The following is a 60,948-nucleotide window of genomic DNA, read 5'->3' as shown; positions in this document are numbered from 1 at the left end:
TGCTTCCATACGTTATTTCATTTAATCCTCAAAATAATCAGTATTTTCATTTTGCACAGAAATAATCCTGGCAACACCCACTGAGCACTATGATAGTTACCTTACATATGCTGCACCTAATCCTCCCTGAAAGCTGCCAGTGATCTATATTCCCATTTGCAGATGAAGAAATTAAGGTTCAGCAAGTAAGGGGTCAGAAGCCAGGTCCATACAACTCCAAAGCATTTTGCGGATGGGCCAAGCCCGACAAGAGACTCACCCGTGGAAAACTACCTGAGCAACAGTACACCAGTGGTTCGGGTATAAAAATTTATTACACATACAGAATACTACCACTAACAAACGCAGACAGGCTGGGACACAGTGGTACTGGAGGGAGGATGGCTAGCTCTTTGGAAAGTGAACAGGTTTGGGTGGCTTGGAGCCTCATGCCACACGGACTGGCCAGTCAGACGGGAAAGCACATGCCAAACACCACGGGACGTCAGGACATCGAGTGACTGCTCTGTGTGTCCAATGCCTTCCCATCTGATCTGGGGCTTCGAAGGATGCCACACCCAGAAGCAAGCAACTGAAGGAAAGGGGCTTCCTAAGGTGGCCCAGGCTTGTCTCTGAAGTCATGGCAACACCATTTTAAGCAATATGTTTAATTGGATGATTTCCACAAACTATACACGAAGTTTCTAACCATCACAATTCAGTGAAGTACAAAACATTAAGTTACAGGCTGCGGGAAGAGAAGGCAGCACCAATGGTGGCACCTTCCAGATCCCGGTTGGTCTAGGGGTAGGGGTAGGTTTCTTTTTAAACCGAGCCCCTCATTTCAATGTACAAAAGAATTACTCTGATCGATATTAAATTGTATTGAAAACAAAATGGACTAAAAAGCAAATACTACTCTATGTTGGGGTGAAAATGGGAGGAAAGAATGAGTCCTTCAAAGCAGGAGGGGAGACAGGTGAGGGAAGGTTCTGTGGCTGTGACCCCAGGCGGTCACTCACGCTGCTCCATTTTTACTTTGGGTGGTCTCAGGAAGGTCCTGTTCTTCTTCTCTTTCTTTCCTTTTGTATTTGCTTGGAAGTTTCGCCAGCTGTCCACACGACCATCTCGACTTTCCTAAGCACAGAAGAGGTTTGAGGTGAGGAAACCAGTTAGGGAAAGGAAGGGCCTGCTCTGCCGTCCCCCTTGTAGCCCAGCTCGGCCCAGCCCAGTCCTCTGGAATAATCCAAGAGTAGAACAGAGCAAGAGCTTTTCTGCCCCTTCCATGGGCCCAGGAAAGGGTCATACCACCCCTAGAAGGCAGGATAAGCCACAGGCTGGAAAGGAGGATGAGACGGATAATACTCATCACAACAAAGCCATCGTCTGCTGGGAACCTCTGGGCTAGACACTTACTGCACGCTATTTCTAACCCTCACAAAAAGCTGCGGTGTGTCGTGCCACTGGTGTTTCACAAACGAAGACACCAGGGCTCAGAGGTTGCATCCTTTTCTCAAAGCCATCTGGCTTGCCAGCAGTACAGCCGCTCTTTCCCCCGCCCCTTCCTTCTGCCCCTTAAAACCTGGATGGAGGCGTGAAGCCAGCACAATGCCCGGCCAGCTGTGCTGGGAGGGCCACTGGGATCCCTCCCCCTTACCGAGGGGCCTACTCATTTTCTCTCTGTGCATTCACTCAGTGGGACAGAAACAAAGCCATCATCGTTGGTTAGCCAATCCTTACCCTGAGTCCTAAATCTTACAGAAGATAAGACCAAATGGTGCTCAGTTCAGGAAACTGGTTGAGCCCCTGAAGGATATAACCAGGATGTCAAAGAGGAATCAAGCCTTAAGTCTCTCTGCAGGCAGGACACCGGGGTCACAAGAACCTCCGTTTCTACTAACAGACCTCTAAATAGGGCGCTACTCCACGTTTACCCCCTAAATTAGAGGTGTCAACCATTGTTCCTGAGCCCACTTGCAGCTGTGCCTATCATGCCCTTGCCAAGCTACAGAGCGCAGAGGTGGCTGAGCCAGAACTCAGCCCCCAAAGCCCCCGCTCTTCCCCACATAAGCCATTTCCCCGACTGTCCACCCCAGTCAGTCCTGGCAATGCCCAGGAATCAAGCTTCTATGCTGGGAAGTTTTCTTACTCTGGAATAAGAGTCCCTGGCCACCTTGGAAACTTACCTCAAAATTTTTCTGCCACTCCCTTTCTCGTTTGGCTTTTTCTTGAGCTTCAATCTCTTCTTCCCTTTGTCGCTTCCTAGGAGGAAAACCAGGCCATAGGATTTACATGATACCTGGAGACTGTGTTAACCATACAAGTTAGGCATTTCCCCACAAAAACAAGCGTATAAGGTAAACCAATTCCCTAGAGTTCTCCAAAGACGGCTGTCTGGAAAGGGCTCAAAGCACTGCACAAATGTCATTCTAAAAACATGCAGATGAGACTCTGGGGCAAGATACAGATACCCCTGTCCCAGAGAGAGACAGACAAGGTCGTCAAAGCCCAGCCAACAATAATCGGAGGTTCCAGGCCCAGTCCCTGCCATCTCAAGAACCCAGGCCACCTTACTTCAGTAGAGTGACCATGACGATAGCAGAGGTTCTTGTTCAAGAGCATCTCTGGACAAAACCCTCCCCCAAAACAAGGCCATTTCACACAACCCCAACTAGCAAAACCTAGTTATTGCTAAACACCAATCAGCAATACAAAATACATCAACTAAATTAACCTCAAGATTTCTGATGAGCAAAGGAAATCATACTTTCCGGCAACAAATATATTGTAAGTGATTACACTGTACAACACTACATACTCACCAGAGCTGCAGCCACTAGTCACACAAAAGGCTCTGGCCTGAATAACTGCCTACTTCACTCCAGGAAATCAGGAAGAAAACACACAGCACTCTTGATTATAAACTCCCTAAGGACAGGCCTATTCAATATTTCCCAAAAGTCAGAGAGAATTCCTTACCCTAGTGATTCAAAAGTTTGGCTGTTTCAGATAACTATTTTAGACAGCCTCTTAAACGATGTACTGTAACAATTCCTTCACCAGGAAAATCTCCGAAGACCATCTTGGTTAATCTAGGTATTCAGACATGGCTTAAACGAATATACTAATATATACCTTTCATGCATCTCTTTGGCTTCTCTCTCTTTCCTTTTAATTTCCAGCTCAGCAAAGAGTTTCATGGTCTGTTTGTATACTGCTTGTTTGAACTACAAAAAAATTAAGAAGAAAACAAAGTAAATATTTTACCAGCAATTTGAATCAAATATTTTTAGATGGAGCCCAGGACAAAAGCAGATTAGACCAGCAAGGAAAAAAGACTCTCCAGAGAGAACCACTTCAGGATGCTGGCTCTCTCCTGGGAGATAAATAACACATCCTCCTATGAGCTCTTTCCACTTTCACCATGCAGATGATACAGAGAAGCCTTGCTCTGGTAAAAAGCACCAATTAAGAGAAAAAAAAAATTTTACCCACTTATCGCAACCAATGAAATTTTGGAGGGCCCTTTCTTCCAAAGAACTTCCAAAAATAACTTTCATTCTTTCTTTTCACGCGTATAATTACTCTGAGCTAGGCACCAAGAGAGGTACTGGAGATATGCAGGTGCTATCAGACTAGTCTCAGGAGTCTCCCAACTGTGGCAGAGATACTAGTTGTCCCCTATCCTCGCCCCATGACGTGTTCTACCTTCTTGTACACTCCCTTATCTTAAAGCACATGGCCACCCAGCGCAAAAGCTTGTATTTCTCAGGCTTCTCTGTAGCTAGGCGTGGCCATGTAACTTGTTTTAGCTAATGAGCTATAAGGAGAAGTGATGTAGCAACTTTCTGGAGTGTTCTTAGAGGGAGCACACTTATCCCTCCCGCCCTATTCCTCTATCCTGCTGTTTGTACATGGGTGAGGTGATGACACATCCCGGACTGTGAAAATGGAGGCAACACACTTGTTGGCAGAGCCACAGAAAGGAGGACACTGAGTCCTTGAGTGACACGCAGTCCAGCAGCCATCTTCCCAAAGACTTACTACACAGGAGAGAAAAAAGTCACTGACTTGTTCAAACCACTGTCATCTGGGGTCTCAGTTGTAGGCAGCTGAGCTTATATTCTGACTCTTACGTTGGCAGAAACAGGTAACACAGCATTAGATAGAAAACAAAACTCTTATCTTTAAAACTTTTTCCCCCAAATATATTTTAAATATGCAAAGAAATATAAAAAATAACCCATCATGCAGATTTCATACGATTTATATCCGAAAATCAGAGACAATGGAGCAAAAGTGACATATGAAAAAAGGGGAAGTAAAGGAATCCCCAAATTAATGTCACTTCTCTTTAATACTGTTACCTCCCAGGCACTGCTCAATGAAAGCAATGCTGACAAACTCCAGCCCCTAATAAGGACAAACATCAAAGAGGTGAAGGAATCTGTAATGAATATTTCAATATTTTTAAAAGCTCCTGGATGAACAGTTTCTGGTGATTTTAATTTTTTATATTTTTCTGCTTTTTCCAAATTTTCTAGCATTAGCATGTGTTCTTTTATAAGCAGGAAAAAAAGACAACTAAAAAAAGTTAAGGTTCTTAACAACTTAGGAGGAGCAAGGAATATTTATAAGAGGGTCTTCAGAAAAGACTAAAAAGGATAATTAAAAGGAAGGGAAAGTAAGGCTGAGGAGAAAAAAAAACTACAATACTGGAATGGAGTAAACCCCAAACAAGTGGCTAGTGGAAAAGATGGCCTAACAGTTCTCAAGCAGTGTCACCAAACAGAAGAGGGGACCAGCTGCTGTTAGTAAAATCACTGATGGAAGAAGTTGATAGGAAGTTTCCGGTGAGCAGTTTCCAGCAGCAGTAAGACAGCTGCTCCTCTATAAATCTTTTAAAATAAGCATGTGGATTAAGTTATTTACTGACCTAACTTGAGGCAAGATTAAGATGACTTAAAATTTTTCAGGCCAGTGAGGCAATCAGACACAAATACATAAGTAGAATCTCTCTCTTAACCAATCTCCACTGAAGAACCCACAGGATTAACAGATGCTTGGGGACTTCCCTGGTGGTGCAGTGGTTAAAATCTGCACTCCCAACGCAGGGGGCCCAGGTTCAATCCCTGGTCAGGGAACTAGATCCCACATGCATGCCACAACTAAGAGTTTGCATGCCACAACTAAGGGGGCCTCAAACCGCAACTAAGACCTGGTGCAACCAAATAAAAATTGAAAAAAAAAAAAAAAACAGATGCTTGCCATTTCCCTGGAAGCACATTATTACCTGCAGCACAATGGGTACCCATGGCTGTAGACAGCTGTTTACCAAGAGTCATTTGTGGTTGCTCCCAAAGCTGTCTATCCCAGTTGCAATTACTACTGTACTTATGTGATTTAAACATCACAGAAATTGATGAGTGTGGTTATAAAAATAAATGCTTGTTGGTTCTTTTAAAACTAAGTGGAATGCTTTAGAAAGAGTCAAACACAGGTCCCTAAAAATAACCGCTGTGGAATTAGGTACAGGTGAGACATCTGGAAAAGACTGAAAAAACAATCTAGGATTCTGCTCTTGCTTTGCTTCACAGGTACCTAAGTTTTCAATGTTCTTCAAAAGAAATTAAAAGCAGAAACTATGGATAATGCTCTGTGTGTTTTATAAAATAAAGTCTACTGCGAACTCCAATGAGCAGACAAACCCTCAAAGGAAAGGCCATAGCCCTATGTCCAAAAAAAGGTGGATTTTTCAAAAAGGAGAATGAATATACACTTTAATATTTTAAGTGAAAATGTTTCTAGCACGTATGCAACATTCCTTAAGCTTCCCTCTCTTTAACCCACCTATCAGTGAACCCATTCACACGAGATGAGGTGGTTCTTCCCATATTTAACTTACCAGCTCAGGATCATCCTCCTCCACATTTGTAGGCTTTCCTTCCTTCTTTAATTGCTTTTTTCGCTCTTTCACCTAAAAAGAATTTTTTTCCATCAAAAAATGAGCGCTCATACTTTGAGAATATCCATTAAGCTGCACACATAGAATATGTGCATTTTTCTACAGGTATAACAAAAAGTTTGCATTGAGAAAAGATGAGCCACTCCCCTCCCCTCCAAAACAGCAACGCAATCAAAGAACACTAGGAACCAGGGGTCCTTTCTCTAACCTCATCTAAAATCCAACACAAGGGGACCGGCTGGGGAGTTGTCCCCAACTTATCAGATCCTAGGCCAGGTCCAAAGAGCCTCTGATACATTGAACAGATTATGCATTTATCTTTCATGGCTTGTGGTTATGTGTTTATAGCAAAAAAAAGAAGTACATTTGTCAAGTTTTAAAGAAGCTACAGAATTTGCAGCATCCAATATGATTGTTTTCTGGCATTTCTGCAATGGCATTCTGGATACTTTTCAGTGAAACCTCCTTAAACCAACGATCTTCACAACACATTAACTGATGTTTTCATCACTTTGGCCACCATTGAGATTCCCCCCAAAAATAAATATATCCATTCACAAAAGAATGACATTACTCCATTAAATTACCATTCAGTCCGGCAAAAAGCCAAGTGCCTTCCAAGCTCAAAAAGGCCCTACTGCCACCCTGTGGTCAGAAAGCCTGAGGGTGGCTCCTTTACAGGTAAAATACAGAGGAAGGGTAACTATCACAATAATTCAGGGACAAATTGTCAGGTTCTTTTCTGGTTTCTACCGGAATTTGGCCCTCAAATTCCAACACATGACCAGCAAGACACAGTTATGGCAGTCTGTCTCTTCTTTTTACTCATGTCCCTCATCTAAATTGGCCTCGTTACTATTATTGGTTATATAGTTGTTACAGATTCCAAAGCTCTTCAAAGAAAAGGTCACATCCATATTCACTCCCAATTGAAACTGCTCTTAAAGAACAGCCTCAAGATTCTTGCCCTAGCAAGTAAAAAAATACAACAAAGACCTTTCTTACCTCAAGGAAGCTATCTTAACATTTCCCACCACTCGGGAGATTTAGGTAATGGAAAAAAATAAAGACAGCTAAAACTGAATTTATTTCAATTGAGTCCTTCCCAACCCTATTATTAATACAGACATGTATCTCGTTCTATTTTTTTTTTAAATATTTACTCATATCCCCTTGCCAGCCTTTCTCAAGCCCTCATTTCAACCCTTTCACAGAGACAAGAATAAAAGTCCAGGGTCAAGCAGCACCACGGCTGCTCCACTGTTCCACTTTCAGAATGGGGTACTGCGATGAGAGCGCAAGAAAAACCCTCTTTCCACAACAAGGGACTGCTAGGGAAACAGGTAGGAGCAGCGTCCTGGCCACTTATCCTGAGCTCTAGGAGTGAATGCCAGATTCAGGCACGCACTGTTCACCACCACAGCAAAGTGGTGGAGACCACAGGAGCAATCAGGCCCATCAGGCCAGTTAGGCATTGCTATGTTAATGTTAACATTTACCCTCCTACAAGGCAAGGCGCCCAAGGCTTACTAATACTTCCTGTAAACACAGCAGCACTATAAATACTTACGGTGTGTTCCACGTATTCTTTTCCTGCCTGAATTACATCCAGGGCCCTCTTCTTTTGTTCCTGATCCAGTAGCAACTTGTAAGCTTTGTCCACAGCTAATGCAAAACATTGAAATTAACTGTTTCTGCAAACACCCTCTCAAAGTCTGAACTATACTCAGGCAGTGTAAATGGACTTGTGCCGTCTAAAAGCATTCCCTACTTTGTTAAATCATTTACTGTTGTTAAACTACTTTAAAAACATACAACTACAGCAATGATTTTCCTTGAGAGCCTTGGAAAAAAATTAAATATATGCTCAAGGTTAAATACACCACATCTAGATTTAACTCAGTGATCAAATTCTTCCAATTATTTTTTATGTTCAAAGGAAAAAAAATGATCCTATGCAGTAACAATCTTTGTTGGCACATAAAAGTTTTAACAAACCAAAGTTAAGGTCTATTTCTAAACAGCAACATTCTGCTTTGAATGACAACCGTTCTACTGAAAACCACAGCTTCTTCATGACCAGAAGACAAAACTGTAACATTCTTTTCTTGATCCAGGACTAGGAACAGTTAGTCCCGAGCACTGACAATATGTTACTCAGAAGCAGGTAAATATACAAATACCTTCAAAAGCCTTTTGTGCTCTGTCAGCATCATCTTGATTTTTGTCAGGATGCACCAATATGGATAACTAGAATAAGAGAAGAGATAGCTTTGTCAATAAGAGGAACGTTTAGTAACTCTTCGCCTGCATTGTGCCTCTTTACGACCAAAAGCTCTTATTAGGGCAAAAACTGCCAGCCAGAAGCATTTTTAAAAAATTAATAAATATCATAAAAATGCCCAGAAGTGTTAGTCCTTAATAAAATTCAAGTACCAACAGGTAACTGCACAGATGGAAAACATTTATTTGAGAACAAATGTAAGCCTAGTGTTATGAAGATGTTGTGATAATTTGGGAGGGGGAAGGAAAGAACAAAAAGTACCAAGTTCCTTTTATGTTTCTTATATGGAGCACTGGAGAGGATTAAACAGGTCTGAGATATCATCTCTTTCCTAAAAGAACTTCTAATATCGAGCAGTGGCTCTCAGTTCTGGCTGTGTTCCAACCCTGTGCAGATTTTTAGGAATACAGAGGTCTACTTTCCAGCCTGAGACCTTCTGAATCAGTCTCTGGCATCTGTACTTTTCAAACCTCTACTAGACTGGATATCAGATGATGGTAAGGAATTAGTGTTAATTTGTTAGGTGTGACAAGTAGTTTTGCAAGAATATGTCCTTTTTTTACTTTGGTGGGATAACTGCTTAAGTACTTAGGGGTGAAGTATCATAGTGTCTGTAATTTACAGTTCTGCCAAAAATACATATATAGTTAATGAAGGGAACTGTTGCATATAGATGGTGAATATATGGGCTTTCATTGTTTTATTCTTTCTTTTTAAAATATAACAAAAATTTCTTATAACAAAAAGTTAAGCAAAAACCTCCATAGGTGATCCTTTCAGACAGCCAGGGTTAAGGACCACTGACCTACTGTCACCGACAGCCAGGGTTAAGGACCACTGACCTACTGTCACCGACAGCCAGGGCTAAGGACCACTGACCTACTGTCACCGACAGCCAGGGCTAAGGACCACTGACCTACTGTCACCGACAGCCAGGGCTAAGGACCACTGACCTACTGTCACCGACAGCCAGGGCTAAGGACCACTGACCTACTGTCACCGACAGCCAGGGCTAAGGACCACTGACCTACTGTCACCGACAGCCAGGGCTAAGGACCACTGACCTACTGTCACCGACAGCCAGGGCTAAGGACCACTGACCTACTGTCACCGACAGCCAGGGCTAAGGACCACTGACCTACTGTCACCGACAGCCAGGGCTAAGGACCACTGACCTACTGTCACCGACAACCAGGGCTAAGGACCACTGACCTACTGTCACCGACAGCCAGGGCTAAGGACCACTGACCTACTGTCACCGACAGCCAGGGCTAAGGACCACTGACCTACTGTCACCGACAGCCAGGGCTAAGGACCACTGACCTACTGTCACCGACAGCCAGGGCTAAGGACCACTGACCTACTGTCACCGACAGCCAGGGCTAAGGACCACTGACCTACTGTCACCGACAGCCAGGGCTAAGGACCACTGACCTACTGTCACCGACAGCCAGGGCTAAGGACCACTGACCTACTGTCACCGACAGCCAGGGCTAAGGACCACTGACCTACTGTCACCGACAGCCAGGGCTAAGGACCACTGACCTACTGTCACCGACAGCCAGGGCTAAGGACCACTGACCTACTGTCACCGACAGCCAGGGTTAAGGACCACTGACCTACTGTCACCGACAGCCAGGGTTAAGGACCACTGACCTACTGTCACCGACAGCCAGGGCTAAGGACCACTGACCTACTGTCACCGACAGACAGAAACAGTCTGAACAGAGGGACTGTGCTCGGGGATGACATCAAGTAGGGATCTACTGCTAAATCCAGCATTACCGGAGCCAAAATCCTGGGCTCCAATTTCAACTTCAATCACCCGCTAGCTGTGAGACCTTGAGCAATTCACTTGATCTATCTCCGCCTCAGTTTCCTCCTCTCTAAGTGGGACAATACTGTATACCTATATCTCACTGGGTTGTTGTAAGGATGAAATGAGATAATGAGTAAAGAATTTAGCATATTAACACACAATGGCAACAGCTAGCACATGAAGAGGACATACCATAGGCCAAGACCTACTCTAAGTGCTTTAGGTGTGTTGCCTCATTCAAATCCTTATAAAAACCCCAGGGGCAGCCACCATCATTACATGCATTTTACAAATGAGGTAACAGGGCACAGGAAGGTTGAAAGTAACTTGCCAGAGCTCACACTGCTTGTAAGAGGTACAGCCAAGACAGAAACTCAAGTCATACAGCTCCAGCACCCACACTCTTAACTATTAGGCTCTATTAATGACTAAATAAGAACTCTTATTGAGTTCTTCATATAGCTACATAAATAGTCTAAAAGTTTTGACTATGAATTTGAATGACTGCTTATTGAATTGGGAAAGACTTCTAATGCATTACATTAGAAAACTTGAAATTTTAGAAGAAGGGGAAAAAGCTGAATATAAGTGCAGAGAAGAAGTCAGGAAGCAAAAAAGCTCTGAAGTTATATAATGGGAGATGACTGAGTAGGCAAAGATAAAAACACCATGGCTTAATAGTAGATCAGAAGATGATCATGAGTCAGCAATGTGGAGGCAATGACTATTGAAAAAGCAAGCATAACACTGGATATTAACAAGTCTGTCATGCAGGAGCTAAGAATTATATTCAGCACTGGTCAGGCCCTATTAAAATATGAAGTATATAAAAGATATAAGTTGAGGAAAGTTAAAAAAAAAGACATGAAATATACAGAAAATCCAATTTGCAAAGACATTACAGGGAGTATGATTATTCAACTCATAGAAGAAAAGGCTGGGGGGTTACTCAGCTGTTAAAACTGGAAGGGTGTTTTAAAAGGCTACTATAAAACTCTGCAGCTTGAGTTATTAAATATTAGAATGGGCAAGAATCAGAGGTTGTAGATCTCCTTTCCCAGAGAACTTTCTGAAAGCACTCTATATTAAACCAAGTATCTTGAGTATTCACATAAGTTTGCAAAAGATAAAATTATTGAGGAATAGAACTTTAAAAATAAAATCATTTAACACTGTTAAATGAACTTAAAAATAAAACACTGTTATGAATCTCCTAGAAGCCAGGGGATTTGATAAGTATGACTCCATGTAAGCTCTACTACTCTACCTTGTACTTCTCTCTCTTAATTAAGGAACTGGAGAGATTCTATTTGGATGTAAAATTCATCCTATTCACAGGTAAGCCGTGGTCATTAAATTATTTAAGATTTGTATGTCACTGTAAGATTTTTTTCAGAGTTACATAGCCTTAAAAAAAAAAAAAGATTAAACTTTGGCCCAAAAGTCATAATAGAATGCCCTGATAATAACCCTCAAGTCCTAAGAGAATCATGCACTCAATACATTTTTAAAAGGTTCAAACTCCACCTATTACAGGAATATAGTATCATACCTGCCGAAACCTCTTTTTTATTTCTTCATCTGTCACTTCAGGATCTATCTGAAGAACCTGGAAGAATCAAAATCAAAACTGTAGGGCTTCCCTGGTGGCGCAGTGGTTGAGAGTCCGCCTGCCGATGCAGGGGACATGGGTTCGTGCCCGGGTCCAGGAGGATCCCACATGCCGCCGAGCGGCTGGGCCCGTGAGCCATGGCCGCTGAGCCTGCGCGTCCGGAGCCTGTGCTCCGCAACGGGAGAGGCCACAACAGTGAGAGGCCCACGTACCGCAAAACAAACAAACAACAACAAAATCAAAACTGTAAAAGAGAGTAAAAGAATTTATAGATTTAAGAGATGCCCAATAATTATACATTTTATAATCAGCATCTAGAACAGTACTCAGCATTCTATAACAGTACCTGACATACAGTTCTAAAAAATGTTCAAGAAATATAAATGAGTAAACCAATAACAGAATAATAGCTATAGTGTTTCAGGGTTCTCAAATTAATTCAGTGGTTTCTTTCACTCCATCAGAAAAATAATAAATTACCCTACACCTAGGGACATGTTTACAGACCATGAGAAAAATGTTGCCTTTCTCCTTCATTCATTAAGAAAAGCACCCACCCTCTACTTACCTTTGCAAATGTGGAGAAAGTACAGCAACTCAACATGGAAATAATTAGGCTGGCTACCTGATTTTTTTTTTTTTTTTTTAATGAGGGAGAACTGTAGATCTTCAAATAAAGCCCCCCCACAGCTGATTTTCATCTCAATCGAGAAATGTCCACTTGGCTCGACGTTGTAATTTACATGGCTCAATAGTTCTCAACCCAGAGTGGAAATCTGAGAGCCATGCCAGGGGTTCACTCCAGGAAAGTCTGATTCCAGCTCAGTAGAACTTAGTAGAATTGGGTACGGTCATATGACAGCAAAGTCTGTATTTTTTGAGCAACACTGTTTTAAAGATAAGTTTTATCATTCTTCTCCAACCCTGGGTATCCTGGTGTTGACATTCGTCATCAAGGATTCTGATTCCCTCACCACAAAAATACACATTCATTCAAACATTTACATAGCAGCTACTACCTGCTGAACATGCTGCTATACACTAGAAATAAAAAGATAAATAAGCAGGGGAAACATTTTTTTAAATTACCATATAATAAGAGTTTTTCAAAGAAGGCTTTATTATAAGACATACAATTAAACCAGAGGATTTCATAGTGTAGTCCATGGATTCAACATAGCACCTAACATTTATGTACTTAGTATTCAATGTGTGAAGAAGGTGCTGAAGGGCAGAGGGTAAGAAGGTCTGTTAGAAATTCAGAAGAGCAGGCCCCACTTCAGTGTGACTGAATCAGAATCAACATTTCAACAAGATCCCCAGGTGATCTCAATCATATTACAGTTTGAGATGCACTGGTAAAGAATGATGACAGAGGTCAGAAATAAGTGCACTTGAAGTTAATAGAACTGATGATCAGTTATTAAAGGGGGCAAAGAGGAAAAAAAAAAAGTAAGAAATCTTGAAAAATACATACCAGGGGCTTCCCTGGTGGCGCAGTGGTTAAGAATACGCCTGCCAGTGCAGGCGACACGGGTTCGAACCCTGGCCCGGGAAGATCCCACATGCCGCGGAGCAACTAAGCCCATGCGCCACAACTACTGAGCCTGTGCTCTAAAACCCGCAAGCCAGAACTACTGAGCTGCATGCCCCAACTACTGAAGCCCATGCCCCTAGAGCCTGTGCTCCGCAACGAGAAGCCACCGCAATGAGAAACCCACACACTGCAACAAAGAGTAGCCCCCGCTTGCCACAACTAGAGAAAGCCCGTGCGCAGCAACAAAGACCCAACGCAGCCAAAAATAAAATAAATTTATATAAAAAAAAGAAAACTACATACCAGAGAAATTAAAACTGAAAAGTAATCTGCCAAGCTTAGTCAGATGTTTAGAGTCTTAGAAAAACTTGACAACAAGTAATGTCAAGATTTATAGCAAGCTTTCAACACATTCAAACAGCCCACCTACAGCCGCAGTTATTGGTAGGCAATGAAGCTGAATCACCCCTGCATTCAATAGACTTTTGAAGGTTACTACAAGAGCATACCCATTCTCAAATGTCAGGCATACAACTGGGGTGAGGGAAAAGGAAGAACTTTAAAACAAAGACTTTTCAAGAGTGAGTGCGCCCCATCATACCTTCCCAAGGGAGAAAGGAACCGGGGAAAAGTCACTCGAAAGAAAAAATGCAGCCACATTACGATTTACAGACAAAGGGAGGTAACTGTACACACACAAATATTCAGAGGAGAACCCTACCTTTCCTTGGTTCTGGGGAAAAGGAATGTACTAGAGCAAACCGAAGTCCAACAAACCCAACAAGGTATTCAAAATGAATGTGAAAGGATGGAAATCATCCCACCTTCACACACAAAAAAACGCCTCAATAAAGCTATAGCCTAGAACTAATCATGCCAAATGTAATTCATAAACCTTGACTGGTTCCCAGGTTAAAAAATAAAATAGCTATAATTGAGATTTTTTTTAGGACAATTGGAGTCATTCAAGTGTGGACTTTATGCCAGATGACGTTGCTGAACTGCAGTAATGTGGTTTTTCCTAGGTGTGGCAATGGCGTTGTGGTTATGTGAAAATGTGTTCTTGTTTTGAGGAGATGCATGCTAAAGTACTTAGGCATGAAGCATCAATGTCTGCAGCTCACTTTCAGATGATTTGGCAAAAATGAAGAGGGTATGTATAAATATACACAAACACACACACAACAAAAGTTATTTTTCCAAGGGTCATATCATATGTGTACTGATCACTAGCAACATATATTCACTGAGTGCCTTCAAAGCTAGCTAATCCGACTCCTCTTCTATCGTTAAGAGTTGGAGGTGCCATGTGTGGCCATGAAACACAGTGAAGACAATGGGCCTATACCTGCAGCCCAAACCCCTTTGAAGCCAGTTTTATACATTCAGTACAAACTTATGGAGCACCTGGGATTGCTAGATCCTGCGCTCACTACTGTCCTCATAGAATTTAAGGTCCACAAGGGAAAGGACAGACAAGTCACAAATAATTCTTACCAAAATGATAAATACCATATAACCAATATGGCTCTAAGGAAGCTCACAGGTCTGTTCGGATTCTTGGAAGATTTTTCTGAACTCTCACTGTGTCTCAGGCTTTGGGGATACTGCAAAGAAAAATCCACGGTCTTGGACCTCAGAGAGTTAATAAGTCATCACACAGAAACAAAAACGCTTGACTGTGGCATTTATATAAGTTCCTGAACTCAAATAAACCGCCAGAGTCTCCTTTAGGATCTTCTGCTTGAAAGAGGAATCCAGTCTTGGGTCACATCTGAACTCTCTGACCTGTTAATAATGTGCAAGTTCCAGAATCCTGTGAGATAAACACCTTTCTTTCCAACGTGCTGAACAAGATAAACAGAAAACGAAGTCTGTGGTGCTGCCTTCTGGGGCTTTAAAGTTAAATAGAAGGACTTCCCTGGTGGTCCAGTGGTAAAGGATCCACCTTACAATGCAGGGGACACAGGTTCGATCCCAGGTCAGGGAAATAAGATCCCACATGCTGCAGGGCAACTAAGCCCACGCGCCACAACTACTGAGCTCGCGCACCTCAACTAGAGCCCGTGTGCCGCAAACTACAGAGCCCACGTGCCCTGGAGCCTGCGCGCCACAACTAGAGAGAGAAAACCTGCACTCCACAACTAGAGAGAAGCCTTCGCACCGCTTCCCACCTGCCGCAAAAATAAATAAAATAAATAAATAAATAAAATCTTTATAAAAAATAAAGTTAAACAGAAAAAAGCAACACGAAAAAGGCAGGGCTGAGCAGGCGCACAGGTTCATCTAAGCTTATGGAAGGAAGTAGGGGAGGGCCCTTAACCTAAGAACAATTGTAGAATGCATAAGAAAGATGTTTAGAAAATGGCTGAAGGTTAGAAATGCATCCAAATAGTGCAGTGATGGCAGGAAGCGGGGGGGGGGGGGGGGGGGGGGGGGGGGATGCCCCCTGGATTAGGATTCCTGTAATAAGACCCATCAGAGTCCCTTTTCTATCTGCTGCTCAGGAAGATGGTATATAGGACAACTACTCGCATTTCAATTTATAGCCAAGAGGACAGCTATTACTGCATCACTTCTCCTTAGTAGGAAAAAACCAGTCTGCTTACCTCTGGAGAAAAGCCTGATTCATTTAGATGTCTCAGTAGTTGTTGCATGAAAAAACAGAAGTTACTTATTTCCTAAATTGCTAGGAACACCTAATCCTGACTTAGGGTCAAAAACCAACTTTGTAAGAAGACAACTGGCGGGGGCTTGGGGCTAAATTAGGAGTTTGGGATTAACAGATACACACTACCATATATAAAACAGATAAACAACAAGTACCTACTATATGGCACAAGGAACTATATTCAATATCTTGTAATAACCTATAATGGAAAAGAATCTGAAAAAGAATACACACACACACACGTATATATAGTATAACTGAATCACTTTGCTGTACACCTGAAACTAGCACAACATTGCATACCAACTATACTTCAATTAAAAAAAAGACAATGACACCCATCCTATAAAGTGGCCAGCAGATCTGTATGAAAGAGAAAAGACAAAAGTTCTAACGGACAGTCATGGATGGAGTCCTGCTCACTCAAACACAATGTGGCACCTCCCCAAGTTTGTCAACCTTACCATATTCTTTACACATTCAAACACACTCCCGGGAAATTCCCTGGTGGTCCAGTGGTTAGAACTCCGAGCTCTCACTGCCAACCACCCAGGTTCAATGCCTGGTCAGGGAACTAAGACCCCACATGCCATGAGGTGAAAAAAATAAATAAAATTTAAAAACAAACACACTTCCTATAATCAGGACAGGAGCTATGGGACAGTAAGTTCCAGACCACATTAACTGGTAGGACAGTAAAATCCTAGCATTCATACTGGTCCCAACAATCTGTTGCTCCTCATCAACAGATCTCCACAGGAAACACTAATTATCTTAAATAAATGGGTAAGTTATATGATCATGTGTCCCCTTTTCACAGTACATACTATCTCAATTTAAAAATATGACTAGGGACTTCCCTGGTGGTGCAGTGGATAAGACTCCATGCTCCCAATGCAGGGGGCCAGGGTTCGATCCCTGGTCTGGGAACTAGATCCCATATGCATGCTGTAACTAAGAGTTTGCATGCCACAACTAAGGAGCCCGCGTGCCTCAACTACAGACCCAGTGCAACCAAATAAATAAATATTAAAAAAAATATATATATATGACTAAACAGAAAGGACATACCATCAAATTCTTTATCACCTTTCAAACATATTATGTACCCCTACGCCCTCCCCAAAATCATATCTAAATACTCTTTAAGCTTTTCGTCTTCCTCTTCCCTTTCAAATATGTTAAGTGGGGCCAGGCGAAGTAGACATCTACTTTGGGTGAGGAGTCAAGATGGCCCAGAGCAGAGTGTCAGAGACCATCTGGGACAAAGAAGACAGTAACCACACAAGGAGTGTCGGCTAGTCATGTGGTGCTGGAGCCCCAACAGGGTAAGAAGAGCATCCACAGAGGGGTAACTTGACATAAGAGTGCCAAAGTGGGTTGAGGAGGGCACCTCCATGGACAGGTGGCCTGCCATAGGGTGTTAGAACCTAAGCAGAGTGAGACTGTCAATATGGGAGGGCACACGGTGCAGGAGCCCAAGCAAGGACATCTCCACAAAGCCCAAGCCTAGCATGGGGTGTGGAAGCCTGTGCCTGGTGAGGTGGGTGCCCATGTAGGAGAGCGTCCAATATAACAGGGCAGCCCAACTTGAGGGGTAGGAGCCCAAGTACAACTGGCACAGACAGTTGAACATGAGCAGAGTGAAGAGGACCTCCATGCAGGGGGGGACCTGGAGTGTGGAGTCAGAACCCAATAAAGATGAGGAGGGTGTTCCCAGAGGAAGGTAGCCTGACACGAGGTGTCAAAACCAGAGCAGGGTAGGAAGGAAGCATGCCTGCTTGGTGGGGAGGATGCTGGAGCCCAAGAGGGACGAAGAGAGCTCTTGGGGGTGGAGGGCAGGCACAGGGAGGCAGAGCCAGGTGAGAAACATACCCACACCAAAGGGTGACCTGGCATTGGAGTTCAGAGTTCAGGTGTGGGGAGAAAGGTTTTTGCACAGTGAGGCAACCTGGTGTTGGTGTCAGAGTGAAGCAGGGTGAGGAGGTCATTCACATGAGGGAAGGAATGGCAATGGGAGATCGAGATCAGAGTCATACAGGAGGATCAATTAAGTAAATATATATATTAAAGACAGTGGGAGCCAGATTTCTCAGAGAAGGGAACTATGAACATGGAAAGGAAAAAAACCCTAGAATAAACCCTGTGATGTTGGATTGAACTTCTATGTAATACGTGTATGTGTATGTACACACACACACACACTCCTTAGCTCTGTCTACCAATAGAGTCTGGGAGTAGTGACATCCCAATGGCAATGGGTATACCTAGCATCCAAATCTTGATTTCTAAATATCATTCTTCATTAAAAGGAATCAGAACTCCTCAAAGAAATGGTTAATTCCAGGCTGGGTCAGGAAAAGTACAAGAGTGCCTACTAATCAAAGAATGATGAAGACATATCAAAAAGACAGGAAAGGCTTAAAAGTAACCTACTGGTCAAATTTGGGACATTTGAGCATCGAAATAAGTAATATCAAATTATAACCCACTGAATAAAATAGGAAACCCCAAGTCTATACTGACAAATGAATAAACTGAAACTTTGATAAGGACAGTATATTCACACATTCTCAAAGTACCTCCTCATAAAATACTTATCAATTACAAAGGGGAAAAAAGTTAACTTCATGAAGAAACCTAGTAGGCACCTCTTTAAGTGATCAAGTAATATCATTAATAACAGGATAAATCAAAATCATGTACCACTTTACAGGTTACAAAGAGAAAAATGCAGTACCACTTCTATGCTATTCCTGTCAACATTGCATAAACTGAATCTAATGTGAAGAAACATCAAACAAACTCAAGTTGAGAAAGATGCTACAAAATAACTGGCCTGTAATCTTCAGAAATGCCAAGGTCATGAAAGTCAAGGAAAGACTGAGGAACTGTTCCAGATTGAGGGAGACTAATGAGACATGACAACTAAATGTAACAGAGATTCCACACTGGATCCTTTTGCTATAAAGGACATCATTGAAACAATTAGCTAGTTTGAATGGGGTCTGAGGATCACATAGTAAAATAAAAGCATCAACATTTATTTCCTAAAAAAAAAACCTTTATTTCCTGGTTTTGATTGTGATATTGTGGTTCAGTAGGAGAATGTTGTTCGTTGGAAAATACACTAAAGTATTTCAGGGAGATGGGGTGTCATATTGACAACTTACTTGCAACCTTTCTGCAAATCTGAGATCGTTTTAAAATGAAAAATATTCTTCAAAAAAACAGAAACAATTGGTGAATCTTTTTTTTTTTTTTGTGGTACGCGGGCCTCTCACTGTTGTGGCCTCTCCCGTTGCGGAGCACAGGCTCTGGACGCGCAGGCTCAGCGGCCATGGCTCACAGGCCCAGCCACTCTGCGGCATGTGAGATCTTCCCGGTCCGGGGCACGAACCCGTGTCCCCTGCATCGGCAGGTGGACTCTCAACCACTGCGCCACCAGGGAAGCTCCCAATTGGTGAATCTTGAAAATAGTATACTAAGTGAAATAAGCCAGACATAAACAAACATTGTATTAGGCACCTGGAATAGGCATTCATAGACAAAAAGCAGAATAGAGCTTACCAGGGGCTGGGGGTAGGAGGACTGGAGAGTTATTATTTTATGGGTTTGAAGTTTCAGTTTGGAATGATGAAAAACTTCTAGAAATGGACAGGGATGATGATTGCACAACACTGTGAATGTACTTAATGCCACTTAACTGTATGCCTAGAAATGGTTCAAATGGTTAATTTTACATTATGCATACTTTACCACAATAAAATGAAGTGGAGAAAAGGGTTTTTTTAATAAGTGCTCAATAAGTGTTTTTTATAAGATGTAACAACATTCGTTTCAAAGTTGTTTATAATTGTGACAATTAGAAAGTAGTTTAATTATTGTACAATAAAGGAATTGTTGAAATAATAATTGAGACTTTAAAAAGTGTATAAAAATAGTTTATGTAACAATACAGCATTTAAAATAGCATGGGAGGGGCTTCCCTGGTGGCGCAGTGGTTGAGTGTCCGCTTGCCGATGCAGGGGACACGGGTTCGTGCCCCGGTCCGGGAAGATCCCACATGCTGCGGAGCGGCTGGGCCCGTGAGCCTGCGCATCCGGAGCCTGTGCTCCGCAACGGGAGAGGCCACAACAGTGAGAGGCCCGCGTACCGCAAGAAACAAAAACAAAAACAAAAACAAACAAATAAAATAGCATGGGAATAGATAACTAATAAGAACCTGCTGTATAAAAATAAATAAATAAAATAAAATTCAAAAAAATAAATAAATAAAATAAAATAGCATGGGGCTTCCTGGGTGGTGCAGTGGTTTAGAATCCACCTGCCAATTCAGGGAACAGGAGTTCGAGCCCTGGTCTGGGAAGATCCCACATGCCTCGGAGCAACTAAGCCTGTGTGCCACAACTACTGAGCCTGCACTCTAGAGCCGGTGAGCCACAACTACTAAAGCCTGCACATCTAGAGCCTGCGCACCACAACAAGAGAAGCTCCCCCCCCCAAAAAAAAGAGTAGCCCCAACTCACTGCAACTAGAGAAAGCCCACGCGCAGCAATGAAGACCCAACACAGTCAAAAATTTAAATAAATAAATAATTTATATTTTTAAAAAATAAAATAAAATAAAACAGCATGAACTGCATGACCCTCTTTGTTTCTAAATAAAACTAAAAACGGAGCATAAACAGGTGTTTTCTTAGGTACGATTATACATGATTTTTATTCTTGCTTTTTCTGTATTTCTAATTTTTATTAGAAATATGATTTACTTTTATAATCAGGAAATATTTAAAGTTATAAAACTAAGGAAGCTAAAAATTGTATTTGCTTGTCTATAATCTTGTGAACATTTTTGGGTTGTTAGATTTTTTTTATTGTGGTGAAACAGAAAAGTTTTAACTAACAAATTAAATCAAAGACCCTAAATTTACCAAGGCTAGCTATTCCTTCACATTTGAAAATAAATCCATATATATTTGGGTTACTAAAAGATGAGAGCAAGCTCTGCTCACAATAAACCACCCAAGTTCAACTCCAACTATGCATAGTACAAATTAGGTGTGTGTTTCGAGGTAAGCCTGCCTGCAGTAAAGCTCCCTATCAAGGGCCACAGCAACATCAGATACCTCACCTCAAATGGGTTCAAATTGAAGTAGGAGGAACCAGGACGAGTCAATCTTTCAATCTGATTTTTGGACGTTAGAACTGAATCTCTCTTCTCTATTTGTTTCACCTAAAATAAAGGGGATAAAAACCTCATTAGTAAAGCTCAGTAATGAACTCTGAATTGTCATCTTAACAAGTTACTCACAGACATGTTCAGTAAACATTTATTTGCGTGTCTACACGTTCAAGGTATTTTGCTAAACACTTTGAGAAATAATTACAACAGCTACCATTTACTGAATTTTAATATAATGTAAAAACTTTACAGGTGTTTATTCCTCTCAACAATCCTATATGGTAAGTACCACTATTATCCCCATTTCGCAGATAAGAAAACTGAGAGTTAGGTCAACTGACTTGTAACCAGCCAACCTGTAAACCAGATTTTTTCCCAATCACCCAATTTATAAACCAGAATTTTAAGCCCAACAGTTTGATGCCAGAGCAAGGCAGCAAGAAGATTCAAAAATAAATAAGTCACAGCCACTGCCTTCAAAGAGCTTCCCCTCTAATGATGAACGATGTACTTGTCAATGTTCACATTAATTTACAACTTTTTAAGAAAGGAAAAATACAATTACACTGAAATATACACCCAAAGCAGCACTAAAAAAGTGTGTGGGAGGGAGCAAATAACTCCGCCTTTCTAACTCTAATAGCTAGAAAAATCCCTGACCTGAACACAATGCTAAAGAGAACAAGCACCAGGTAGTCCCAGGAAAACATCCTTGGTGCCACTGTCAGAACTGAAATTTTAGTTGGAATGAATCTCTGGCATGTTATATATACCATCTTTATTTCTATGGCCAAAATGGATTTGGAAAGGATCTCAGTAACATAATAAGCTAATCCATTTCAGCATATTCCCTCTTCACTCTTTTGTAAAATAGCACGCCCCTCCCCCCACTCTCTTTTTCCCACTCATTTTTCCTCATAGCACTTATCACTACCTGACAGTATATTGTACATCTATTCATTATTTATCCTTCTCAATAGAATGAAAGCTCTATGAAGACAGGACTTTTCTCTCTGTTGTTCACTACCATTTCTCCAGGACCTAAACAATACACTAGACCATATCAGGTGCTCAATAAATATTAGTTAATGATGATTAAAGGGTCCTCCTTTAGACACTTTCTCTCATTAAATTAAACAAAACAGGATTGCTTTTTTTTTTAACTAAGAAAGAGTAATTAAAACAAGTTCCACTATAACTGCTGAGTACTCATGAGAAGCCAGTAAACTGGTACTAGTGCATTAACACTTTCAAGTGAATCAGACATTCTGAAAGCAGACTGTAAATGGACATATTAATTTGTTTTTAAACTTAATATTTTGGAGAAACCACTATGTAACAAGCCCTGTTACAACTACCAGAGATAAAAGATGAAATGTGACATGGTGCTTTACTCTCAGTAACTCACAGCCAGGTGGGGAGCAACTCCATTCCTCAAATCCATGCCAACCTAAAGAGGTCCACTTTCAGCCTTATTTTAACTCTTACAAAGATGCTTCTGCTTTATATTTCATGAAACTTTCTTATACATTAAACCCTTTAACCCTCATTAAAACTCTTGTTTTAGTATTAACTTTCGTTCTACAAACGTGGAAATTGAGGATTGCAAAATCAATGGCTTGAAAGAATTCTGTCACAGTCACGTTAACTGCCTTGCACGAATCCAATCCGAGGTCCTCTGACTCCAAAAGCCATTCTTTTCTTCATTTATTCATTCATTCGTTTACTCAACAAATATTTATTAAGCAACTACTACGTTCTACACGCTGGAGATGTGATAGTAAACGAGGCTCACACCAAACTCACTCCCTCCCAATATGATACCGAGCTGTCATCTGCTCTAAGACCCAGCACAAATTATTTCACCTCCCTAAACCTCAGGTTTGTCATCTGTAAAAGGGAGATAACGCCTACACGGCAAAATGCACAGTGCCTAGCGTTCGCTAATGGCAGAAATAACTACCGGGAAAACTCACTACAGATAACTAAGAGTAGAGAGTGCTTCCGATGAGAATAAAAACGGGGGCCAACCCGGTTAAGTCGCCCCCAGGAAGGCCCAGCCTCCCAGCCGCTGCCAGCCCCCGACTACGCGGACCTGGGGAACTCTGCGCGCGCCCAAGCACTTGGTTGGCCAAGATCGCCGCCTCCCCGCAGACGCCGGACCCCCGCCCCTTTCTGTCGTCCAGGGGATCTCCGCGCCGCAATATTAAGAAATGCACACACACTCCCGAAGCCCCCACCGCCCCAAAGGCCAGAGAGGAGGAGCTGCCCAACGATCCACGCCAGAAGGACCACTGCCTTCGCCGGCTGGGAGCGTAGCTCCAGCGGGGTCGCCCCGTTGCCGCCATCCCTCACTCTGTGTTCACCTCACTGTAGAAGGTCATAAATGCCTCCTCCGTGCTACCGCCGCCACCCGAAGCCCCGCTCTCTCCTGGAGCCGCCATTTCCCCGGCCCAGCCACCATGTGACTCTTCTGCGCAAGCGCTACCTCACGTCTTCTTACAGGTCCGCCTCTCCCCCTTGTGACTCTTAAAGGGCTCGAAGCCCAGCCAGACACCTCCAATCTAAGTAAACTCTTCTTTAAACCGAGGTTAAATACACGTGACATACAATTAACCATTTTAAAATGAACAATTCAGTGGCCTTTAGTACATTCACAGTGTTGTGCAACCATCACCTCTATCTAGTTACAGAACAGTTGCATGGCCCCAAAAGGATACCCGGCACCTAATCAACATTTCGTACGCATATTTCCCAACCCCTGGCAACAACCAATCTGTGTATTGTCCTTATGGACTTACTTACTCTGGACATTTCATATAAATGCAGTCATACAACATGTGACCTTTTGTGTCTGGCTTCATTCGCTTAACATAATGTTTTCCAGGTTCATTCAAGGCATAGCATACATCATTATTTCATTATTTTTTATGGCTTAATAGTATTCCATCACATGTGTATAACAGTTTGTTTGTTCATTCGTCAGCTGATTGACATTTGGGTTGTTTCCATCTTTTGGCTACTGTGAATTGGTGCTGCTATGAACATGTGTTGAGTACCAGTTTTCTATTTGAGGGGTACAATTTCCTAGAAAGGAATTTGGTAATTCTATATTTAACCTTTTGAGCAACTGCCAAGCTGTTTTCCACAGCGGCTGAACAATTTTACATTCCTACCAGCGATGTAGGAGGTTTACAATTTCTTGACTTCTGCCCCTCTGTTCTAGCTTTTCTATCTCCTCCATTATTTTTCTCCAGTCCTTTGACCCTGGAGCCCTTGCTAGGGGTTGGCTAAGAATAGGCCCGCCTCTAGGCCAGGATTCGCTGCAAACTACAGGAACCCCGCCTCTCCCTCTCGTGATTCGCTACTCCCAGGTTCATCCCGCCTCTCTAGCGAAACGATTGGCGGCCTGGCCTGCAGCGCCCTTAGCTCCTGCGAAGCTTGCACCTCCGGTCACTGGAGGGGTGCTGCACTGACAGCAATGGCAGCCACGGCATTGGCGGCGCGGACGCGGTTCGGCGTGTGGAGCGTCTGGGCCATGCAGGGCCGGGGCTTCGGCTCGGAATCGGTACGCCGCCGGCGGTGCCTGTTGCCCCAGCCCTGAGCGCAGATCCCCTCTCTGCCGCCCTCACCTTTACCAATACCCCCGTCGCTTTCCGCAGGCAGACAATCTCGGCTCCAGTGCGGGCGCGGTCCGGGACGCCGGTGGAGCCTTCGGAAAAAAAGAGCAGGCCGAAGAGGAGCGATACTTCCGGTGAGGCCCACGGGACCCCGAATCCAGCCCTATATCTCTCACGGCCTTCCAGTCCTTCAACTGTCAGTCGCCCCACCCATCCCTCCCTGGCGTTCTGGGGCGCCCCATCCCCCAGTAGAACTCCCGGCCCCTGAACCCATTACACCCAACACTTGAGGACCCGACTCTCGCCACCTGTAGGGCGCTTCCCGTGCGCTGCCGAATCCCAAGGCCTCCACGCCCAAGCCGTTTCCACCTGCGGGTCTTCAGAACTCGCCAACCACCGCTCATCTGTTCCTGAATCTTTTACCATCCCCACCCGTGGAGTTTACCCCGCATCATGACAAACGCCCCCCAAATTCCTCGCAGAGTGTCTAGATCCGACGGTTCCAATACATGCAGACCCCCTGAGCCTGACTCCCTCGGCTCTCACCCACCCATCACCCCAGGCCTCAGCTTTGCTAGCCCCGCGTGGATGGATTCCCTGACTCCTCAGACCCTCTCAGCCATTTCTAGACAGCCCCCCGCCCACCTCTCCAACTGGCCTGAGCGAGTGGGTCGTAGAGCATGTAGCAGCTGCTCATGGCTGGAACCCCATCCCCCACTCCTCGGAGACTTGGCCTGCTCCACCCAGCCCAGCTTTTAGGAGTATGGTGTGGACTGGGCCTACCTATCGTGTTTACCAACCTCGAGTTATCTTACAGTGACTTCTATCCACAGTGAGGAGCAGCGTGGAACTAATCTAGCTTCTGCTTCTCCTTGACCTATCTTTTCTCTTCCACCCTCTCTTGCTCACTCTTAAGAATTACCACCATAGCACTTGCCATACCAGAGAGACAAGGTGCAGCCCTTAGAGATCATCTAATTGGCCTCCTGCATTGTACAGTTATGGAAAACAGAGGCCCGTATGTGGCCGAACCAACATTTGAATCATCCCTTCTTGAGACCTAAACTTGGACTGCCAAGTACTGCGAGAGACCGCTTCTTCCCCCCGCCCCCCGCCTTCATTTTGGCCTTTACAGTGGGTCTTGCAGTTCTCAGGTAAAGAAAGCCCTAGATTAACTGGGATAGGACACATATATTTGTCCTTTAACTATGCCCCTTCGTATATCCCACCCCCACCTTTTGCTCTTTTTCCTCCCAAAAGGGATTCTGTTCTCTGGGTTGTTCCTCTAATAAGTCCCCCAGTTAGGGACTTAAGTCATACCTCTCTGGAGTTTTCTACTGAATCTGAAAGGAATCCATCATTAGCGGTGGAATTTCAGGCACTAGCACCAGGAAGATGGAATCATTTTGGTCATCTCCTAAAAATGATACACCTTAAGGTGGAGTATTCTTAATATGGGGCTTGAGAGGGTAGACGAGGATGACCAGCCAGACTCCCATGGGATTGGGACTCCTGTTCTTTGCCTTAGGTATTTCAGATTATGCTTAGAGGTCTCTTTGGGGTGAAGGATTGGGATTAAACCAAGAGCCACTATGTCCTTGTAGAGCTCGTGCTAAAGAACAGCTGGCAGCCTTGAAGAAACACCATGAAAATGAGATCTCTCATCACATGAAGGAGATTGAGCACCTGCAGAAAGAAATTGAGCGGCACAAGCAGTCAATCAAGAAACTAAAACGTGATGATGATTAAGTGCACACAGTTCCCTATAGCATGGCTACCTGTTATTGCCCACTTCTCTTAAACCAGACATAGTTCTGGTTTAATTAATATCTATCTGTGTGCTTCCAACAAATTATAATAAATTGTCATCAGTGAACTGTGTCTAATGCCTTCTATCTGAAGAGGGGTAGGGGGATACACTACTGAACCACTAAAATGAATCAGACAGGGTACCAGCAGTAGGGAACTTGGAGACAAAGCACAGTGTGATAAGTGCTGTGCAACATGGGGGGACCAATGTGACATGGAGAATGGAAAGGCCCCTTTCCCTGTCGGACACTAGTCAAGAGGTGTTCAGAGAAAGCTTCTTAAGGAATAAACCTCAATCCAAAGCGTAAGGTCAAGAGCAGCCTGGAAAACAGGAGTGATTGCTTAAAAAGGTGTAATTCAAGGCACCATCAATAATCACACCATTTTGCATTTATAAAATGGAGTAAACAGCTCTTCATATGAACTAGTTATCCTTGTTCTAATTATCCTTGCGCAGGTTGAGAAGGCTGGAATTAGAAATCATGTGTTGCCTTGGCATCCAGGTGTTTTGACTCCTAATCAAATCTGTTAACAGCACAGAATCAGAATTATTTCTTAGGCTATATTTTGCTTTGCCGAGTATGCTCTTGATTCAAATTAGACTTTAAGGCCTTGTTTAGCTAAATTATTATACAAACTACTTGTGTAATTCGTCCAGACAAAAAACAAAACAAAACTTCAAGTGACCTATGGGCCATTGGCAAGACATTTTCAATTCTCCAGTTCAGTAGATCATTTGCCCCAGAATTGTGACGAGTCTTTTGTTGTAAGACCTTATTACACAAAAGCCTTTAGGGCCACTGAGTGATAACAGCTTGGATAAGTCATTGACCCTGCCCTTGCAGACCAGAAACAATGGCTGTTTCCAAAACTTGTCCATGATGCTACTGATGAAAAGCTTATTTATGGTACTCTTGAGGTATGAGTGCTGAGATTCTAGTGGCCAGCAACAAAATGACCTCAAAGATGAAGTGCAAGAAATGATTATATTAAGTCATATACCTTTTTTAAAATTTTAGAACACTACAAAATTTGAAAAGTTTAAAAATTGGTTGAGGAACAAGTAATATCTTCCATTTCGCATTTTTGTGACCAAAGAAAGGCATACAAAATCTCCTAAGTTTGGCGATTCCCTGGCAGTCTAGTGGTTAGTACTCCCTGCTTTCACTGCCATGGGCCCAGGTTCGATCCCTGATGGGGGAACTAAGATCCCGCAAGCGACGTGGCCAAAAACAAAACAAAACAACCTCTTAAGTTTGAAGATGACAGTGTTTTCATGACTTACAATCAATAATTTCCTTATTGGGAATGATGTTCCTGAGTTGATTCCTCAATAGCAGTGTACCATCTGCTCTTGTCCTATATTTTAAATAAAAATCAGTCTAATGATGATTGAAGCAAAAAGTTGGAACTTTAACGTGAAAATGAGGAATCGTGAGTTTGAATTCTTAAAAAGGTTAAATGAATTTTTGGAGCAGCCTAATTTAAGACTACCTGAGCTTTATGGGACTTCCTGGTGGTCCAGTGGGTAAGACTCTGCACTCCCAGTGCAGGAGCCTGGGTTCAATCCTTGTTCGGGGAACACATCCCATATGCATCCCGCAACTAAGAGTCCGCATGCCACAGCGAACATCCCGCATGCTGCAACTAAGACCCGGCAAAAACCTAAATAATTTTTTTTTTTTTAAACTGGGACTTCCTGGTGGCACAGTGGTTAAGAATCTGCCTGCATGCAGGGGACATGGGTTCAATCCCTGGTCCGGGAAGAGCCCACATGCCGCGGAGCAACTAAGCCCATGCACCACAACTACTGAGCCCGTGAGCAACAACTACGCTCATTAAATCTCATGATATTTCTGGTAAATAGGTTCATACCATTAGCTTAATTTTATAACCAAAGTAACAGAAGCAGAGAATAGTGAATAACTTTCTCAAGGTCACACAACCAGGTTTGTGCTGAGCAAGAACTTTACTTCAGAACTCCTGCTCCCACAGTCTTGAGTTGCAGTTCCAGTGTAGCGGTTCAGCTTCCTGTTAACTACCTCCTCACTGTGGGACAGGTTGGGGGTGGTGGGACTTGCCTGGACAATTGGGGACGACCCTGGGTTGTTCCACTATTCTTGAATATGCATTGCTGCATACCCTATGTATTCCATTTTCAGATTTCTGAAACGTATTCATTAAAAATTATATTTAGGGGACTTCCCTGGTGGCTCAGCGGTTAAGAATCCGCCTGCCGATGCAGGGGACACGGGTTCGATCCCTGGTCCGGGAAGATCCCACGTGCCGCACAGCAACTAAGCCCGTGCACCACAACTACTGAGCCTGAGCTCTGGAGCCCATGAGCCACAACTGCTGAGCCTGCATGCCACAACCACTGAAGCCTGCTTGCCTAGAACCTGTGCTTTGCAACAAGAGAAGCCACTGCAGTGAGAAGCCTGCGCACCGCAAGGAAGAGTAGCCCCCGTTCGCTGCAACTAGAGAAAGCCCGTGCGCAGCAACGGAGACCCAATGTAGCCAAAAATAAATTAATTAAAAAAAAAAAAAAAGACTGAGTGACAGCATCCGAAGAAGCCTGGCATTGAGAGAGACCCTTGGTTCCTGGGGAACTGACAATACTTCAGCCTTTCTATCTGGAGCCTGGAGGGAGCAATGGGGGAGGAGGAGGAAGTGTGGTGAGTTCTATGAATCTTCCCAGGGCTGAGTTGGCCATTTGTAAGCTGAATCAGTCACCGTTTCCTACTTCTTAGTCCTTCCTTCCTCCTTCCTTCTTTCCAGCCTCTCTCCCTCCTTTGCTCCTTTCCCTCTTCTTTTTAGGTGCAGTCCTTTATTAGAGCAGAAAACTCCTAAACCACTTGTATCCTACTTGCAGGAATTGGAAACACTGGAAAGGAACAAAAAGCTTCAGAGCAGGCAAAGGAACAAAGAAGTACAAGGAGATGTACGCCAACACTTCACATGTTGGTGCCACCCGACACAACCTCTCAATTAGCAGATGCCACAGGTACCTCCTTGCTCATCAGTCTTTTTATTAACTTGAGGTAAAATTCACATAACATAAAATGAATCATTATCCATTTAAAGTGTAAAATTCAGTGGCATTTAGTATATTCACAGTGTTGTGCAAACATTGCCTCTATTTAGTTTGAGACACTTTCATCACCCCAAAAGGAAATTCCATACCCATTAAGCTGTCACTCTCCATTTACCCCTCCACCCAGCCCCTGGCAACCGCTAGTCTGATTTCTGTTTCCATAGACTTGACTTGCCTGTTCTGAATGTCACATGCAAATAGAATCATACAATGTCTGACATTTTGTGTCTAGCTTCTTTCACTTAGAATAAGGTTTTCAAGGTTCATCCATGTAGCATGTTTTAGTACTTCACTCCATTTTTTATTTCTTTTATTTTTTTTTATTTTTTTGCGGTACGCGGGCCTCTCACTGTTGTGGCCTCTCCCGTTGCGGAGCACAGGCTCCGGATGCGCAGGCTCAGCGGCCATGGCTCACAGGCCCAGCAGCTCTGCGGCATGTGGGATCTTCCCGGACCGGAGCACGAACCCGTGTCCCCTGCATCGGCAGGCGGACTCTCAACCACTGCGCCACAGGGAAGCCCCTTCACTCCATTTTTTAAATGGCAGAATAATATTCCATTGTATGGATATACCACACTTTAGACTATCCATTCATCAATTGATAGACATTTGGCTTGTTTCCACCTTTTGGCTGTCGTGAATAGTGCTGCTAAAAACATTCCTGTACGAGTATTTGTTTGGACACCTGTTTTCAATTCTTTTGGATACATATCTAGGAGTGAAATTGCTGGGTCATAGGGTAATTCTATGTTTAACCTAGTGAGGAACTGCCAAATTGTTTATCCACAGTGGTATTTTGCATCTCCACCAGCAATGTACAGAGTTCCAGTTTGTCCACATCTCTACTACCACTTGTTATATCTGACTTTTTGACTCTAGCTATCCTAATGTGTGTAAAGTGGTAGCTCATTGGGCTTCCCTGGTGGTGCAGTGATTGAGAGTCCGCCTGCCGATGCAGGGGACACAGGCTCGTGCCCCGGTCTGGGAAGATCCCACATGCCGTGGAGCGGCTAGGCCTGTGAGCCATGGCCGCTGAGCCTGCGTGTCAGGAGCCTGTGCTCCGCAACGGGAGAGGTCACAACAGTGAGAGGCCCGCGTACAGCAAAAAAAAAAAAAAAAAAGTGGTAGCTCATTGTGGTTTTGATTTGCATTTTCCTGATGACTAATGATATTGGCCAATAGGCTGTTTGTATATCTTCTTTGAATAAACAGCCATTCAAGTCCTTTGCCTATTTTGAATTGGATTGTGTTCTTGTTCAGTTTCCAGAATTCTTTATTTTATTTATTTTTTATATAGATTTTACTTATTTATTTATTTATTGGCTGTGTTGGGTCTTCCGTTGCTGTGCATGGGCTGTCTCTAGTTGCGGCGAGCGGGGGCTACTCTTCGTTGAGGTGCGAGGGCTTCTCATTGCAGTGGCTTCTCTTGTTGCAGAGTACAGGCTCTAGGCACGCAGCCTTCAGTAGTTGTGGCACACGGGCTTCAGTAGTTGTGGCTCACGGGCTCTAGAGCGTGGGCTCAGTAGTTGTGGCACACAGGCTTAGTTGAACCGTGGCATGTGGGATCTTCCTGGACCAAGGCTCAAACCCGTGTCCCCTGCATTGGCAGGCGGATTCTTAACCACTGCGCCACCAGGGAAGCCCCCAGAATTCCTTATATACTCTGGATACTAGATATATAATTAGCAAAAATTTTCTCCCATTCTGTGATTTTAGATGAGGTCCTGGGAGTGGGACCCTCATGACGGGATTAGTGCCTTTATAAGAAGAGACACCAGAGAGCTTGCTTGCTCACTCTCTGCCATCTGTGGACACAGGGAGAAGACAGCCATTTGCAAGCCAGGAAGAGAGCTCTCCCCAGTACATGAACATGCTGGCACCTTATCTTGGACTTCCAGGCTCCAGAACTGTGACAAAATTAATTTCGGTTTTTTAAGCTACCCAGTCTATGATATTTTGTTATGGCAGCCCGGCCTAAGGAAGGCATCAATAACATTCACAGAAATAAACTTCTAAAAGTTTTTACAATTAGCATCAAGAGAAATGTATTTGTTCATAGCCTTTGACTCATGGATTTGCTTCTAGAAATTTAACCTGGGGAACTAATCAGGAATATAATGCAATATTTTGTATGTAAGAGTTTTATCTCATTTTGATATAAAGTAGTGAAAAATGTCCAGCAATAGGTATTAATGAACAAATTATATGACACATGAACATTCTGCAACCATTAAAAATTATGTTTAAGGGGAATTCCTTGGCAGTCCAGTGGCTAGGGCTTCGCACTTTCACTGCCATGGCCCGGGTTCAACTCCTGGTCAGGAAACAGATCCCGCAAGCCCCACAATGTGGTCAAAAAAAAAAGAAAGAAAGAAAGAAAGAAATGTTTAAGGACACTTATTTGAAAAGATATATGCACCTCTATGTTCATTGCAGCATTGTTTACAATAGCCAAGATATGGAAACAACCTCAGTGCCCGTCAATGGATGAATGGATAAAGATGTTGTATAAATATACAATGGAATACCATAAAAAAAGGAGAAAAAAAAAGGAGAAATCTTGTTACTTGCGACAACATGGGTGGACATTGAGGGCATTATGCTAAGTGAAATAAGTCAGATGGAGAAAGACAAATACCATATTATTTCACTTCTATGTGGAATATTAAAAAACAGAAATAAATGAACAAACAAAACAAACACATAGAGAACAGATTGGTGGTTACCAGAGGGGAAGGAGGGTGGGGGAAGGGACAAATGGGTAAAGGGGGTCAACTGTATGGTGACAGATGGAAACTACACTTTTGGTGGTGAGCATGCTATGGTATATGCAGAAGTCAAATTATAATGTTGTATGCATGAAACATAATGTTATAAACCAATTTTACCTCAATTAAAAAAAAAAAGAGGACTTCCCTGGTGGTGCAGTGGTTGAGAATCCGCCTGCTAATGCAGGGGACACGGGTTCGAGACCTGGTCCAGGAAGATCCCACATGCCACAGAGCAACAAAGCCTGTGCACCACAACTACTGAGCCAGTACTCTAGAGCCCGTGAGCCACAACTACTGAGCCCGCGTACCACAACTACTGAAGCCCGCGTGCCTAGAGCCAGTGCTCTGCAACAAGAGAAGCCACCACAATGAGAAGCCGCTGCACCGCAACGAAAAGTAGCCCCCGCTCGCCGCAACTAAAGAAAGCCCACGCGCAGCAACAAAGACCCAACAGCCAAAGATAAGTAAGTAAATAAATAAATTTATTTTAAAAAATTACTAAAAATAACATGACCTATCAGTAAAATCACGTTATTATGAATTTTTTAAAAATTAAGGAATATTTAATATTTTGAAAATTATCACGAAATGTAGTAAGTGGAAAAAGCAGGCTACACAACCATACATAATTTATATACCGTAAATATAAGCATAGGTTAAAGAATAAATATATAATAGTAATATATTACATATATATAATAAATAAATATACGCAAAAAATAAAAGCCAACATGTTAACATTGATTCTCTCTTGGTAGTAGGATTAGAATTTCGAAGGGATTTCCCCCACCACCCCCCGCTCTTCAAAAGGATCTTTTTTTTTTAAGTTACAAACGTAATACATCTTGGCTTTTAAACAATTATTAAACAAGTGTAGTGTATGAAGTCTTATAATTTCTCTATTATCCCTTTATCTCAGAGGTAACTGGACCCTAACAGTTTGTTGCAAACTGCACATCCTTCCAGACTTTTGTTGCCTCTGTGTAATCACGAACATATCTATGACATCATTCTAAATGTATCACTGTGCAACTTGGTTTTTTGTTTCTTTGTTTTAACCTAACATTAAATCCAGCACACCTGGGCTTCCCTGCTGGCACACTGGTTAAGAATCCGCCTGCCAGTGCAGGGGACACGGGTTAGTTCCCTGGTCCGGGAAGATCTCACATGCTGCAGAGCAAATAAGCCCGTGCGCCACAACTACTGAGCCTGCGCTCTAGAGCCCACAAGCCACAACTACTGGGCCTGCGTGCTGCAACTACTGAAGCCTGCGCCCCTAGAGCCCGTGCTCCTACAACAAGAGAAGCCATCGCAGTGAGAAGCCCGCGCACCGCACTGAAGAGTAGCCCCAGCTCGCCCGCCGCAACTAGAGAAAGCCCGCGTGCAGCAACGAAGACCCAACACAGCCCCAAAAAATAATTAATTAAAGAAATAGAAAAAAAATTTTTAAAGCATATTTATAAAAAAATAAAATACAGCACACCTTTTCATTTCACGTAGAGCACCTATTGAACACGTAGAGCACCTACAACAGAGCACGTAGAGCTGTCTCCTTCTGCTTCTTTGCTGCGTTATGTTCCACAAAAAAAAAAAAAGGAGAGGTGGAGGAATATAATTTCGGGTTATTTGTTTGTGGTGCGCGGGCCTCTCACTGTTGTAGCCTCTCCCGTTGCGGAGCACAGGCTCCGGACGCGCAGGCTCAGCGGCCATGGCCCACGGGCCCAGCCGCTCCGCGGCATGTGGGGACCTTCCCCGACCGGGGCACGAACCCGTGTCCCCTGCATCGGCAGGCGGACTCTCAACCACTGCGCCACCAGGGAAGCGCTCGGGTTATTTCTTTTGTTTCTTTATACTTTTCTGTATTTTCCAATCTTCTGCAATAACGTGTGTCACATAATTTGGAAGGGAAAAACATGAACTAAAACCAAAAGTTCATTAAAAGAAGAAAAGGAAAGAGGAAAAAAAGAAATGGAAAGCGAATGGGGTAGTCCGCGCCCCCTCCCACAGGGGCGGTATCGGGCGGAGGGAGGGGCGGGCCGCCGCAGTCCTTACCAATCAGAGCCCGGTTGATAAGCAGAGCCAGGAGAATTTGGAGACACCCCCCGCCCAGCAATCAGCCTGGGGGGTTAGCTTCCCTAACCAGCCTGGAAACCAGCCTAGGCCTAGCCTGAGTGCCGCTGCGGGCTGCTATTGGCTGCCAGATAACCCCGCCCATCTTCCTGCTCATTGGCCGCCGTGGTTTTCATAAGAGGGGCCTGTTGCTGAGCAGAAAGAAGTAAGTGCCGCTGCTTTTGCTAAGGAGAGACTTTTAGGCTGCAAACGTACTGGGCGCCCTTGGGTCAAAAAAGCAACATTACTAACCATCGTTTATTCAGTCCCCACTAAATGCCAGGCTTCCTGATCCAAATTTTTTAATTTAATGGTGATAACCACCTTTCTTGAACACCCAACAACCTACCAGTCACTGAGCTAGGTACTTTAAAATAAGAACAACAGTAACAATTTAAACGATAATTACAGTTTACTGAACACTTAACCTGCATCAAACCTTGTTAAGGGATTTGTATGTATCAACTCTCATCCTCACAACAGTCCCTGTGAAGGTAAATGTTATTGCCCCATTTTACATAACAGGAAGCAAGTTCAGAGAGGTGAAGTGACTTGCCTAGGTTCACACAGCTATAAAGTATAAGAATTGGACCCTCAACTCTGATATCCTGCTTCCAAGTACAACTTTTTTTGGGGGGGGGGCGGGTAACGCAAGGCTTTTCAGGGTAGGAAGAGGTGGAACAGGTTGATGACAAGGTCCTGGGGCATTGCTCCAGTGACAGGCTTCAGGGTGATTGTCTGAGAATGGGATATCTGGAGCCTCTAGGCCTGGAGGAGAGGGGGAAAGAGGGTGAGCAAAACACCAGAGCAAGAACACTTCTTTCTGGAAATGTGAGACTCCTGGCGCAGTCTGTTGTGGCGCAGGTGGCCCTGGACTGGGGGCCCGGACCCCAAGGTTCTAAATACTGCTCTGTGGCCAACTGCCTGGGGAACCTTGGGCAAATGCCTTCTCTCTGGACCCCAGGATTCCTGCCTGTAAGATGAGAGTAAGCCAAAACAAGGGGATGTGTATTCGGGCTGGGGGTCTTTGGGGAGTCTGGTTCCTGGTGGCAGCAGGGGAACCCTCAGCAACCACACAATCTTTACCTAGCTGTTGCCTGACCTCTTTTCAGGACCTGACGATTCTGTGAACTGAAAAATCCACCTTTTTCCCCAGCCCGTTCTGAGCTATAGCAGAGTCCTGCCTGCAGGGTGCGCTGAGGGCTCACAGCCGACAAAACCAAACTGGAGCTCGTCGGGTTTTTTGTTTTATTTATTAAGAGGGGTGAATTTTTGAAACCTTTTTGAAGATTTCTGTCCTCAGGATACAATCGATGAACCTGAATTATATGTATTGCCCAACATCAGTTCTTTCCACAGTGGCTCTGGAGCTAATTTCAATTCCTTTGTTTTCCGGATGAGGAAAAAGATTCCAAGAGATGAAAAAAAATTCACTTTGGGTCACATAGCTAAAACCTAGCACCCTACTTGCCTGACTCCTGGGCAGTGCTCTTAGGAGAGAGTTGGCTCTGTTTTCAAGAGTCTGTGGCTGTTGTGCCCCCTAATGCACAACTCCTGGGTACAGTTTCAATTTTGGTTGTATAGCTTGACAGCTCAGGACCTGTCAGCCAGAAGGACCTCCCTCAGCACCTAGCAAAATGCCTGCTTAATGAGTAATTAAATGAATGAATGTATGAATGAGCCACAGAGGTTGAGTCTGCTTTGTTTTTATCAAATAAACCAGCTGGAGTTGGGTTTCTTTCCTGAAATTCCCCCAAGGCAGAAATTAAATTCTGTGATGGGAGGGGAGCGCGTGGCAAAACAATAAGAACTCAGAAAATTACATCTGGACTGATAAATCAAAGCCCCAGATCTGGTCAGGGTACAAGAATATTCTACTGTAGTAAAGTGATCCCAGAATTGGGGATTCGAAAATTAATTTAGGAAGAATAAATACAGAACAGATGAGAATCCCATTAGGGTTAAAATCTGCGAGAGGGTCTGAAGCTAAAGAAACCTCAGAAACATTTCAAATCCAACCTAGATGTATCTTCAGGACTGGAATGTGATTGAGGAATAAAAAGAGCTTTGGCCAATCAGTGGCCTCAACACAGCTGATGCAAGCGTGGAGAGTATGGCAACAGGAGGTGGATCTTTCTGAGCCAAAAATACAAGGCATGGAGGAGGGGAGGAACAAACCCAGGCAATGTCACCTGGCCATGTCCTCCTGGGCTGAAAGCTTCCCCGCTGGACTTCCAGAGCCCAGCACAGTGCCTGGTACACACTAGATGGTCAATAAATGTTTAGTGAATGAAAGAGAGGGAAGAAGCCGGAGCCCTAACCAGCAGTTTTGCTCTGAGTGGAATTAGTTCAGGGATTCATCTTTTCACTGGCTCCTTTTGCTCAGATTCCAACTGCCCTAGCCACCTTCAGATGATAATTTGGCTTTTCATGGAGGCTGTCCTATAAAGAGGGATGTACTGCCCCATCAATTATAGGCCACTTGACAATTATGTTTCTCACTCCCAATTAATATATTGGAATTCTGCTTTATGCATCAGTTCCTTGTGCCAGCCTGCTTCTTACATATTCAGGTCTTTCTCTCATCAGTGGTGCAGTGGAATTTCTGCTTTGGAGTCATCCCTAACTAGGTTTGAATCCTTACTCAACATATTACTAAGCCGTCTGAACTTTGTCAACACACCTCTTTAGCTTCAGTAACCTCATCTGTCAAATGGGCCATAATGCCTACTTCATGAGATTGTGGTGAGAGTTACATGAGATAACAGATGTATCCTGGACTGTTGTTGGAGCTCAGTAAATGGTAGTATCTGTGTCCCTTCTGAGCTTTCTTTCCAAGGAGTTTGGGTCACAAAATCTCATCCAACTGAGAATATCAGTATCTCTTGCTTTTCACAAATTCACTAACTTTGTAAGTGAAGCCTTGGGAATGATTTAGTCGCTTCCTTGAAGGTTATAAAGGGTCATTCTACAAAGGAGAGCAACTCATATTCATTAATTCAAAAGTATTTCCTGAGGACTTACTACACGCCAGTGGGGGTAGAGAGACACAGTTCCTGCCTTAAAGGAGTTCTGACACAGTCTGATGCAGTCAAAAGAAGACATTGTATGACCTTGATACAAAGTTTTACTTTTCTGAACTCGAGCTTCCTCACTTTGCAAAAGTGGTCAATAACATATTCCATTGTTAGTTGGAGAGAAGGGGTAAGGCATTCAGACCCCATAACAATGCTGCTTCAAATTTGAAGGCCAGCGGTACAAAAAGGTAGAAACAATGTGTTGAGGAGTTGAACAGTGGGAGGGATTATTTTCAGCTGAGCTGAAGAAGCAATACTGTCTATAGGAAGTAGAATTTTGAAGCCTTCATTCAGGCCACAGTTACCAATAAAGGCATTGATTGCTGGGTTGGAGTTCAGTGGCCAGAGCTTTGCAGAGAAAGGCTTAAAGATCAAACAAGGAACATGAAGGTGGCCGTGATAGGGCTAGAAAGGTAAATTGAGGCAGATCTTGGCAGATATTGAATGTCAATCTACAGGTTTGACCTTTATTCTGTAGCTGATGAAATACCAGTAAAGCTGATCTAAACATTGACATTACAGAGTAGATTTTGAAAATAAAAGCTGAATCTGACATATTGGGGTGGGGGGTGATTTCAAGGGGAATTCAATTCAAAGGAAGATTTAGTCAACAAGAACATGTTACTGGCAGGACATTGTACTAGGTGGCATAGGGCAGAAGACAAAGATGTTAAGATGTGGACCCTGTCCTCAAGAAGCTTATAATCAAAAGGGTGAGATAAGACATGTACACAGAAAAATACAACCCAAGGTAGACTGTGATAAGTGTTATAATAGAACCCCAGCCCAAGTGCCTGAGCTCAGCAGAGGGTGAGATTAATTTACTTCTCCCAAGAGACTGGAGGCAGGAGACCAAGTCAGAGGGTCGTCTTTGGAATCCTAAGCCTAGACCCAGGAAGTCTCAGAGGCGATGTCGGAGGTCATCCAGTCCACTTTTGGTCCTGTCGGGATTCTCTGTCCCAAGTAAACAGTAACTTTAAAACTGAAACAAAAAGTGGAGCTCTGAAGAAAAACTGTGAAGAGGCTGTGGGAAGGGAAAAGAAGAAGACGAATTCAGCTTTGAGGTGCTGAGGTGCTGGTAGAAGCGACTTACTTCCAAATGGAGAGTTGAAGGCCAGGAAATGGATGAGATCAGGGAGGGAGAGTGTGCCTGGAGAGAGGAAAGATGAAAACAGTAACTAGGGGAACACCCACGTTCCAGGAGTGGGGAGGAGAAAGAGGAGTCAGAGAAGGAGTGGCCAGAGAGAGGTGAGAAAAAAAAAACAACAGTAGAATACCTTGTTACAAAGTTTTTAGAAGAGGGCTATGGAAGACAGGGTGGGAGGCCCCAAGGGAGCAGAAGAGGGGAAACTGCAGCAATAGGGACTGAGGTTAGACCAGAGGTTGCCATGGACCTTTCAATGAATGAAGGCTTTTCCAGAGACTCCACAAATAAGCTGGATTCCCTGTGTCTGGTACATTTTAAGATGGAGCCTTCCCGGAGGCCAGAGGAACCGGGCTATGTGCTCTGATCTCCAAAGATCTGGCGGTCAGCTCTGTAATTAGCACTACCTCTCCTAACTCGAACCAGTCCCTCCAGGAACTGAAAAGCTGAAGAACATACTTGAGAGGGATTTCACACCCGGCTCTCTGGCCCAGCCCGGTGAAGTCCCGTTTCGTCATGCAGCTTTAATGACTCTCCGGAATGTCACTCTCGTCTGGTATTGCCAGCAATCTGACCAAACCCCCTTGCAAAAGTTTGCAGCATTCGTCCGGGGCGGACTACAGCTCCCAGAGTTCCCGGGCGCTTCCCGGTGCCGATTGGCTGAGCCGTAGGCTCCAGAGGGCGGTGTCGCCCCGCCTCCCCAGGAAACAGGCATCTGATTGGCTGCGGCGCGGGGCTTTTGTGTCCCCGCCCTTCCCCAGGGACCGCGGCGGGCAGAGCGGAGCTGCTGGTGTCAGAGCCCGGAGAGCGCTGGCAGTTCCGCGGTGGGGATGCTGAGGAGCGCTGGGTTTGCGAGCAGCCGTGGCCACTGCGGACTTCCGAGGCGCTCCGGGCCGTGAAAACCCCTGCGCCGCGGCCAATCCCAGGCTCCCGAGGCCATTCACCATCCAGAAGCCAGACGAGCGGGGAGTCCAGCGCAGCGGCGGCCGTTCCCGGATCCTTGGCTTTCAGAGCCTTCTGGAACCCCGAGAGACACCGCGGGGCTCTAGAACCTCCCCAGCGGCCCGCAGTCCCGGCTTCCTGCGCGCGTCGGTCCGAAAGCCCCGCGGGTGCACGGGCGGTCGGCGAGCCGCGGCTGGGTCCTGGCGCACACCATGATCGTTGCGGACTCCGAGTGCCGCGCCGAGCTGAAGGGCTACCTACCCGGGGCCGGAGAGGTAAGCAGCGGTCGAGCGACGCCACTCTTCCCTTGAACCCAGAGCCGCGTCCGAGCTTTGGGCTGTCGCGAGCTGAGTCTGTGAGCCAACCCCCACCCGGCTCGGGGAGGGGGAGTGGAGCGCGCAAGCCGGAGTGGGGTTGCATCAACTGGCAGCCTCGGCTCCCTCCGCCTCCTGCCCCTACCCCCGGGGCTGTAGAGCCCTCCAAGGCTCCTTTGGACTCCCGGCCAACGAGAGGGGAGCCTTCTCGACGTTATCTTGGGTTTGGGCCCTAGTCGAGGGAGTCTTCAAGTCCAGGCAAATCCCGGCGCAGCGGCCCGACCACTCCTCCTCCCCGCCCCCTTCCGCAGATCCTTTCCTCTAGGCTGGGGCTAGAGGAACTGTTTCTAGGTAGGATATGTACCCGCTGCAGTGCCCCCGCTCGGGGATTGGAGCACTTGGGGCTGGCCAACGGAGGTCGACCTCGTCCCCCGCCCCCACCTGCACCCCCGATTTGGATTGGGGGCGTGGGCGCTTCGGGGCCTTGGCGGGCTGCCGGGTACGCCGCGGCCAAAGCACGGGGGAGGGGGGAAAACCCTGGCCGCGACACCAGAAGCCAAGCGCCGATTTGGCTGTGCCCTACTAAGTGGTCTGACGTCCCAGAAGTTTGTTTTGGAGGGACTCTCTTTGCAGTGAGGCTGGGAATACGGCTGGACCCAATCTGACACCCCCTCCCCCATTACCACCGCCACGGACAATGGCCATCTTATTTATTACGCACCTACTGGATGCCAGGCTCCGGCTTTGCCTTTTCGCTGAGTCCTCAGGATTAAACTAGCAAAATATGAGCTATACCATTAATAGTAGCCCCAATCTACGGGATGAGAAAATTGACGCCCAGGAGGGGCTATAGAGAGGTTTCCTTCACTAACCCAGCAGAATAGCTCATTCTTTGGCTCGGGTGTCTCTAGGATTTCCAAGTGTGCTTCACACAACGGAGAGTTTTGCTTGTTTCTTGAGTTTACAGACATGGAGCCTGGTGCAAGTGTCTTACTGGGGTTGGGAGTCAGACAAGTGCTAGTCCTGAACTGTGACCCTGGGAAAAACAGCTGCACTTCTCTGAGCAGCACGGTTTCCGGGGGTCCCCGGTTTTCTGTTAGCTTGTCACCTTTCCCTATCATGGTTTAGGAGCCCGAAGTGGAGGGACGAATACTGCTCCTGCCACTTCTCAGTTGCGTGACTTTGACCAAGCTACCTTATTCTGTCTGTTTCCTTCTTTATGGAAATAATTTTATTTATTGGAGCACCTGGGCACTAGAGCAGGCATGCTCCGGGTTCATGTGGCAGCCTTCCCACTTACTTGCTGTGTGACCTTGGCCAAGTGATCACTTCTGTGATCAGCAACTTCCTCCTGTGGAGATTTGGACATATTTCCAAAGGACTGTTGGGAGAATTAACTGAGAATACATGCAAAGGCCAACGCACAGTGCCTAGAGCATAGCAACTACGTCCCGTATCAAACATGCTATAGCTATTTTTAGATTGTGGCCACAGCACATATTTCCCTTTCCCCAGAGTGTCTCACAAGGGGGTGTCCGAGCCCACCCCTCCTGCCTGAGGTGAGAATTGGTCCATCCCTCTTTGGGACAGTGTCTGGGAAGTGACCTGGGGAGAAGAGTGTGCCCCTGGTGGACTGGGAAGGCTCTGAGGGTGTGGCCTTTAGGTGGAAGCCAGCTGTCAACAGCAGGCGGGGGTGGGGGGAAGCTGGTGATATCTGACCCCTTTCTACAGATTCTCTCTCAAGAAAAGAGGACCTTGGGAAAATTCTGTTTTAAGCAGGATCTTTAGAAGACAGTAGGGTGCTGAACTTACAGAGCTGGGTGCCCAAGGCCCAAGGGAAGTTGGACAAGTATGAACAAGGAATATACAGTCCCCTCAACTCCCATCACTTCGCCACGCATGCTTTCACCGGGTCAAGGCCTTCAGATGCTTCACTCTAGTACTGGTGGTATGTTCTCAGAGCCCTCTTGGGCTCTAGAATCACTTCCTGAAACATCACTGCCTCAGGGAAGTCTTTCCTTCCCCACCAGATAATTCCCCTCTGCATACCTGCTTCCTGTTCCCCTTCTCCATTGCAGGAGCTATTATCCCAATTACAGTATAACAGTTGTGTAATCAGGAATTTCTTGTCTGTCTCCTTTGCTAGACTAGAAACACTCTGTAGGTCCCACCCCCAGCACTGTTCTTAGTACCTAATAGGTGCTCGTAACTATTTGCCCCTTGTTGGCTTAGCTGACCCCTGTGAACTGTGCAAGCTTTGAAGTCAGATCTGAGCTCCAAAAGAACCTCAGTGAGCTGTCTCTGAAGAAGGGATAAGAAGACGTATTTCCCTCCAGGTGGTTGTGAGAAATCGGCCAGATCATGGTGGGCATATGAGTTTATATGCACCACTCACACACCCCTCCCTGCAAGGCTGGAGATCAGAGGTTGCTTGGGCTCTGTCTCCCTCTCAGGTGTAAACCCAGGCAAGAATCTTGAGTTCAGCAGCCCACGGGGAGGGGAGTCTCTGCCCTTTCCCAGCTGGCAGAGTGACTTCGAAGGTCTCCGTAGCTGAGTCCTGGAGGTTGCAGGCTCTGGATAGGATACCAAGAATAAAGGCTGGGGCTACTCCAAGAGGCTGATCTGGGTGGTGGACAGGACCCTTGCAAGCCAGACTGAGCTGAATTCAAATCTCAGGTTGGCCTCTTGTCAGCTGGTGCTTAACCTTTGGAACCTTAATCTTTCCTTGTGTGCAGAAGAGACCCCCACCCCCGCCCCCAAACTGATGAAGATTAGATGCAACCAGTGTGCTAGTGAAACGTAATATGGAAGCTGATATGAAAGGTAACTTTTAGTGAGCGCTTAAATCAAGAGCCAGGCACTGAGCTCTGAGGTGATTATCCTCTCTTTACAACTTGCCTGAAGCCCTCACAGTTGAGTGGCCACCCAGACGGCTCTGACCTCAGTGTTCCTGCTGCCCTGTGTGGTCCCCTCAGTTGGAACTCATCGGTTTTCCCTCTGCCCCATCCTAGCTGTGTTGCCTTAGGTAGGTCACCCGCCCCCTCTGGTTTTCCTTTCTTTATCCACGTAGTCAGGGCGGGAATCTTGCCTTTATCAGGTGTGCTGAACCTGCACTGTCCTATATGGTAGCCCTTAGCCACATGTGGCTATTGAAATGTAGATAAATCAGATTTTTTAAAATTAAAAGTTCAGTTTTTTAGTTGCACTAGTCATACTTCAAATGCTCAGCCACTGTGGCTAGGGACTACCATATTTATTGGACAGTGCAGATAAAGAATATTTCATCATAGCACAAAGTTTTATTGGACTCACTGTGCTAAACTCTGGGATAACAACAGAGAACTAGATCCAGTGTGTGCTCTCAAGGTAAGAAACAAGGCAGGATGACAAGGGCTGTGACTGGGGCAGTGGATCCCCTGGGAGTGTAGACGGAGAAGGAGCTTCTCATTCCTGGTGAACCTCAGAGGCAAAGCCTTGGGGCTTCTGAGACCTTGAGAAGTTTAGAGAATAGGAAGTTTCTGCAGTTGAGGAAACCTGATTTGTATCCTAACTCTGCTACCTCCTTCCTGGCTGAGTGACCGGAAGTGGCTTGACCTCTCTGAACCTTATTCCCCATCTGTAAAATGGGAGCTCTGGTAGTAGAACTCCCTTAAAGTGCACATGAAATAAATGCTTCGCCAATGGTAATCAGCGTTGTTACCCACCATTATTATTATTGCCTTCCTACCCCAGGAAGTAGGGGAGGGCTGATTCGGAGGTGTCATCTCTTGGTGGTGGGCCCCTGCCCCGTCTGCTTCCTCTCAAGTTTTGGGTGTCTAGGTTGGGGAGGCATTCAGGGTACTGGAGCTCTGGAGTAGAATCTGCTTGATCTTGCCTTCAGGGCTTTGCACTTTCTGTTACATCTGACTGGAATGCTGGTTCCCTAGATCTTTACAGGCCCTTTACAGGCCCATCAACTCATTTAGATATTTGATATTTAGATATCAACTTAAAGGTTGTCTCCTCAGTGGCTTTGCCTGTCTACTAGGACTGAAATATTGCACACACTCCCCCACCCATTCATATAATCTACGATTTGACATCCTATTCATCATTTGTTTGATTGTCTTTCTCCTTTAGATCGTAAATTCTGGGAAAGCTAAGATTTTGTCTTTTCACTCCTGTACTCTTGCTACCTGCCATGTAGTCATCAAAAATATTTGTTGAGTGAACAGATTAATTCTGGTTTCGCCTGGAAAGCACTTAACACAGTGCCTTATAATTGAGAAAGTGATCAATAAGTGGTGTGAAACAATGGCCCTCCCTCCCCTGCAAATTATGCTGGGCCGCACCCAATTAAATTAGAATTGCTGGGCCTTGGCATTGGTATTTTTTAAAAAGCTTCTCAAAGGGATTCTAAATGTGCTGCTTGGGTTGAGAGGCCCTTGTTTGAAATAACAATGAGGTTAATGATCTCTGACTTGTTAAGTGCTTGCTGTGACAGATGTACTGAGCTAAGGCCTATACAGGCAGTACCTCATTACATCCTCATGACTACCCAGTGACAGTAGGTACTATTACCCCGTAATCTGGTGAGGAAACTGAGGCTCACAGAGCTAGCAGATAATAGGTGGTGGAGTTGTCATCTGAGCCCAGGCAGCTTGTGTCAAGAGCCCCTATCTTTTAACAGTATTCTATCATCATCATCATCTTCTTCATCAGGGCTGATAATGTTGGTAGATCCAGACCTATCATTTAGAGACCCACAGGCATCAGTTTCTTCCCTTGACAGCTCCTGGGGCAGATTTTAGAGTGGGAAGGGATTCCCAAAGCTGTTCACTGTCCCTCGCTAGTACCCTGGTGGGCCCTCCCTGTCCCACACCCCCCAACTCCCCCAGTTCCTTCCTGCCCTTCCCCACCACACCTGGCTGTGGTTTTCTATCTGTCCTTAGGTCCCCTGAGGGGGAGGCCCAGTTTGTGGAGTCAGCAATCCTTATCTCCCAGACAGAGCTGTTAGGTTTTTTTTCTCTTTGGTGAGGGAGGAGGGAAGGTGAAACGGGAGTGCTTGGGGACTGTGGTGGTTTCTATGCTGGACTTGGACCAGGCTGGCCTGGTAGATCCCAGAAGTATGGGCTGAAAGGGGCCTAAGCAGTCAGCCCAGCTACCTTCTTTGTCCAAGATTAAGGCCCAGAGAGTTTAGGTTACTTTCTCAGAGTCACACAGCAAGTTAGTGGCAGCAGAATTGGTACTCATGCCTGGGACTTTTGTACCCTTGTTCCTTCCTTTGTGGTCTTTCAGAGCCCCAGAGCTCTGCCTCCCTCAGGGGGTTTTTGGCTATGTGAAAAGGAAGGTTCAATTATAATCTTTAGTCCCTGGACACTTGAGGATTAGCAGTAAGTCTAAATTTGAATGAGGAGGGGAGAGTTAGGAGGACACCGTCTCTGTCCAGTGAGGGTATGACTCTGGTTTGGATAAACTGTTTCTAAGGCCAGTGCTGAGAGCCCCCTCCCAGGTAGCAAAACAAATGGATAAATAAAACTGGTGGTTTCCATAGAGGCTCCAATACAGCCACGTCAGAATAGCTGCTGCCATCAGCATTGTGCCGCCCTGCCCTCCACGCCTCTCTGCTTTCTCTGTTTTCTTCATTCACAGACTAGTGTGAATTACCTGGTACCGTTCTCCACAGAATATGATCTGGTAGTAGGGAGACCTATCTCAGACAATTAGAAGGCAACGTTTTCAGAAGCAAAAGCGTTGGGAATTGGGGGGTCACAGATGAGGATCAGAAGAAAGGTTCTTAGACCCTGGAAGACAGAGCTAGCTCTGCAAAAGGTGTGACCAGTGTGAGCACGGCGGGCCTGAGCCACTAATGGTCTGGGAGGCTACAGGAGGCAGAGGCAGGGTTTTAAGCCAGTAATGAGATTTGCACTTGAGGAAGTTCACTCTGGCTACAGCAAGTTTGCCCTCTTTAGAAACCACCAGTGTCATGTACTCACTAGATCTGCTCCTGGTCCCAGAGGTGGGGTTGGGGGAGAATGTTTTATTTATTCATTCGTTCTGTTAACTTGGTAGAGGATGGATAGGAGAGGGCGGGGCTGTGGAGGCAGGGAGACCATCGGTGAGGCTGTGGGTTTGAGAGAGGTTGAAGCTGCATCGTAGGAATCTAGGGGACTTGGTGACCTGGCTTCAGGATACGAACAAGGGGGCTTCTTCTATAGGTTCTCCAGGGCTGCCGAGAAGGTGGCCTCCTGGAAATGTGCAACACGGTGGCTGTATATTTCCCTTGGGGCTATATAGTGGGCTCCTGTGTCCCTTCCCAGTTCCTGAAGAACTCAGCCTGTGGGGTAAGCTCTCTTGGTCGCTTTACCCTTTCTTCACCCACCAAACTGGTATATATTTCCACCTGACTGCTTCATGCAAGGTGAGCCAGAAAGGTGATTTTAAAAGCTCAGTGTGGGGGACTTCTCTGGTGGTCCAGTGGTGAAGACTCTGCGCCCCCAATGCAGGGGGCCCGGGTTCGATCCCTGGTTGAGGAGCTAAGATCCTGGATTTCGCATGGTGCAGCCTAAAAAAAAAAAAACTTAGTGTGACCCCTCGGATAGGAGGAGAAAACTGGAGAGAGAACTATCTTCTTAGTCCTCGCTTTTACCTCCATCTAACCATGATGTGCTTCCTTCTAGGAGCAGAGGGAGAGCCGGGTTCGGCGAGGCCCTCGAGGGCCCAGCGCCTTCATTCCAGTGGAGGAGGTAAGCTTGAAAGGGGTTAGGAATTGTTGTGGGTCCCTGGGAAGAAAGGACATGGGGCATTGAGTGTGTGTGGGGCTTTGCTGGTCTCTTGAAATTGCAGGTTTGAAACTACCCCTTCAGGTTCTTGACCCATTTAATCCACAAAACAGCTCTTTGAGGCAAGCATGTCAACCCCATCTTGCTGGGAAGAAACATGCTCAAAGAGATAAAGTGATAATAACACAGCCAGGTAATGAGCAAACTTGTGATTCCCAGAACAAGACTTGCATTTCCTTAAGAAGATAGAACTATGCATGTTTATCTTCTCATCCTTGACTGTGCGTGTATTAAAGTTTTTTTCGACTTCAAAAGTAATATGTGTTCATTATTTTTAAATTTCCAATGTTTCAGAAAGCTTTAGTCTCTTACAATCCCACTCCCACAGAGATAATCGCTGTTAACCATTTGCCACTGTTTTCCAGACTTTTTTTCATACGGAGCCAAGGTCATAGTTTATAACATGGTTCTGTTGTTGTTGTTTATTTGGGTTTTTGGTGTGGTTTTTTTTTGGTTGTTATGTTTTATTTTTTCACTTAATGCAACAGAGACACCTTTCATCTACTGAGTCAGGTCATCCATTCATTTATTTAACAGATATCTATTGAATGATTAATGTGTGTCAGGCACTGTTCTAGGTGCTGGGGATACAGCAGAGAACAAGACAGACAAAAATCCTTGCCATCATGGAACTGACACTCCAGTGTGTGCCTGGTGGGGGGGGAAACTTCAAAACCCATGAACAGGCAAATTAAAAAATAATAGTTTCCTTCTTTTTCTTTGGCCTTCAGTGAACAAAGACAAATGTTTCCTTGTCCTCCTTGTTCTCCTAATGTGTAGGCCAAGCAGTTAATGAGCTGTTAACAAACGTCTAAACCCTTCAGTTCCTTCCACCCTTTGTAAGTGGAAAACACACAACCACCCGCTGATTATTTATGTAGCCCAGAATTTTAAGCTCAAATATTGTTCTTATCTTTTATTTTTTCATTTATAAATAACCACTCCTCTTCTGTAATAAAGGAAAGAAATAGGCTTTGGGCTTAATCAGGAATTGAATCCTGGTTCTGTCATTTACCAGATCTGTAACCTTGAGCACAGAATGAAATCTCTCTGGGTCTTGATTCCCTCATGTGTCAGTGGGGGAAAATAATAGTGTTCACCTCACAGGGTAACTGGGAAGAATGAGTGAGATAATGCAGGCGGGGAACGCTCCTAACTCAGACCTGGCACGGAGAAATCACTCAGGAAATGTGAACTATTTTGTACCCACCTCCAATGACTGCATGGATTTGCACTATTAGAATAGAAGCTCTGTGGGGAATTCCCTGGCAGTCCAGTGGTTAGGATCCTGCGCTTTCATTGCTGAGGGCCTGGGTTCAATCCCTGGTTGGGGAACTAAGAGCCCTCAAGCCACCCGGCACAGCCAAAAAAAGAAAAAAGAATAGAAGCTCTACGAAAGCAGGAGAAGCTGTACTTTAATCTCTGTGCCTCCTATCTAAAGTTGGAGAAAGCAGGTCTCCAATTTCATAGTTGTGAGCAGTAAATGAGTTAATATATGTAAAGTGTTTGAACAGTGCTTGGCACTTAGCGAGCATTATACAAGTATCAACCAGTATTATATAAAGTGTCTAATAAGTATTTGTTTAATCATTTAATGCAATATCTTTTCCTCCCCTGTTCTCCTTTTTTTGGACATGGCGGTTGTCTTCAGTTCCTTGCTATTAAAATCCCAATGAATGCAATGAATATGTTGGTCTCTTTGGTGGGGAGGGCAGGAGGGGAAGCCATCCCTTCCTCACCTCTGCTTGGCAGGTCCTTCGGGAGGGAGCCGAGAGCCTCGAGCAACACCTGGGGCTGGAGGCGCTGATGTCCTCCGGGAGGGTGGACAACCTGGCAGTGGTGATGGGCCTGCACCCCGACTACTTTACCAGCTTTTGGCGCCTGCACTACCTGCTGCTGCACACGGATGGGCCCTTGGCCAATTCCTGGCGCCACTACATCGCCATCATGGTGAGCCTGTCTGAGCCTGACTTTTGTAGGGGTGGACACATTGGGGGATTCGGTGCTCAGATCTCTCTGCTGGGGGCTTCATTCCACAAACAAGGAGGAGAGGCAGCATAAAGCAAAGCCCTGGCTTTATCTGACCATCCATCGAATTTTAGATTTTGAAGAGAGGCCTATTTAATGCCTGCTTTGCAGATGGGGAAACTGAGGCACATAGGAGTCAGGTGACCTGCCCAAGGGAGGACAACAAGCCAGGGGCAAAGCTGGGGTTAGAACCTAAGTTTCCTGCCTCTCAGGCGACAGTGAGGCTCGTGATGTTCCCTCCATGGGGTACCCACCGAGCAGGGCACAGAAAGAAGCGGGTGACCTGGGCTCTGTCCACCACCTCCAGGCCGCCGCCCGCCACCAGTGCTCCTACCTGGTGGGCTCCCACATGGCTGAGTTTCTGCAGACTGGCGGTGACCCTGAGTGGCTGCTTGGCCTCCACCATGCCCCCGAGAAGCTGCGCAAGCTCAGCGAGATCAACAAGCTGCTGGCTCATCGGCCGTGGCTCATCACCAAGGAGCACATCCAGGTGCGGTGGGCAGAGAGGCGGGTCCCCGAGGGAGCACGGGGGCCAGGCTGGGGCATGGCAGGCAGCCCAGGGCAGGCACTGAGCAGGTCTGGCCTTTCCTTTTCTCTCTAGGCCTTGCTGAAGACAGGCGAGCACAGCTGGTCCCTGGCCGAGCTCATCCAGGCCCTGGTCCTCCTCACCCACTGCCACTCGCTAGCCTCCTTCGTGTTCGGCTGTGGCATCCTCCCTGAGGGGGACCCCGAGGGAAGCCCCGCCCCCCAGGCCCCTTCACCCCCCAGTGAGCAGAGCACACCCCCCAGCAGGGACCCACTGAACCACTCTGGGGTAAGTCACGGGCTTCAGTCTTGGTGGGAGAGGAAGCTGGCATGGCCCCTGGTCCTTGGGTAGAAGACAGCGCCTCCCTATCTGAAGCTGCTTCCCTAACGCACGCTGAGAGGCCTTAGAAAAGTTATTTGATTTTGAAACCCAGTTTCCTCATCTGGGAAATGAGGATAAAGACTCGCACTTCATAAAGGGTTGTGAGGATGAGATGAAATAACCATGTGACTGGCCTCAGCATGGAGCCCCGTGGGCTTAAAGTCACTGACTTTTAGAACTTTAAAAATACAAAGTTTGCCTCTCATTCTATAAAGTGGCTTATTTGTTTGTATTTTAAAAATACAGATACTTTAAAAAGCCCTTTCCTGTGAGGGAAGTTGATGCTCAGAGAAGCCGTGTCTATTCTCTAGCTCTTAAACATCACTTTGGGAAGCACAGGCCATGTGAGCCGTCCAGTGCAGTGGCTGTCACAGAGGAGGCACGGGGCCTTTACGGTCGTTCAGGAAGGCCCGGCATGTGGGAAAGACGTGTGGGGTTTCTGGGGCCCAGGGAGGAAGAGTAGATGGCCACCACCAGGTCTCTCCCGCAGGGCTTTGAGGCTGCCCGCGACGTGGAAGCTTTGATGGAGCGCATGAGGCAGCTGCAGGAGAGCCTGCTGCGGGATGAGGGGGCCTCCCAGGAGGAGATGGAGAGCCGCTTTGAGCTGGAGAAGTCAGAGAGCCTGCTGGTGACCCCCTCAGGTACAGGGTCACAGGTGTCCAGGTTCAGGGGCCGCCCCCTCCTTACATCATCTCTGCTGGGAAGCAGGTACCTCCATGCGCTGCACCTCTGCAGCCACATCCCAGCCACCACAGGCCTGATTTACCTCCTCCCCCAGGCCTGGCTCCTGCCGAAGTCCTGGTCCCACTCGATGTGGTGAGGGGCTTTCTCTGGCCCCCTACTCTGCATTTCCCAGCCCCCTAATGGTGATTAACCAGGAGTGGAGGCCACTGTGCTCCATGCCTTGGCCTCACCATGACCTCTTTCTGACGTCCTCAGCGGACATCCTGGAGCCCTCTCCAAACTCAGACATGCTGTGCTTTGTGGAAGACCCCACTTTCGGATACGAGGACTTCACCCGGCGGGGGACTCAGGCGCCCCCCACCTTCCGCGCCCAGGTAGGCTCTCCCCACTGGTCTTACTATTGCTTTGCAAACAAGCAGGGGTGGGTGGTTTGTGTAGTTAGAGATTTGGGTACCTTCTCTCCCTCAGGATTCCACGAGGGAAGTGGGAGACCCTGGATGTGAAGGGACCCACCTGTGCCCTAAGCTCAGGGGGTCCTGATCACAAGGAGGAAGTCACCACCAAGCTGCATCCTCCTCAGCTTCTCAGGTCCAGACCAAGCAGCGGGTTAGATCTGTGGGGTGGAGAGACACATTATGGAGAGCCAAGGTGTGCTCCAGAGGATGGCGTCTCTCCGGCTAGCCTTGGGCCCCAAACATTCTCCTCACTGACCCCTTCCCACGTTCCTCAGGATTATACCTGGGAGGACCATGGCTATTCACTGATCCAGCGGCTCTACCCCGAGGGTGGGCAGCTGCTGGATGAGAAGTTCCAGGCAGCCTATAGCCTCACGTACAACACCATTGCCATGCACAGCGGAGTAGATACCTCCATGCTCCGCAGGGCCATCTGGAATTACATCCACTGCGTCTTTGGCATCAGGTGAGTGCAAGACCGGGGCATGAGTGTATTGTAAGCCCTCAATCTGAGCTCACAATTGTTTCCTTTTTCTGTTTGTTTTTCTTTCCCTTTCTTCCTGCCTATATTGTTTTTCAAAGCAAATGTATTTCTTTGCTGATTATAAAAGATAATAGCCATGCTCACCTTTTGAAACTCTTTAATCCGACCCCCAGAGATAACTAGGGAGATTTTATATATATGTGTGTGTGTATGTATGTGTATGTGTATGTGTGTGTGTATATATATATAGAGAGAGAGAGAGAGAGAGAGAGAGAGAGAGAGAGTTATATTTGTATTTTCATTCCAAGTAGCATTTCTTCTCATAATAAATAAAACAATAGAAATGCCAACAGTAGGGGATTTTAAATAATGACATATCCATTCAGTGAAATATTATGCAGCTATTAAAAATTATAATAGTGGCTTATTTATATTGCCATGGGAAAATGGTCAAAATGTATTGAAAGAAAAGAAAGCTGGCTACCAACCAGAATCTTCTTTTTGTTCCTTTTTTTTTTCTTCAAACTAAAAGTGTGTACATGCATGGAAAATGTGTGGAAGGCTGTACCGTAAAATGTTATTTGATAATGGCTGTCTCTGTATAGTATATGATGGACTACATTTTCATTCTGTTACCTAAGTATTTTCTGATCTTTTTTGAGTAAGTTTTTTTTTTAATTGATGGAATCATACTTGATATATTCTGCAACTTGCATTTTTTACCTAATAATCTATTGTGAACCACCTTCCTTGTTGGTGTGAATAGATCTTGCATGCTTTTTAGCCACTGTATAGTGTTGTTGTGGATGAAGTGTAACTATCCAACCATTTCCCTATTGTTGGATATTTAGGTGGTTTGCAGTTTTTCACTATTACAAATACCATGTGCAATGACTAGTTTTATACCTAAGTCCTTTTTTAAAAAAAAATTAATTAATTAATTTATTTATTTTGGCTGCGTTGGGTCTTCGTTGCTGCACGTCGGCTTTCTCTAGTTGCAGCGAGTGGGAGCTATTCTTTGTTGCGATGTGCTGGCTTCTCACTGTGGTGGCTTCTCTTGTTGCGGAACACGGGCTCAGTAATTGCAGCATGTGGGCTAAGTAGTTGGGGCTCGCGGGCTCTAGAACTCAGGCTCAGTAGTTGTGACGCACGGGCTTAGTTGCTCCGCGGCATGTGGGATCTTCCCAGACCAGGGCTCGAACCCATGTCCCCTGCATTGGCAGGCGGATTCTTAACCACTGTGCCACCAGGGAAGCCCTATACCTAAGTCCTTGTAGGTAAACCCTAGATGTGAAATTACTTGTCAAAAATATACACAGAACAATTTTTTTATTTTTACAAACCTCACTCTGATAATGTTGTGGCAAATTTAAAGAATTAAAGAAAGAAACCATTTCCCAAAATTCTACTACTCCACAACCACATCCACATTCTGAGATGTTTTCCTCCATTGCTTTTTTTCTTTCTTATGTAGTTGCTTTTGTATAGTTGAAATTATAATTGTTATTTCGTTTTTTAAAAGATATGCTTGATGTTTGTAAAGAGCCAGATTTTTAGTAAATTTAGGAAACAGATAACAAAAAGAAGAAACTAAAAATCACCCATAATCCCACCTGCTCTTATTATTGTCAAATATTTCTTTCCTGTCTTTTTTCCATGCACAAATGACCAAAACACATATAATTTTACAAAAATAAGACTTTCTTGTCTACTGTATTTATTTTACTCAGTTTAATCAAATGAGAGCATATTTTAGAGAACACGTGATTTTTTTTTCTTGCTTTTCTAGTTTAGCTATTATTCCAAGCATGAAAAAAAAAATCCCCAAAGTTTTAAAAAGGTACATGTTCCTTGTAGAAAAATGTGCATTTCTGTGCATTACTAGCTGTAAATCATATTTCACTGAGTGGGTTGAGCTGTGCTTAATTGGCCAGCCTCCTTCTGGCCAACCTCCTTGGCAGGTTTCTAAGTCAGCGAAGGCCAAGGATGGACGGGCATCTTAGGGTGTGTGCGGCACAGGCTAGTTCCTGCCCAGCTGCCAGGTCCAGGCTCCTCCACTCTCCAACATGGCCCTCACTCCTAAACCTTTGTCTACCAAATCTGTCCTCTAGTCTAAAACTGGTCTTCTGGGACTTCCCTGGCGGTCCAGTAGTTAAAACTGTGCTTCTACCGCAGGGGGCACGGGTTCGATCCCTGGTCGGGGAACTAAGGGCCCACGTGCCGCGTGGCGTGGCCAAAAAAAAAAAATTTTTTTTTTAATTTAAAAAAAAGTAAAGAAAAATTAAACCAGTCTTCCTCATCCACATTGATCTGTGATGACTCACTGGCTCACTGGACTAGGGAGTGACAAAGTGGCTTCTAGACTTGTCACCAACTTGCTCTTTGACTTTGAACAAGCTAATTGCCTTCCCCAGGCCTTAGTTTGCCCATCTGTAAAATGACTACCGGCTCCTTTTTCTCTTTCCCTCTTCCTTCTCCAGGGTAAATATTTGCATTGATCTCCTGCCCCATCTTCCATGCATGGCCTCAGCTGTAAAGTAGTGACTATGACCTTGGAGTCAGGCAGAGCTGAGTTTGAATCCCATTCCCAGATGTGTGACCTAGGTGACTTCACTTCTCTGAACCTCAGTTTCATCTGTAAAATTGAGGCTGATGAAATACAATAAATTGTATACAATAGTTTTGTATACAGTAGTGTACAGTAGTTTTGAGGATGCCATGAATACATGTTCACATGGTCAGTACGGCATGCTCACCCTCTGTGCATTCCCCTACGAGTCCAGTGGGCTGTGATAATATGACATCAGCTGTTTTTCTAAGAGGAATGAAGTTTCTAGTTGCTTCCTACCTTCTGCCTTTTCTCGCCACTCTCTGTTCCTCCTTCTGCAGGGTGGGACTGGGGAGAGGAGATACTTGTGGGAGCAGAGGGTAAGTGATGCTACTGGGGCCTTTCCATCCAGATATGATGACTATGACTACGGAGAGGTGAACCAGCTCCTGGAGCGGAACCTCAAGGTCTATATCAAGACAGTGGCCTGCTATCCAGAGAAGACCACCCGAAGAATGTACAACCACTTCTGGAGGCACTTCCGCCACTCAGAGAAGGTGAGGCTCTCAGGGTAGGAGCAGGACGGAAGCAGACAGCCTGGCCCATGGAGGAGGCAAGGGGTCGGGACCCAGTGAGGTGCCCCAGACTAAGTCTGTTCTGCCAGATGGGGCACCTGGGTGTATTGTCCTGGGTTCATGTCCTACTCCACTGTGTGGTTTCAGACTCCATTTACTCACCTGTAAAGTAGGAGTGTGCTTCCCAGGGTCCTCAGTGGCAGCCAGAAGGACCTGGGTTCAAATCATAACCCTGTTACCTGGTAGTCATGTGACCTTGGGCAGGTCATTTTGCCTCTCTGAGCTTGTTTTCTTTACAATAGGAATAAAAACTGCCTGCCTTTCAAGGTTGCTGGGAGGATGAAATAAGAAAATGAATGTAAACCTCTGATCCCAAATAGATGTCAGGGGTAGCTATTGTTTTTAGTTTCGGGGGGATGAAGAGATTAGCCGTGATAGGGATAAATGTGCTTGAAATTCTAAAACAGTCCTTGCACCAAGTTGCTTAGAGCCTTAGGAAAGGTCAAGGCATCTCTGTAGGAAAGAGGAGGATGAGGGACTTCCGTGACAGTCAGTTGGTTAAGACTCTGTGCTCCCAAGGCAGGGGGCACAGGTTCAATCCCTGGTCAGGGAACTAAGATCCTGCATGCCACACAGCATGGCCAAAAAAAAAAAAAAAAAAAAAAAGAATGGGGAAGGATGAGTGGTCAGGGATAGTGGCAGTCTGGGAGGGAAGGGGCTGGCGAGGAGTGACATCAGTTGCCAACAAGCCCTTGTTCTGCGCCCCAGGTCCACGTGAACTTGCTGCTTCTGGAGGCCCGCATGCAAGCCGCCCTGCTCTATGCCCTCCGTGCCATCACCCGCTACATGACCTGACTCGTGTGCAGGACCTGGGCCTGGAGCAGCTGACCCTGGAGGCATCCTTCTCCCTGCAAGGACTTCTCTGTCTGGAGACAGACCCTAAGCCTGCCTGTCCCACGCCCACCCACCCTATTCTGGTGGTGGGCCTGTGTGTGATGTGCAGCCCCTGAGCCACACCCTCCTTCTCACTGGAATGGACAGGATCATTGCACTGACTCTGGGATCTCAGCTCTGCCCCTGGGAGCTGGAAGAGGACTAGCAAATCTCCAGGCGCCAAGGCCCTTCTTCCTGCCCCTACCCCCAGAGGCCAAGGGCACAGGAAGGAAAATGGGCTGAGCTCAGACTTGTGTGCCAGCAGGCAGGGGCCCGGGCAGCACAAGTACTTTGGCCTTCCTGGCCTGGGAAGTCCCTGGCTGGCCCCCAAGGGAGAGGGGCAAACACCTCCAGGGACTGACACTCCAAGCGGCTTTGCCTTTCCTCCTGCTTCCTCATTCTCAGACTTCATTACCTCCCACCTGCCATTCATCCATCAATGTGAAAGTCAGGGTCACAGCTGGTTTGTGCGTCTGGCTCCCCAAAAGCCTGTTGTGTTAGGCAGCCTGCAGGCCTCTCGTCCCCTGGTTGCCCCAGTCCTAGTTCAGTTCCTTTGACCTCCTTTGTTTGCCCTTTTACCCTTTTCTCCCACACCTGGTGGTATGAGGCCCCAGGAGAGAGACCAAGCACATCAAACAAGCAGATTATCTCTAGAGAGTCTGGACTCTCTGTTGGTCACTTTCCCTTTAGAAGAGGGAGTATTATATTATACATTCTCTGTATTTCGGTTTTTTATGGGTGAGGTTCTTCAGGGCCTCAACCCTAGAGCCATAGTCAGTGTCTGAGAGAAGGACAGGGAAAAATCTGTCCTCCCCAGAGCTGCACCTGCCCTGCAGAAGCTGGCATCCCACTTTGCTATCTCCCATGGCTCTGCCACAAACATTGCCAAAAAAGCAAGCCTTTCTAGGTGGTTTAGGTGGTACATGGCTCAGGGGGAGAGGCAGGAGACCCCAGGGTTCTTGTGTGGCCCCTGGCACTGGCCAGGTGACCTCCATTTCCACAGTTGCAGACTGAGGGGTAGTTTCTGAGATATTTGAGCCTTCACTCAGATTCTGAGGCCAGCAGCCAACTGCAATCCTTGCAGGATCTTGAGGGCTTCTGGGGAGCCCCCCCCTCTTGTAGTCAGTCTCTCCGGGCTACCTACCAAGGACCTCCCCACCCCCATCCCAATTTCTGTCCCTTCTCCTCGGTTTTAGGTGGATTGCTTGAAGGCAGAAGCAGCCGAGGACTGATCCCAGGCACTTTCTGTAGCAAACGAGCTGTGAATTATGACTTCCCTTGCCCTTCTTCCGGCAGTATGTGCCTCCCCTCTGACCAGTTGGGAGGTGACTGAAGAAAGGCAAGGGCCAAGCTGCTGCTGCTTCTGACCCTCCCCTCTGGGGTGGGGCAGGAGAGGAGCCTGGTCATTGTGCCACATTTCATACCCGTGCAGGCATGGGCAAGCAGCTGGCACCCCCTTCAGGCCTCAAAGCCCTCCCTGCAATGAAGCTGGGCAGGAGAGAAGAGGCCCCAGCATTGGGGTTTGGATTCCAGAGGGGACGAGATGACTGTACGTGTCCCCGGGTGGGTGGGGAGGAGTATTCAGTGTTCAAGTGCAGAAATCTTTGCCTTTGCTACCAGTTCTGTATGATGAGAAATAAAAGTTCACTGAGGTTTTGTTTTGTACTTCTTGTTAATGGGCTGTTTTTCCCATTTCCTAAGGGTCATAGTTCACCTCTTGGCATAAGCAGGGAGCTGTGATTGCATCATGGACCTGACCTGCCAGCCCTTACCCTGCTAAGCACTTGTGCCCACGACCGTAGGGTTGGGAGTGGTTGGCACTAAAGGTCTACTTTTGTCCCTTGGGTGTCCAGCCCTGCCACTCATCTGTGGCTGGCCTGGCATTGTGGAATAATAATGGCCATCTTATTTTTCTCATTATGCCTGGCCCCGGGCTGGGTACTTGGAGTCATTTCTCTGAATCCGCAGCAAAATCCTGTAAGGGAATTGAGACTCAGAGGCCAAGTGACATTGCTGAGGCCACATCAGTGGTCCATGGTGGAACCAGGATTACAACTGGGGTCAACTTGATCCTGAGGCCTTGGCCTGTGGCAGAGGGAGGATGTTTGAGAATTTCTGGGGGACCATTTGTTTCTCCTGCCTCATCACATTACTCTTACTTGCTTCTCATCCTTCCCTCCCCAGCACCAAGGAGACAGATCCAGGCATAAGGAGTTAGATGTGACTCCAAGTTGGTGCCAGTACCATTTAGTAACTGTGTGACCTTGGTCAAGCTTCTTAGCTTCTCTGGGCACTAGGAACTCTAGCAAGCTTATCAGAAAAACCACATCATGACTAAGAGCTAAGACCTCTCCTGCTGGCTTCCCACTTCCTCTAAGTACTGCCATGATAAAATGAAAACTGGGTCTCCTCCAGGAAGCCTCCCCTGATTGACTCTCCTGTACCCTTCCCCTTAGATTCTGGTCCTGACTTAGTCATTTATTATCCCTGGGAGGGGGAGGGTTGATTAATTTCACTGTGTCTCAAGTTTGCCAAAAATAAAAACGAGGGCAAAACATTTTCTTTTCCAGGTAGCATCATTGAGTGACTGTTGCCAGATGTTTTCAAAAGTAATCTCTCCATCTTCACAGCAACCCTGTGAGAAAAGCGTGTTGGTCCCATTTTACAGATGTGGAAAAGGAACCTCAAGTGAGAGTCTAGGGAACACTAACATAACAGACAGACCCAGGTTCAAATTCCAACTTTGACATTTAATGTTTGACCGTAAGCAAGTTACTTCAATTCTCCTTCCTCAATTTCCTTATCTATGCAACAGAATTAATACTTAGGGTCACAGGAGAGTTGTGTGGATTAAATAATGCATGAAAAGCACCTCGCACAGTTCAGGTACCTTGAACTAGTGAGCCATTCGGTATTCAGACATCTGCCCAACATCATGAAAGTGAGATAGAATTTGAATCCTTGTTAGTCTGACTCCAGAGCATTACTCTTTTTTTTTTTTTTTTGGACATGCCGCACAGGATGCGGGATCTTAGTTCTCCAACCAGGGATTGAACCCATGCCCCCTGCAGTGGAAGCACAGAGTCTTAACTGCTGGACTGCCAGGGAAGTCCCATCCAGAGCATTACTCTTGTCCCCAAACTCCCTATGCCCTCAGTCTGTATTTCTAAAAATCATGTTCAAGCTGATTTGCATGTGGAATTGAAAACTCTTGGCTCCAGTTTGGATCCAGTGAATCTGTTTTAGACTTCTGCAACCTGCAATCCAGGACCTGGGCATGTCTACCCAGGTTGGAGTTAGTAGAAGTTTCTGGTGACTTGATTCTTGGTTGGTTTGACATTTGAAGCCATGCTTGGATTGAGGGCTGCTGAGAGTGGGTAGAAACAGGAGCTGGGTGAGTGAGTCTCCTCCATCAGGTTTCGAACATTCACCAGAGCCCTAGGACAAGTGGAACGGAGAAGTTGCTCACAAACTTTTTGTGCTTTAGAATCTCCTAGAGGACCCGTGTTTAGGAGTAGAGCTCAGAAATGTGCAACTTCAACAGCTTCCCTGCTGTTCTGATGCCAAGGTCATTCTTCCATTTAACACCAGATGTTGTGCTCCTAATATGTAAATGCCCTGAATACAGAACAGTGAACATGACAGGCATGGCTCCTGCCTTCTTGGGATTTATTATCTAGTAAAGGAGTCAGACATTAGATCATTATACAACTAATTATTGCAATTATAATTGTGATCAGCACCTCAAAGGAGAGACGTGAGGTGCTGTCAGAGTATTTACAATGTAGCATCATCAGAGGCTTTTCTTCCAAAGAAATACGTTGGGCTTCTGCAGAAACTAAAACACATCGAAGAAGAGCAGTTTCCCACCCACTGAAGCACCTTCTTGGAACCTGAAGCCTCCATGGAACAGTTAGAAAACTGCTAATCTACATTCCTCTGTAACAGATTCTGTCGTGTGCAACCCAGACTGTAGCACGCATTCCTTCCCACACCCCCACTCCACTGGGAGTGTTGGTTGCTGAAGGATCTCAGCTGAGTGGCTCTCTGGGAACTGCCCAGTTGAAGGGAGCAGCCAAGCTCACGGTTATACCCCTCCAGGCACTCTGGTCCGCCTCCAGTGACTCGTTGATGGGAGAGGAGTATGCAAAGACCTGACCCCTTTGCTTCCATTCAAAACAACTCAAGGATTGTCCCAGCTGTACTGCTCCCTTCATGATCAGCTGAGGCCAATGTTGCAGCTGCATTGCAGCCCAACTTCTGCCCAGTCCTGCTTCTCACTGTCCTATGATACTGATCCCCACTAAACCTCCCATATGCAAATTTCCATCTGAGTCTGCTCACCAAGGATCCTAAGACACTCTTATGTCTTAGGTGAAAATAAAGACCCGAGAGGAGAAATTTCTTGCTTGTCTCACAAGCCTGAACCTTCAGATCCTCGTCATAGTTTGTCACCACCCTGTGTCAGAGGCCTACAACTTCCGGTCACAACTTTCTCTTCCTGAGGTTGGAGGCAACAGCTGCAATGCTGAAAAGGCCAGAAAAGGTCCTCACTCCCATCGCCACTCCCATGGCTGGAGACCTTGGGCAAGTCACTTGCCATCTCTGGGGAGAAGGTTAAGTACACTCACTGCCTGAATGCTTTACCTTCTCTTAAGTCAGCCCGTGTCATGGTTCTGAGAAAAACCATGTCTCAGCTGGTTATAGCAGAATTTCTTTCCCCTCCTGTCTGAATCACCTCTGACCTCAATGTTGGTTCCTCTTCAGGGAAGCCTTGAGCTTCTGCCCCAATTCCGAGTTTGTAAACTCACATTCCAGGGAGGAACCCCTTTTCTTGGCTCATGCCAAAATTATCAAGTGTTTACTTTGTCACAGACACTGCCGGATGCCGGCAGTTCAGCAATGAATAAGACAGATACAGTCCTGGCCCTCATGGACTTTAAAATCCAGTGTTAAAGACAAACATCATACAAATACTTGTGATGAGTCCTGGACAGGGGAGAAAACAGCACAGGAAGCCATGAGAGCGTGCGGCAGAGGAACCGTTCCCAGAGAAATACCTCGGACATGAAGGATGAGAGAGGACCGGGCAAGGATGGGAGGGGAGAAAGGCGTGCAGAGCAAAAAAGATTTCTGGCAGAGGAAACAGCATGGGAGAAAATTCGAAGCAGGAAGGCAGCCTGGCAGGGCAGAGGGAGCAGAGAGAATATGAGGAAGGGTGAGGTAAGAAGAAAGCCTAGGGCAGATCTGGCATATTAAGAATTCTGGACTTTATCCTATTAGCAATGGGAAGTCTTCAAAGGAGATTTTATTTATTACAAAACAGATGTTGTGGACTGAATGTTCATGTCCTTCTCAAATTCATATGTTGAAATCCTAATCCTCAGTGTGATGTTATTTGAAGATGGGGCCTTTGGGAGGTAATTAGGTAATGAGTGTGTACCCCTCATGATGGGATTAGTGCCCTTTTAAGAAGAGACAGGAGAGAGCTTGTTTTCTCTCTCACTTTCACTCCACTATGTGAGGACACAACGAGGATGAGGGCTCTCATCAGGTACCCAACTGGCTGGTACCTTGATCTT

The 60,948-nt window shown here is 45.7% G+C and overlaps 3 protein-coding genes across 5 annotated transcripts; 2 read left to right on the top strand and 1 right to left on the bottom strand.

Moving 5' to 3' along the window:
* Positions 1-295: 295 nt before the first annotated feature.
* Positions 296-23,539, bottom strand: DNAJC8 (DnaJ heat shock protein family (Hsp40) member C8). Of its 3 annotated transcripts, none has more exons than XM_019938326.3 (9): positions 23,418-23,539; positions 21,001-21,102; positions 11,600-11,656; positions 8,128-8,194; positions 7,515-7,609; positions 5,885-5,956; positions 3,115-3,206; positions 2,166-2,241; positions 296-1,116 (listed from the first exon to the last, which is right to left on the bottom strand). In XM_019938326.3, the coding sequence occupies exons 1-9, from the start codon at positions 23,493-23,495 to the stop codon at positions 994-996; spliced, it is 762 nt and encodes a 253-aa protein (XP_019793885.1). In that variant the 5' UTR covers positions 23,496-23,539; the 3' UTR covers positions 296-993. The 3 variants fall into 3 exon arrangements, with proteins under 3 accessions (XP_019793885.1, XP_019793886.1, XP_019793887.1); XM_019938328.3 differs by lacking the exon at positions 296-1,116 and adding an exon at positions 1,543-1,785; XM_019938327.3 differs by lacking the exon at positions 11,600-11,656.
* A 923-nt stretch (positions 23,540-24,462) lies between these two features.
* Positions 24,463-26,547, top strand: ATP5IF1 (ATP synthase inhibitory factor subunit 1). The gene is made up of 3 exons (XM_004314244.4): positions 24,463-24,619; positions 24,714-24,805; positions 26,276-26,547. Exons 1-3 carry the CDS (start codon positions 24,533-24,535, stop codon positions 26,418-26,420), a joined length of 324 nt encoding a protein of 107 aa, XP_004314292.1. The 5' UTR covers positions 24,463-24,532; the 3' UTR covers positions 26,421-26,547.
* Positions 26,548-39,492: 12,945 nt separating this feature from the next.
* SESN2 (sestrin 2) lies at positions 39,493-57,031 on the top strand. The gene is made up of 10 exons (XM_033839711.2): positions 39,493-39,892; positions 46,591-46,656; positions 48,505-48,702; positions 49,088-49,270; positions 49,382-49,594; positions 50,178-50,328; positions 50,627-50,745; positions 51,102-51,292; positions 54,271-54,415; positions 55,202-57,031. The coding sequence occupies exons 1-10, from the start codon at positions 39,830-39,832 to the stop codon at positions 55,286-55,288; spliced, it is 1,416 nt and encodes a 471-aa protein (XP_033695602.1). The 5' UTR covers positions 39,493-39,829; the 3' UTR covers positions 55,289-57,031.
* Positions 57,032-60,948: the final 3,917 nt, after the last annotated feature.

This window comes from Tursiops truncatus, chromosome 1 (assembly GCF_011762595.2).
Source record: "Tursiops truncatus isolate mTurTru1 chromosome 1, mTurTru1.mat.Y, whole genome shotgun sequence".
In the NCBI taxonomy this organism is placed as follows: domain Eukaryota; kingdom Metazoa; phylum Chordata; class Mammalia; order Artiodactyla; family Delphinidae; genus Tursiops; species Tursiops truncatus.
The sequence above is the reverse complement of the archived record's forward strand: the minus strand, read 5'-3'. Positions and strand labels throughout refer to the sequence as shown.

What these genes read in the sequence shown, in the direction of transcription:
- DNAJC8 (XM_019938326.3), bottom strand. Translation starts at nt 23,495, where the DNA reads ATGGCGGCTCCAGGAGAGAGCGGGGCTTCGGGTGGCGGCGGTAGCACG. An exon ending in GCCAAAGAGATGCATGAAAG is followed by an intron (nt 2,242 to 3,114) that starts GTATATATTAGT and finishes TTTTCCTCCTAG; the next exon opens with GAAGCGACAAAGGGAAGAAG. An exon ending in AGTGGCAGAAAAATTTTGAG is followed by an intron (nt 1,117 to 2,165) that starts GTAAGTTTCCAA and finishes TTCTGTGCTTAG; the next exon opens with GAAAGTCGAGATGGTCGTGT.
- ATP5IF1 (XM_004314244.4), top strand. Translation starts at nt 24,533, where the DNA reads ATGGCAGCCACGGCATTGGCGGCGCGGACGCGGTTCGGCGTGTGGAGC. An exon ending in GGGGCTTCGGCTCGGAATCG is followed by an intron (nt 24,620 to 24,713) that starts GTACGCCGCCGG and finishes CGCTTTCCGCAG; the next exon opens with GCAGACAATCTCGGCTCCAG. An exon ending in GAAGAGGAGCGATACTTCCG is followed by an intron (nt 24,806 to 26,275) that starts GTGAGGCCCACG and finishes ATGTCCTTGTAG; the next exon opens with AGCTCGTGCTAAAGAACAGC.
- SESN2 (XM_033839711.2), top strand. Translation starts at nt 39,830, where the DNA reads ATGATCGTTGCGGACTCCGAGTGCCGCGCCGAGCTGAAGGGCTACCTA. An exon ending in ACCTACCCGGGGCCGGAGAG is followed by an intron (nt 39,893 to 46,590) that starts GTAAGCAGCGGT and finishes GCTTCCTTCTAG; the next exon opens with GAGCAGAGGGAGAGCCGGGT. An exon ending in TCACCAAGGAGCACATCCAG is followed by an intron (nt 49,271 to 49,381) that starts GTGCGGTGGGCA and finishes TTTTCTCTCTAG; the next exon opens with GCCTTGCTGAAGACAGGCGA.